Source organism: Tauraco erythrolophus, chromosome 1 (assembly GCF_009769465.1).
Source record: "Tauraco erythrolophus isolate bTauEry1 chromosome 1, bTauEry1.pri, whole genome shotgun sequence".
Taxonomy (NCBI): domain Eukaryota; kingdom Metazoa; phylum Chordata; class Aves; order Musophagiformes; family Musophagidae; genus Tauraco; species Tauraco erythrolophus.
In genome coordinates this window covers 40691864-40763952 of record NC_141465.1, presented here as the reverse complement: position 1 = coordinate 40763952, position 72089 = coordinate 40691864, and the positions used below count along the sequence as shown (strand labels likewise).

At 42.4% G+C, this 72089-nt stretch overlaps 1 protein-coding gene across 1 annotated transcript; it reads left to right on the top strand.

The window, feature by feature from the left end:
* Positions 1–38693: 38693 nt before the first annotated feature.
* Positions 38694–71105, top strand: LANCL3 (LanC like family member 3). The gene is made up of 5 exons (XM_086608675.1): positions 38694–39275; positions 67088–67211; positions 67560–67757; positions 69607–69814; positions 70946–71105. Exons 1-5 carry the CDS (start codon positions 38730–38732, stop codon positions 71103–71105), a joined length of 1236 nt encoding a protein of 411 aa, XP_086464801.1. The 5' UTR covers positions 38694–38729.
* Positions 71106–72089: the final 984 nt, after the last annotated feature.

Here is a 72089-nt window from a genome sequence, read left to right as displayed (position 1 = left end):
CTAAAGGTTTTGCAAATCTGAATGCAGTACTATCTTGACTGATGACATGGATAGTCAGGATATTGCCTTTCCCACTTCTGAATGTTAACATTGAATTTCGTCTTGTATTAGGATTGCGATGATTTATCTACTAAAACTAACTTAAGTGTTGCTGTTATAAGAAATTATGGAAATTAATTATTTGCTTAGATGATATTTAGCATTAGTGGAGGTTGTTCTGTCTTTACTGGATGTAAGTAATCTCTAATTACAGTATTGCATATTTTAAAGGGGTTTGGTTTACATTAAATTATCTTATTTAAACATTTTTGCCTATGTTTGTAGAATTTTTTGTAACATTTGTTTTGAATATGCTAAATAAAATTTTTTAAGATGCTTCATGTTTGAAAATATCGATTCTACACAGCTGCAGTGAGAATTAACTTTGTGTATTTAAGTGATGTTCTTTCAGTTTGTTTTATGTACTTGATCATTTGCAGTGAATCAGTTGTTTTGATAACTTAAAATATAAATATAATTTTGGTTTCGGGTAGACTGGATATTCTTTCAAAATTCAGGCTCATTTTTAATCAGATTTGTGAGTTTGTTTATTTTCCATTTTTTAAAAAAGCATTTGTTGTAGCCACAGCTAAATAACAGTCACGGGCAGAGGGAGAACAGAAATTATTACAACCAAATGAAACAGTACACTGTAGGAAAAAATGCTTAAGTCAGGGGACTTAACTTCAAAGTTGGCTTCAGCCACTCGAAAGAAAGTGATTGGAAAAATTTTGCATCAGCTCTGTGAAGGATGCATTAATAGCAAACAAGGAACAAAAACAAAAAAAACCACACACACACAAAGAAAAAAAAACCTAACTTGCATAATGATCCCTGCTGGAAAATAAAAATTTCCATTGCAGTCAAGACAAACTTTGTGTCATCCTTTCTGGCTCAGCTGCTAATAAATGGCATCATGTGTTGTTGGTATTTTTCACTGGCTTACCGCATGACTGGAGTCTGTTGGAGATGTTAGTGGAGCCCGACAGGAGGTACGTGTCTTAAAGTTTCATGAACACGATTACTGTTTTGTACTAATTGTAACAAAAATGCAAAAAGAGTCAGTTGAAGCAACAAAGCGTGCAGGACTTTCCAAGCCTTCCTATGCCCCCCCCCAGCTTGGTAAGCTTTTGTTTGCATACCTCAGACCAACACCATCCAAACGGAACGTTCCGTGTTCGCTTCGGAGGCATTTGCTGTGCGTGTACACGTCCAGTGTCCTGACCGTGCATCCGTCAGCGTGGGCTCATGTGTTTGCACGTGGTTCGGTGTGGGATTCCCCTGCACGCCTGGCTCCTAGCGACTGAAACGTGGCCGATGTAATGTTAAACTGGTGTTGTGAATCTCGGTGTCTGTAAAAAAAATGAAATCATGGTCCCAGGTTACTAGTGATAAATGATCATTATTTATTGTTTCCTGTGCCCTGAACACTGTTCTCTGCTGCTCTAAATCACGCTCATAGGTGCCTTTTTATCTTCTGCATAATGTGAACTTTCTAAGTATTTCCCAGTGCTTCTTGCTGTTCTTTTAAAAGAAGAAAAACCATATTCAGCTGAAAGTAGTGAGGTGACATCTGTACTATTTCATTGCTTGCTGCACAAATTTGATTGATTTGAGCTTTGCCAGAAAGTTGAATTACACTTTGCTTCTGCAGTGGGATCTCAGTAATTGTATTTTTGATTTGGCAGTGAGTTATTGAATGCTAAGTACCAAGTCAGTGCAAGAAAGGCCTTGCCTATATTCTCTTGATTGTATATGTTATGCAGCATTTGCTTACCATTTAGCTCTCTGCAACAACATTTGCTGTAATATTGGGACATGTGTTCTCTTTCCCTGTCCTGTCTCACTATATTGTGCAATAAAAACACACCAGCTACTGTGCTGTTTTCCCCTGTCTTAGAAACAACTGAGAATCCAAACAAAACTTTTTAGCATGACCTGCCCTTTCCTTTTCCAATTGGAAGCTTTGTAGGTACCTGCGTGGCTCCCAGGGTTTACTTGAGAAGCTTCAAGCACAAAAGAAGCAAGTCCTCATAAAATGTATTTTGATACTTCCAGCAATGAAATCTCTCTGTAAGGAGTAATCTGTACCAGACTGCCTCCCTGGCCTTTCCCAGGGTTTAGTATGTGCTTTCCCACGTAACAGACCCTGGACCAATTCCATAGGTCAGAGGCTCCCAATTTAATTTTTCTTTATTTTCTTACTCAACCGTTGAGGCTGGCAATGGCACAGCACCTGCTCTTCGCCGTGCACAAGGACTCGAGTTTTTTACTCAATGACTACATTCTGCAAGGTCCATATAGATGAGCATCATGGACCCAGGCTTGCCTGCTTTCCCTCCTGGTCGCCTTACCTCGCTGGCTTGGTCATACCCCATGCAGTGTCTCAGTGCTGGACAAGAGAGGGGCTGAACGCAGGCGTTTGGGGCTGGATGCAGACATCAGTCTGCTGTGACATGCCGGGTTGAACCATGACAGGCACGGTGAGGCACAGGCTGTCACCACCTGTGGACTTTTAACTTCCAGTCTTAACGCAGCCACCACATGTGGATCATTTCCAAGATTAAAACCACTGCAGACTGTTTCTTGCCAAGACTTTCTGTGAAAAGTGACACTCGGAGAAAAGCAAGGATGCTGTGACCAGCTCAAAAATTTTCCCCAGCCTGTACCTCTAGGCTGTTTTATCACAAGCAATTTATTTTCATTTACTATTAGAATTGTTCTTGCTTTTTATTTCTTCATTTTTGTATTGTCTGCTTCTCTGTTCGTGGTTTTGTTGTAACCATAGGTTTTTCCTTACAGGTGGATAAAGATCAAACGGATCTCCCCTCTGGAAGAAAACTTCACGTATGAGAGTTGGTCAAACTAGATTTTTCTCATGTGCCCACCTCACCAGAGTTTTAAATAAAACCAGAACGTTCCACCCTGATGTCTGCTGTGTCTCCCAGTAGCGATACTTATACCTTACTTAGTATCCCCTTTTTGCATGCAGTCATGTGGGCTTGTGTTCCTGATCATTACGTTGGTGTCTCTAAATGCGCTTCTTCCATCCAACAGCCATGTGAAATCGTATTTTGGTTCGCTTCCAACTCACCTATAACTTCAAGAGTGCTAGTGAAAGTGTAATAGAGGCTGGGAACACTTGCACATTCATTTGCTAGTAGCACAGACAACACTAAGCAAAGTCCGCTCTGAAAGCATCTGAGGAGTGGGAAAGATTGAAGGTAAATATCAACTTTAAAATGAAAACAACTGCCTTCCATTAAAAAAAAAAAAAAAAAAATATAATGCTGACCCCAAACCTAAGCCTGACTCCACTGGCCTGGGTGGTCCCACTGCATCGGAGAGGGTTTGGCACAGCACCAGCCATCTGCGGCATGGCCCCTTGTGCTCTGCAGGCAGCAGCCTGTCTGCTGGCATAGCGAGACTCGTGGGCAGGGAGAAGGTCCCTCACCCTGATGATTAGCACAGTCTGGTCAATTGTGTGTTGGTGTTTCTGTGGGTTTTGCTCACAAAAAGCATATTGTAATGGTTTAGGTTCTGTTCTCCACATGTAGGGGCTCACCAAAATTTGAGGCACGGGGGCAGCTGAGAACAAAACATTGCTTTAATGCCTATATGCCTTGAATGGTTTCCAGGGAATGTCTCTGTTCCATGTCCACACTGTCTTCATGCAGCCAGGCTGTGCCAGCTATGCCTGGTGTAACGCTCCTGCGCTCTCAGAGCAGCCTGCCCTGCTCTATCCAGCCTGCCCCGGGCAAGGCAGCCAAAGCCATACTCGGGAGCAGAGTTGTTACTGGCTGTGGGAGTTGGTATTAACATTTATGTAACACTTTTACTCTCAGTCTGAGCTCCAGAAATTTTTTTTAACCATTTAACAACTTTTGCAAAGTGAAAGGATGTCTAGCATGTTTGGTCAAATATGTCTAGTAATGGTAAAAAGCTAAGGGCTTTGTTTTTCTGCTTCTGAGTGTTTTTTTTTTTTCTCTTAACTTGCTGGTTTTTGATTTGATTAAAAACAAGGCTGAATAACGATACCTCCTTGTTCTGTTCCCCCCTAAAATCTTTCACATCATCTTATATCACAGTGCATAAAAGTTGATATTTTTGTTGGGCAGATTCTTTAGAAGAAATGTAGATTTGGAGATAATTTCTGATGTTATGTTCTCTTCGATAATTTTTTTCAGCCTTACAAAGTGTTCTTTGTAGCTCAGTTTCCCTTTTCTTACCTGTTTGTGCTGCCACCTGTTACCTTTCAGCCTTTCCACACAGGCAGCTTAGCTCTGTGAAAATGCTACCATCTCCTCCATTGGCAGGAGAAGTGTTTTTAAAAGAGTTTTCTGTCCTGCACAAGGTTTTCAGATTTCAGCATTTACTGTTCTGCATCAGCACAATGTTGACAGTCTGAAGACTGGTCATAAAATCATGATACCAGTGCCAAAACACTCGGTGGCTTGGGGCTGTGGGCAAACCCCCAGCCCATGAGGAAAGCTGGTTCTTGCCCTGACCTTGCCATTCATCCACGACCCTGGAGCACGGATTGGAACTCGGGTTTCCTCCATTGCAGGGCATTAGGCTGCTTTGCACGTTAGAGAAGGCTAGCAGTCTTCATCTTTTTCAAACTTCAAAATCCCTTGAAATTTCCTATAGTATATGCAGGTTTCTGGGTATAGTGAATTTAAACTTCTCATAGACTTAATTTACCTATGAGCTTCTTATGGGTTGTGGGAAAGCAGACTAGGATTTTTCTGTTAAGGGATATCACAGGGTGTGGGTTTGAGCTGCTCGCCTTGGGTATTTTGTATGCTGGTGACACCAACCTTCCTATTATACTTTTTGGATCACAAATTCCATCTGGAACATGAAAAGTCTTTGCCAGTGCAGATTTTGTTGCTTGTTTTTGTCAAAACTGGCATGGTCCCATGAGCAATTTTAGCTTCACTGAATTACTCTTCAGTATAGAAGAGTTTATTTAAAAAAAATCCTGAGCAGCATTAGTTGATGATTGACTACAGTGATGTCTCCTAGCAACTTGGCTGAGAAAAGATCATCCCACATTGCTCATTTGTCCAAAGATTTCCAGATTTCTGTGTTAAAACATGTTTATCTTGATGAGGCTGACTAAACCATCTCACTTCACCCGTTTTCCCTGCACCAAATTTGGTGCCGTACTGTTGAAAAGGCTTCTCCAAGAGCAACATTAAAGATATAAGCCCCATTCTCAGACTCCTGTTTCGGGGGCAAGATATGCAACATGCCCTCCCAGGCAGCTGAGTAGCACTACCCCACATCCCCAAAACATTCACTTCCCTCTGGTCTGCCCTTTCCCAGCAGTTCTGTTCCAGGACTTGCAAAGGATAGAGAGAGACCTGTGCAGTTCCATTTTGTTGTTGGACACAGGTTTTCAGGGTCAGGTACAGCCTGTGGACCTTTCGTCTGACATCTCCTCTGTGCTAATGATGATGACAAATGATCGACTTGCTGAGAATCAACATCCTTTTATAATCCTTTCTTTTAAAGAGATTGCTGTTAGCTGTGAACAAATGCTCCTCTTCCACAAGATTTCACAGGTGAGATGCTGCAAGATGCTACCCTGCTATCCCCCTTCTCCTCATGGCATTCCCCTCTGCTTACTCGGATAGCCTCCTCAGGCTGCAATGACACTGCATGTCACCATCACAACCACTCTCTATGTTGATCTGAGGCTGGCTGATGTTCAGCATAGACGTGATGGAGGCATTTCCTGGGTGAGAGCGATGACAGAGATGCTGTCCTTCCCCCTTCCTGAAGAAGGGGGTCCAGCGTTGATGGAGAGCTCATCAGTGGGACGTGGTCCTGGAGCGCCGGCTGCTGTGGTGCATGTCCTATGGCAGCAGCCACTCTGCATGGCCTGCCAGCTGCATTTGACCATAAAGTAATGCCTCTGAGAAGCAGATGCTGTCACTATTCAGAAGCCTTTTTTGCTTCAGCATCAGCCTATGGCAACATGCTCACCATGGCCAAAGCAAACCTGGAAAGAACGGCTCAGCTACGAGTGAGCCATACCCCTGCAACTACAGCTAGCAACATCTTAGCTGGGTTTCTGCTGGCAAAGAAGGTTGGGTGAGCATCAAAAGCTTTCCAGGTCCACGGAGTTGCCTGTCTCTTACTCATGTGGCCTAAACTTTGATTTCTTGGGGGCACATTGTAAAAGCTGGGTTTTTTTACACATCTTTGAAGGGAATATGACGAAATTACGCGAGGGTGCTTTGGGAACGTTCCTGCGATCACTGTCCAGGGCCTGATGCAAATTGTTTTCTTCACTTTGTTGTTTAAACTGCTAGCAGTTGAGTTAATTAATTTTAATATAATGCTACAGGGTAGATTTTGCAAGTCTAGTTATTGGAAGGTCACTCGGAAAAGTTAAAAGGTCTCTTTTAATGCCAAATTAAAGAAAGTGATACAATTAAATAATGGTCTAATCTTTTTCTTAATTAAAAAAAAAAAAGAGAGAGAAAAAGAAAAGAAAGAGGCCAGGTCAATTGAAGCAATTACACTAGTAGTACAGGAATGTTTGTAGTACTCCAAACCCCTTGTTTTTGTTCGTATACACATATCTCTGATATCTTTATTGTCTATATTTGGATCAAGTTAATGCACACTTCTCTGCTTTGACTTAACCTGCCTTTGTGCGGCAGTTGATACCAAGATACTCAGCAAATCCACAGTGGGGAGATCCTCAAAATGGGGATATTGGACCAGTCACACAGTACCAACCACCCTCAAGGGCAACCAGAGATACTGGTCCGCCAAACTGGATCGGCTAGTTCAGGCACTGGTGGTATCTGTGTGAAAGAGTCAAACTCCAGAGAGGATTAATCAGAGGCTCATTGGAGTGCAGTGGGGAGGGAGTTGCGCAGAAGTGCTGAGGTTATCCCAGCAACTTTGCAGTGAGTGTCTAACCTGGTAAGTGTTTTCATTCCTTAGGAATGTTTAAATCACCTCCCTCCTCCTTTGATGGTGTGTATAAGGCTATCTCTACAGGGCAAGTAGATACAGTATTCCCTAAAGCCAAAAGAATTGCAATATCTTTCTTCTACAAGAGAATAATTTCTGTCATCAACATGTCTCATTGTCATTTGCCTTTTAAGCCTCTGTCTATAACAATGATAGAGTTTGGCCTGCTGTATTTCACCTTAAGAAATCAGCAGAGCAATTGAAGTTGGATTTCTATATATGTTTATGTATTCAGGTGTCAGCTCTGCCCTGCACTGGGTATGAGAATACCTCTGAGGTTAGAGTACCAAGTTCCTGTACCTGCCTCCAGCCTTAAATGATTAAATGTTACAAACAGTTGACCTTACTGTGGTTGAAAAGCACTGATAAAGAACTGTGGAGAGTTAAATCTTGCTGTATTTCAGGTATTTTCCCTTTAGTCGTGTTCCTCTTGAACTGAACACTCTTCAGAACACCTCTTCACAGATTAGGCTCTCTCTTTTATTCTAGTCTATGCCATGGTAAAATTTTTATAATAGAAGTTTTCTTTCTCTTGTGTATAACCTTGAGAAAGATTCTTTCAGCTGGTAGTTTGACTAACCTTACAAACAACAGAGCTGAGCAATTTTGTCTAGTCTCATCATGTCGGAGAAAGTGTATTAAGCTTGTATTAAGAAATAAAAATATTAAAAATGCAATGGTTGTGCACAAGTCCATTCTCATTACATCTTTCCTAGTAACCATTTCAAGCTTTTATCTCTTGTTGAGCTTCGTTTCTATTGCTAATAAAACCAATATGAGACAAATAATGAAATACTGATTTAGCAACTTGAAACTTTTTAAACTGCCATTTTATTCAATGCATCTATAGGCAGCACAGCAGAATGAAAGTTTTATTGTAGACTGAGTGAACCTATTGGTTTGAGCATGACACGATGAAATTGTAACACAGCAATAAAATTGCAGGGCACATTTATGCCATCTGTTTCATAGTGGAAAAACAAAGAACATTTTAGTGATGGCTCCAAACAATAAATCTGGATTTAGAAAAGAAAAACAATTGGAGCTTGTAAGATTAGGAACAGCCTGAGATGTTGCACATCCTCCTTTCCCCACTGTTGCTCGGCTGCAAAGTTCTCCCAAGTGTTTCTCGGTTTCAGCATCCTTAGCTGTTATCGTCTGCTGGGTTAAGGGCTCTAAAAAAATCTTTAAGTCATAGAACACTGATTCAACAGATGTTGGCCTCTTCTTACCATGTCTATTGTTTTTAGTACCTTTTCATCTTTGGAGTGGGCAGGAAGGAAGGCCGTCAAGTTGCATCTCTCCACGATCAGTCAGTGATAAGAAACAGAGTTAAAGGGTCACAATCTCTAAGCAGCAGGCAATCATGAAACAAAGGTATTGTTCAATCTTCCATCAAAACAATGTAAAATCTAGTAGCTTAGCCCTGTATTATCAGAAAATGAGGCAGCTAAAATACTTTAAACCACGCAGTATGTGCAGGAAAGGTGTTTCCCTTGGGAAATCAGTGATGTAAGATAAGAAGGATCTCTTATTCTGACCACTTTTCAAACATTCAGTATTGTGTCCCTTGAATTTTTAAATATCCTGTGACTTTAAAGAAGACACCATAAAATACCATCCTTGTAGCTACTGAAATCTGTAGATACAAAATGTGATTAAGATGGGTAATAAATCCTTTATTAAATTATTTTTCTAGCAAGTTTATAAATGTCATGGCATACCTACCTGATAAGAAATCAAAACATCTTTCTTCTTCAGTGAGATCTCTGGCAGGGAGTTTCTGCACAGCTTCTTACTGTTTTCTGTGTATTCCCTTTCCCACAACAGTCCTCTGTAGCATACCTGGATGACCTTCTGTAATGGTATCTGTTCAAACTCCATATATTGGCTTTTGGAGGAGGAAAGGAGAAGACAAAAGATGTCAGGGTTGTTGAAGCCACTAGCTTCTGGTCCAGCTACAGCACTGTGATCTTCTCAGGGCATTGGTGTACACTCCCAGTGGCAAAACCCCTCTCTGGCATGTCCTCCTCAGTTCATCTAGCCATCTCCAGTTTCTCATCCTGGTTCCTCAGCCTACCAACGTGTGGTGAGGACACGCTTTCCTACAGCCTGCTGCTTTACAGAGCCAGACCTTCATAGGTAATTGCTGTGAGTCTACCATCAGCTTCTGTGAAGGAGGTTTTCATCCTTACCCAGCTGTCTCCATTAGGCACTCAGTTACCTGCCTGCCACAAATCGGCACCTGACAGATTTTAAACGAGAAGGATGGAAAAAACTGGGTTTGTTTGTGTTTAAGCCACAGAAGGCAGAGTTTTCATTTTTTATAATGTTCGCCTGGTTTAAGATGAGAGCTTGAAAAATGCCATTAAAATGAAGAATGGTCGCAACGTAATAAAGAAACAATCTTCTCGCTTTAAGGACTTGAGCTGAAAGCTAAATGACTGTAGTGGTTCAGATTGTAAAAGCAGTGGGAAATTTAATGAACAGTGACCCCATAGGAAAGTCAATCTGTCTGTTAATGTTTAGTTTTGTCATTTCTTCTGAAAAGTAATAAACTTCTATTATCTAATCTATTGGTTATGGAACCTGGGGTCAGGCTCCCATTGAGCTTAACTCTGCCAGTCTGTCTCAGCCGAAATTACTGACCTTCCCCATGTAATAGGTAAACATCCCGAGCACGAAATAAGTACACAGGTGCTCAGGAAAACAGTTATGGTCGTGGGGAAAGGAAATTGTTATGAACTTGAGTGCAAGAGCTCTAAATGCTCTGCAAATTCCCCTAATATTATGCTGATTCAGCTAGTTCAATTATTTCACAGAATCACAGAATGTTAGGAATTGGAAGGGACCTCAAAGGATCATCTAGTCCAATCCCCCTGCCGGAGCAGGACAATATTTAAAATATAAAGAACGAAATTGTGATTAATTAGTAGTAGCTAGTGCACCAGTTCTGTAACATGTCATTCATCTGGACTCTGTAGAATATTTATTGTGAATCTTGTAGCAAAGGTGGCAATCAAATAAGGGATAAAAATATGAACATCTTTGCTTATGTTTAGCTATTAAGAATATGTCTTTACTCGACCAGGTGGCAGGAAGAGGCGCCTTGAAAGCTAGCTGATTTAAAGAAGTGTGTTTTAGCTACAGGCCAAAATAATTAAGTTAAAAGCAGGAAAGCTGCAAACATCGGATAGCACTGTCCACACAGGTTGCTGCTGTGAGCACAGAACTAGAAGAGGCTGGAGAAGCCACCTGCTCCTGTTCCCTGCCACAAGGCAGGACCGGCCCTCTCCTATACAGTTCTTCATTTGGGCTAACGTTTCAGGCTGGCTTTGTTTTAATCTTATCTACTTTTTAAATCAGAAGCTGATGCCGTTTGGTTACGCTTTGTGACCAGCACGTTTGAGTGGGTTTGCACAGCAGTTTGTACTGTGAGAATGGGACCGTGCATGGGTGGGATGTAACTCTGGAAGCAACTGAGCTGACAAAACTCTTCAAGCTTCACCATCCTTCTTTTTTCCCCAGTTAAATGTTGGGGATTATCCCCCTATACATGCACATCTCTCACAGTGTACAAATTTAACTGGAGATTTATGAATTGGTTACACACTGTGTGTCACAATAAATCTGTGTTTTCTTCTTTATAAGGCTTTAATAAAACTCGTGTAGATCTATTTACATATGTGTCTCAGATAAAATTTCTTTGAAGTCTACTCAAGTTTATTTTTGCTTAAAAGCCTATTGCAATTTATGATGAAATAAATAACACAACTTTACATTTAAAAAGTTATGGAGCTTTTTATAGTTTCCACCTTATTTTCCCCCTTTTCTCTTTTTTTTTTTTTTTTTTTTGCTGGCTGGCATTTAGTTCTGTGGGCTGGAAAAACAGCTTTCCCTGATAGTAATGTCCTTTTCCACTAAGCAAATCTTGTTGATATAAAGGAAATTTTCCAGCCAGTAATTTGCTGTTGCAGTACAGTGAAAAGTTGGTAAAAAGTAGTCTGGAAAAGATCACTATTTTCCTGAAAAGGAATCAACCTATAAAGGGTAGTACTGGTCTTCAGGCTGCCCTGAAGGGCCAGCAGCAGGACAGGGACCTTCCCAGCAGCCCCAGTGCAGAACAGGGATGGGGATGGTGACCAGGGACCACTGCAGACTGGAGGACTGCCAGGCACAGCCGAGGATATGGAGCAGCTCCGTGGCCAAGCCAGGGACCTCAGCAGGTGAAGCGGGGGCAGTGGGGTCTGCTCCTCACCCAGGGCAAAAGCCCAGATGCTCTTCCCCATCAGCTTTCCCCACCAGAGCTGGCCCTGGGCAGGGGCTACAGGGCCCCGGGATGCCCCAGCCTTGGTCCAGGCAATGGTTTGATCCCCACACCAGCAGGATTCTCCTTTCTGTTCTGCCTGTTGCCTTCTGCCTATTCCGAATGGGTGCAAGGGGGCAGGCAGGAGGACGGCAGCCTCCCACCCCAGCCCCAGTGTGCCCTTTGCTTCTTTGTCATGCCTGGGTGCAGTCCTGATGCATCGCTATTTTTACTTGTGCTTTCATCGACTAAGCATTCTTATCAGAAACATTTTCTCTCTCTTTGCCCTGGCAGCATTGTGCGTGCTCGGTATGTGCGGCCACCAGCAGCCGCTCGGTACTCCCCGCCCTGGGGTGTACCCAGCTTCACGCTGCACCCTTCCCACTCCACCTTCTTCTGAGCAGAACTTCCTGATGCCTTTCCTGAAGTAAATTTGGAAAGCAGAGGCTTACTAAAGAACTCTTTCAAATACACCTTGTGGGGAAAGATACCAAATCAGCCTTATCCATGAGTGTACGGTGCCTCTCCAGGCCAGCAGGAAAGCCATGAACAGCAGAATTGCAGAGGTAACAGTGCTCTCTGCCTATCCATGTTGTCCAAAGGAAAGACAAAACAAAAATCAGAGTAAATTAATCTTTAAACTTCTTGATGGCAGCACAGCCACTTCTCACAGCATGGCACAGGATCATTAGAGACTGATCTGTCCTCCTCTATGCAGAAGTACTTGCTTCATCCAGGCAATTCTCCAAGGGCAGTGTTTCTCTCCGACCTGCTGAGACTCGCCCCCTCAGCGCTGCCACGGTCTCTGTGGCATAAATGACTCTTTGCTTTCCACCATCGTCTTCACTCCTGCCCTCGGAGGGCGGCTGCACACCCTCCCCAATAATGACAGCATGTATCTAACACAATGTGTGCAGGGGACCGCGTACGTAGGCAACGATTTCATGAACAGTGACTAATCAAACTGGTTACTTCCTCCATTCCACAGAGCTGCCCGACAGTTTACAGTAATTAAATAGCATGAGATGTGGGAGAAGCACACACAGTAATGTCAATGTCATGCTAAAGATTTTGACCTTTTTGCGGCCGTGGGTCTGGCACAACATGCAGCCTGGTCCCTGCTGCCGCCTGCCCCTGGCTGCAGGTTGACGGGTCGGTTTGCTCTGGAGGAGTTGGTCCTGCCAGGCCTCGCAGCATCTCTGTAACATCCTCCCTGCCTTCCTGTCCTCATCATCTGCCAGTCATCCTGCTGCAAACAGTGCAATCATAGCCTGTACGAACCTTCATCTCACTTTACTCATTTATTCATTTTAAGCAGTTGCTTGTAAGAATGTGTTTCCTCCTTCTAACAGTGTTAGTCATAGCATTTCTGATGTGGTTCGACATTTACCTGTCAAGATCTGGTTAAAACGACTCTGTGTTCTCCTTTCTAACAGCTGGTGACACTGCAAAGCGCTACCAGAGCCTGGAGCTGGCAAGTAACTTCTGTGTAACACAAAGAGAAGACAAATCACTCGTCTAGAGCTGAATCACTCAGAAGAAAAATATTTCATCTGCATCAGATAAAACAGCTGCAAAATAGGCACAGTCTTTTGACAGAATATGAAATGTGTGGAAAAAACACATTTCTGGATGGCATTATCAAAAATGTTTAGCATATGGTTAGCAGTTTCCAGTCAAGTAGAAGATAAACCTTTTATAGACTGCAGTTGGAGAAGTGATTTGCTGTCAGTGGCACTTTCAAAAAGCACATTTGGATCAACCAGGTTAGGAGGTGATAGAGAAATTTGTCAGCAAAACAAGGGAGGTTACAGACCTGTGGGCGAGATACAAAATAAGGTATTTAATTGCATAAGGGTCAATGAAAGTAAGGACAAGAAGCTATAGAATTTTATTCATACCATTAGTCATATTAAAACGACTGATAAACGGGCTACTCCCTGAGGATGAATTGTCTTATAGAGTGTCTGAGATACGAAAAAAAACCCTAAGTTTTCTTCCTATGTTTAGTTGTCCTAGATTGGATAGCAGCAGAGGGTCATATTAGCTGCTGCGAGACGGAAGAAATTTAACGCACGCTGATCCTATGTCACCGCCACACGCAAAATAGCGCCGCTTTAAAAAAGTAAATGCTCTTTCTATAAATACTATACATATACTGCAGGTCGAAACTCTCAGTTCAAGAGCCTGATCATTTTTTTATGAAGGCAGGGAAGCGCCATGGCTGTTGCTACATTGCCCTCTGGTGGGGCGAGCCTGGAAGCAGCAGCCAAAGCGGCCGGAGCTGCCAACTGCCCTCCCTCTCCATGTCACGAGTTTTCGCCGGCCTCAGCTGACGGCCGGGTGGTGCCCTGCCTGAGAGAAAGCGTTCAGAGACCTCCACACCGTAAACCTTTAGTCAAAGAAGTCCGTTTTCCCTCTGAATTTTCTCTTTCTGCCTTTCTGTAGAAAACCGCTCCGAGTCATGGTCCCTACTGGGATTGCAAAGAATTGTCCTGTAACATCCAAACAATAAGCAGCCCAAATACGGTACAACCCCTCTTCCCAGTTCTCTTTCTGCAGGACTCTTGGTAGCAAACAGTAATTGAAAAGCAGGAGGATGAACAATATTATGTTGTGGCGTAGCACAGGGATGACGTGCATGCCAGAAGTGAAGATAGTGCGCTGGGGATGAAAGTCTACACACAGATCCATTTCGCTTCACTGTGAATGATGCCATCTATGAAACAGAGCGCTGCAATTGCCTCCCACGTTGCTACATCTCATCGCTATTCTGTGCTCTTCTTCTGGGAATTTTAAAGTGGCGTTTTCCTGTCTAGCCAAGGTACTTTTGTCACCAACGCTGAGAGAGTTGTCTGAGTACTTCATGAGCTCTGAAATATTTATCCTCTCACTTTTCTTGTCAGGTGAGGAAAGTCTCCATTTTGCAGATGACAAAGTGAGGCACATACATAGATGAATTCTCAGCTCCAAAAAGAAATTTATGCATGCAAAGTGATGCTTCGGCAGAATTCAAGAGTCTATATCTAAAATGCACAGTGCAAAAAGCCCCGTTCAGTGGCTGGAGGTGTCTGCTGGCATGCAGGAAGCTGGCGGGGAGTTCCCTTCTCTGCCTGAGGGAGAGGAAAAGTGACAGGGGCTCCACTGCTTCTTATGAGCTATTTATTTCTGTATAAGAAATAGAAGCTCCTTAATAAAACCGCATTCAGCTTAGCTTAGGACTTCACACGGAGCCTGCGTTACTAGCAATCATGTAAGGGTGGAGGAGGAGGCACAGCCTGCAAAGCTCCCTGAGGGGAAGGAATCGAGGTAAGATCTTGTTCTACCCTGCTGTGACTAGCTGAGGAAAGCACTGCCTCCCTTGTTTTATGCACGAGACACCTACATCCCCAGAGAAAACTTCCATGAGAGCCTACTGCAGTGTCTCCAGGTGTGCTATACAGTCCTGGCTTCACTGAGCTGACCAGCTAGCTGCATGCTTAATTTGGGAGGCTGTTTGGGGACTGACCTACTACACATAATTCATTTCACTAGCCTGAACTGTCCTGGGGTTCAATTAAGATTACTTTATCAGAAAACATGATATCCTGCTTCTGTCCAATAACATAGAGTGCTCCTCCAGGGAATGTAAAACCTGTGTCTCATGAAAGTTTGAGCCTCCAGCTTCATGAGCTTAGAAAAATGCCCTAAACATCAGGAACTGCATATTCGGGGTAGGAATAGTCCTTATGACTCTTGAGCCATTGTACATCTGAGAATGGAAGGAGCATGGCACCAGCAGAGATCAGCTGTGACCTGGAGCTCAGCGAGCTGTGTGTTTCCTGAGGGCAGGACTCTGTCTCCTATTCTAGACTGTTTCCTCTGTTTTATGGGCACTATGTTTCAATTTTCTTAGTAGCCTGAGGAACCACAGAGCACCCCTCCCCAGGCTAAGTGCATATACCCACAGCTACTGAGCCAGTCTCCCATGGAGATCCTTGCCATCTGCTCTCACAAGTTCAGCACTTTTGACAACTGAGCAAGCTGAGTTCAGTGAGAGAGGTGAGGATCACCTGTGCACAAAACACCCCGCAAGCTGGCAGCTCACATATTTCCCTGTAATGCAGAGCTATTGGTTCAAATGTCGGCAAGGGTGATGCTGGTCTGGGATTTAGTCCTCACCTCCTGCGCATGTGTCCTAGTCCGTGGCTACAGAAGAGAGCAGACAAGACACTGCAGACAGTGCTTTCAGGGCTCTGAATCCCTGTTTCTTTGGGGAGACATCAAAGACAAGGTTTCAGACACATAGCTAGATCGGTGTTTATGATTGACTAGTATAAAACTCCTCTGTGCTCAGAGGTTTGGCTTTTGGGCATTCCCACTTGGATTCCTGAATTTCCTGTCTTCAATTTTCCTTGTCTTGGGCAACCTGATCTAGTGGAAGATGTCCCTGCCCACGACAGGACGGTTGGAACCAGATGATCTCTAAGGTCCCTTTCGACCCAAACCATTCTATGATTCTATGACAGAGAGTGACTGTATTCCTGCTGTGTCACCCTTGCAGATGGCAGTGGCAGGACAGGTGCTAACAACAGAGATGCCATCTCCTGTACATCACAACTCCTACAGCCCATTGCTGAACATCTGCTCAAGTGCTCTCAACTGTTGGAAGCAAAGGGCCATGTGGGACAGACTGTTTTGTTTTCTTTCTTGCATTTATGACAAACAGTGATTTTAGAGCACATCTCCCCTAAAATATTCTGTGTGAAAAGGGTTATTTATGTTGTTTACTAACAACACTTAAATTTAGGCAAGAAATTTAGACATCTAAATTAGGAGACTAGCCTGCCCCACTCCCCTTATACGGTGTGTGAAGAAAGCAAGTTCACCCAGAAGCTTTGCAAAGCTGGAACTAAAGATCAGGGGCTGTTTTAAAGTCGTCAGCAGTGAGTTACATTAAAATGCAGTGCAACACCTGGGTTTTCTGGTTTGTCCTCTAAAGGACTCTCTCCCCTGTAACTGTAAGATTAGGCACATACAAGTCTAGGCACCCCTTTCCACATAGTAGTGTATCTCCTAAATGTGACTGTGTGAGGAGGAACAGCATTAGCACTTTTCCACTTGATAATGCAGAGCAACAGTAAAGGAAAACATTACATTAGAAAATACATCCTATTTTCAGTCCGCTGCAGATATTTTCTTTTGAATCCTTGTTCAGCAAATCACTTGGGAGTTCATTCAAAGCCCACCCAAAGATCACGTCTTAGTATATATATGTCTTTAAGCAGATGTTTAAGGACATGTCTGTTCAGCAGAGCACACAAACGTGTTTAAATCCCACTGAATGCCAATGTTCCCCATATGTGCATTATTGAACCAGGATTTTGAAATATATCATCACCTCTGTTTGAAATCTTTCCTCACTTTGGAGCTCTACTGTTTCAGAAAGAAAAGCCATATGGAACTAATCATGCACATTTTGTCTAGCAGATAGGCATTATGGCAGATTGTGTTTTCCCTTCAAGTGATTGTCCATATGAGCATGCAAACTGTGGTGTGCATATATCCAAACACGCAAGACAAGATTTTTAGCTCTAACAACATCCATACTGATGTACCTCCTGCTTAGTTGCATAACAATTTTAAGAGATGAGCACACTCATCATTGCCTATCTACCAGCCAAATGAGGGTTATTTTATTTTCTTTTTTTTTCATGTCTTCCCCTCACACAGACCTTACTCTTTTTTGAGCTTGTTTTCATCCTTACTTTCTTTCATTTAACAATTGGACATTTTTCTTGTCTGTGGGCTCCTCAGAAACATACAGTAGAGTTCAGATAACAGGAGAGAGATTTCCCTTTCTGGTAGATATGCTATAAACTACTATATTGCCTTAGAGAAAAGTATGTTCCTGGGAAGTGTGTGATTTCCTGAAATTTCAGCACTGGCTTACAGAGAAACAAGAGGGGCCCAACACTGCAGAATTTCTACCAGCCCTAACTCCAGGGCTAGACAGGAGGCATTAATCACTTGCAAAGTAGCCCAGGAAAGTGACTTCATCACTATTGAAACCTCTATGATATGAAATCTGTCTTTATCTCTGGAGCATATGGAGAAGGTTGACTGAGCTTCCTTTGCCTCCAAACTGGTATGGCTGGTCTCTAGTATATGATGAAAATGAAAGAGAAAACACATGGCTTCTCTTTCACCCACCAAAGCACCTCCTCCTCTGGATGTCAGGGCATTTCGCAGGCACTTCCTCAGTCCTGAGTCTTATGAGCAAGCACTGAGTGAGGACTTTACATCTCTCAAGAAAATCTAGATTATTCTTTTTTTTAAGGTTTTTCAGAACCATCAGTTTTATTCTCAACTTCTCCTGCCTGCCAGAACAAGAGCTGGCTGTCAGACAGCTGAAAGGGATTTTATCAAGGGGCCTCTTTCATAGTCCCACATGTGGCTCTGAGGCACCAGTCAGGTAGGCAAAATCAGGTGCTTGCCTTAGGCCAGACTCTTTCCCAGAATCTCTCCAGCCCCTGAAAGACCATATAGACTGCTCCTCACACCCAAGCTATCTCACTCCAGCTCCCTCCAAATCTTGCACCAATGGCCAAAAAAACCCCAAACAACTAAATGTACTGGAATGAGTCTCAAGTTTCTTTGGGATGGTTTATGGCATGGTGGCTATATGATATATACCTTCCTTTTCTCCACATTGATCCTTCTAGCAGTAGCTCCTTTTGCAGCCTGTTCAGTAGATAGCATGGGCAGAGTGTTGAGGTCACATTTTCTCAGCACCCAAGCCACAGCAGATCCTGCAAGTGCACATTCTCACAGCCATCTTCCTACAACAAACCTTCTTATTACTTCTCTGCCTTGGTAGGAATGTGTTTCTTTGCAGATTCATCCAAGGTACAAAGTTACAGAGGTTCCTTGGCTCTTATGAGATGAAACAGTAGGTCGCCTCAGTTTGCCCTGTGCTAGGACTCAAGCATGAGGTAACATTCATTTTATATCCACATGCACTATTTCAAGCAGATCTGCCAGTCAATGTAAACATAGTGGAAACAGTCTTCTTGGTCTGGAGGACCTTGTGTGGCACCTAAGTCAAAATGTGATCCAGTGACAGAAGCACCCTGCACCTGAAATTGGTTTTCTTCTAAATTCACTTTATCCTGGACTGGTAAGTGACAGCAGGAGCCTTGGAAAAGACACAGCTGTCCAATAATCCTTATATGAGAAGTCTGGAGAGAGAAGATACAGTAAGTAAAAGGTTGTACACAGTAAATATTTTTATTTAGAATCAAGTATGGAGCTCTTTTCACCCTTTATACACATCTCTTCTTCATCTAAATGATGGTGGTTGTTGATGACCCATCTCAAGGTAGGGCTCTTAATCTTTTCTTTATTCAAGCTGTCACTTTCATGAGTGTTTTACACATGAAACATGATGCCATAGTCACAGCCATTTAATGCTTTGCCTCTTCGGTCTTGGTAAAATGTACACGTAGTGATTGCCAAGGGAAAAGCAGCAGACAGCAAACGATCTTCTTGAGAGCCTGGAGATCTTCGGTCCCAGAAAAGATGAGACTCTGAGAGGTTCAAGAAGTCAAAGGCTACCTTTTGATCTCTAGAAATATCTAGAACCGCTAAGCATAAGCAGCAGTGCACACCATGTTTATCTTTTAGCATGGTCAGTCCAGAAGCCAGTTGTCCTCTGTGACAGAATATCAACACAGTCCTGAGAAACCAAGGTTCAGATGGACATCACTGCTGCTAGAGGCCATTTGTTTGTACCTACCTGTTGCTCACCAGATGTTGCTCACTAGCCTGGGCCACGGCTCCAAGGGTGCCGTTGCATCTTCTGCAGCCAGGAGGAAATGGCCCACCTTTTGCAGGCAGGGTCTAAACCTTAGTTAATTACATTCAGTTTCAATTCATGCCAGCTGAGTGATAATAATAGGATGCCGTAATTCCCCCTTTTTGTTTTACAGTTTTTTGTTTTTAGAGGAAAGTAAAGGCTTTACAGTGAGCAGAGACCCAGTCCATTCATTCCGACTCCAGCACGCTTCCCTCCCATGAATATCACATCGGGGCTTGCAGTTTTACCTTCTTTACTGAAGGACTCTCACTCTGGCCCTGGCTACTCTGGCTCCGGCTAGGGAGTCGCAGTCCTCAGGGTCTCTCAGACATATCACATCAGGGTCACCAGATGTTGCTCACCAGCCTGAGCTACAGCTCTAAGGATGCCATTGCATCTTCCACGGCCAGGAGGAAATGGCCCACCTTTTGTAGGCAGGGTCTATACCTTAGTTAATTAGCTAATTACATTCAGTTTCAATTCATGCCAGCTGGGTAATAATAATAGGATGCCATACCTACCAGCCTTTCGTACCTTCATATTCTACAGAAGAGCTTTGGGTGTGTATTGAAGGATACAGTCCTCTCTATTCCCACACCGCTCATCTTCATTATCAAACCCTTTCAACAACTAATTGGCCTAGTATCTTTCTGCTTTTCAGACCCTGAGGTGTTGGACAATGCAACTCACCCAGACAGGCTGCAGTCTGATTGCTTTGGTGCTACTTACTCACCTTCCTCATCGTTTTTCTGGACACTTTTCTCACCAGGCTCAACTTCTGCAGCAACTGGCTTCTCTTCTAGTGCGGGCTAGACAACTAGCCCTCCTCATCTCAGAAAGAAGGAAACTCACATCAATGACTTTTTTCCCTCAGAAAATGAATTCTCCTTGTATTACCTACCAGCAGACTCCCAGTGTCAGCCGCTTTGACAGTCCCCTGCCTGGCTGTATTCCCTCTTGCAGTAGCATGAACTTTTAAGTAGCTGGAGGACGTATGCTTTCAAAACGAAACTGACTGAGGCAATTTGTAAGAGATGTCTCAGGGCTTGAGTATAGTGTAAGGATTTGTTCACTCTTATAAAATTGAGTTTCCTGTTCACCAAAGAGTGACCATCAGTTCTCTTGCAACGTAAGCTGTCTGGAAAGGGTGCCATCCCTACCTTTCATATCCAGGCAACGGTGGCCAATGATAATTCTACACAACAAGAATGGAAGCACCAAGACATTTTGCCTTTGATGAGAAGCAGCAAAACTCTATATGTGGGGCATATCCTTGTCTAGTTTTCCACAGTCTACCCCTCTACCACTCAAATTACAGGTCATGTTACCATTCTTACAGGCAGTCCAAGTCACTACAAACAGTTCAAAATAGTATATTCACAAAATTTTCTGAGATCGAGGTGTACCATCATCAATTTTCTTATGACTTGGAAAGGCAGGAAGTCCCAGACTTCCAGTAAAGGGATTTTGGGAAGAGTGGCTTCATCTAAACCTTAAGTCCCTGCATCTCACAGGATTGTGGCTGGAAGACTCTTGGGGTGACAACACGACTGATCTTGCCTAGGATGAAACCTCTTTATAAAGAACACAAAGGAGTCTACTGGATCCGAACGAAGGCCGGTGGACTGGGGTTTTCACATTATATATAAATGCGCCTGTGACACATAAGGGGATTTTCTAAGCACAATCCTACAGTACTTATGGAAACTTAAGAACATAGAGCTCTTCATCAGTTCCTTGAAAGTGCATCTGGCAGCTGTAGCCACGTTGCCCTTTCCTACAGAAAAGTGCTCTGTTTTTCCAACATCTCTTCAGAGTTTCTCTGCCAGTCAGGCATCTGCTCTCTGACTGGGACCTAAATTTGATTCTTGCAATGATAGTGAGCCATACACTTGAACTCAGCACATCCATTATCTGCCCTTAATTTTCTCTCTTGTCATTTTAGATGGAAAAGTTGGAGAGACTCAGATTCAGTCATGCTGTATGACTGCTACTCCTTGTAGAAGCTTTTCTATGGCATGACATTTCATTTCAGATTTATCCAAAGTTCTTAATCAAACTGGTTTTCATTCCTACCTAATTTAAAAAAAAAAAAAAGTCCTTCTCTGGTTTCATCTACACTGCAGCTACAAGGCAAACTCGTCCCAGCTCTTCTCTCTTAAGGCTTCCTAGCATGAGGCATTCTGACGATTTTATCAGCAGCTGTTTGAACTTCGAAAAGACCACACATTCATCCCAAATCTTGCAATTAAACCTATGCTTTATGTCATGACATCATCTAATTTACACAAAAGTAAACACACCTAGTACAGATAGATATGTGTGTATATGTACAGGTTTCCCAGAGGTGTTGTGGATGCCCCATCCTTGGAGGTGTTCAAGGCCAGGTTGCATGAGGCTTTGAGAAACCTGATCTAGGGGAAGGTGTCCCTGCGTGTGGCAGGGGTGTTGGAACTAGATGATCTTTAAGGTCCCTTCCAACCCAAACCATTCTATGATACTATGATTCTATATTATTTTCTACTGAAAAGTTATATTTTAAACACTGTTAAGACTAAGTTAACAGTGTTTTGGGAAGCGAGTATTTTAATCTCTCTAAGTGTGAAGATTTGTTTTAATCCTTGTCTGTAAATCAGAAGAAGAGATAAAACCCAAGAGTAATGCAGGGAAAATTTCTCAAACGTGTCCTAAAATATTATTCTACACGTTAAGCATCTCTGTGTTTGAAGTTGTGTATCTCAGCACTTTCCAGGTTTGTAAAAGTAGTATAGTGGATACACATTCCAGGAGAATTCAAAGCTTTTCATTCCATTAGCGTTTGAGCTCTGAACTGCATTGCATTGATCCTACCACAAATACCTGTCCAATATAGGGTATAAAAAGCCAGGAGAAGGTAATGTTGAGGAACTTAAATTTCCCATATGGGAGATGGATATGAAGGGAGAGGGCAGGAATTTATGGCAGGATGAAAATCTGAAACATTTTTGTAACGATGATCATTTGGATTAGACAGATGATTGCAGAGTCAAATGGGCTTCCAGCAGAGTGAGATGGAGAAGTTAAATTTTTTTTAGAGCTCTAGTTTATCATACAGCTGTAGTTATGAGTGGGTGTATAACTATTGCCTTAATACAAATGTAAGAGAATGAAAAGAGTATGTTAACAACATCATAAACAAACATTCACATTTTACAGTCCCAGCTGGGACTGAATGAATATTTTATGAACTGAAAAGGCAGTTTGGGTTCACTTGGCACAAATCACATAGCAGATAATTTGGAGCTGACCTCAATCTGAGCTGTAGGGTTAGCGGCAAGTGAGAAAGAAATTGAAGGAGGCAGATGTGTGTGCTTCCTTGTATGCTGCAATACTTGGCCTTGAAAACTCTCACTGAAGCTGCCAATTTGATATAAAATAACTAAAAATTAATGGACATAATGACATCAACTCATTTGTTCTGTCAGCAGATCGGTGCTGCAATGGCCATGCTATAGGTATATCTAGTCCCTAATTCTGGCCAGTGATAAAGGTGAATAGATTTACTTCACCTGGAACAGGCAGCAATGATGTTGTTTGCCCTTGCTTCATAAGGTCGTACAATCAGAGGCGGAGAGTAAATGGTCCTTTGGGAGAGGGCAACTATTGGTCCAAGCCTGACTCAGCTCTATTAAACAAGTTATGAAAAGTGTCTGAAAGCAAATCACATTTCGTTTTTCAGTGGCATAAAGTACTGAGAAGGTTGGATTGATTTGCAATATTTCATTGTGTGGCCACTTCAGTGAGAAATCAATCATTTGAAAAACATGAGTGGCTGGAAACTCTCAACTAGCTTTCGATTGAAAGAGAATAGGAATATAACAAAAATTTGTTTTTCTATTTTTCAGGTGCGTTATGTTATATATTTTATACTGCTGTTTGATTTGTTCATTCTCAACAACTTTCTACATAGGATACAGAATTCTACATCTGGAAGAAATATTAACTCATCTCCCTTAAACACAATAAAAAGAACAACGATGGTTGGGCTTATTCCTGTGAGCAGAAAAATCATATTGCACTCTCTGACAATGTGAAGAGAATGATGTCTAAAGGAATTATTCTGGAGTGGTTAAATAATTACAAAAAATGTGATAATTATGATTTTATCTTGGTTCTTATGCTTACCTTTTTCTGATTTTCTAAACTGTTTGTTGCTTGTGACTATTCAGAAATTAAAAAAGGCCAGTGTGTATATGTGTGTGTGTTTGACAAACATGCTAAATAAAATTTTAGTTATAGTTCTAATTCTCAATCTTTGCATTCCCTGCAAGAAGCAAATAAAAGATAGTTTGCAAATAAGTATGATATATCAGTCTTTGGTTGAGGTTACAATGAGGTTACAAAGGTTAAATATGCAACTGAAGGTGGTAGATTTATTCATTTGAAAAAGCTCAATACCAAAGTCTAGAGGCATTCAAAGAAGTACTACTTTGACTTGTAAAACACGAATTCATTTTTATATGTCTCAATAATATTTCACATTTAATTTAGAGATATCATTGGTTTTTATCATGGGAAATCAAAATATAATTGAATTACAGTAAGATTTCAGACAATTTTTCACCTGAGCACCTCTTCTCTTTATGATGAAAAATACATCCTACTCTCCCTAATCTATATCTGAGAACCTGCCACAGCCACTGAAGGCACACAGTAGACCATTCCTACGGCAAGAACTGAGGAGAGTTTCTCTAAATTGTGAATCTGTATCCTAGCCACCTGATTAGGGAACTTTTAGTCCAGTAGCAAACATTCAATCTTTATTATGTGCACTGCAGTACAGTCTGGGAAAGCTATAAGCAGGGGTCTGAAACCTACTGTTTTAGACACTCTGAAAACAAATCAAAAACACAGTATAGCAGGCAAAAATGATAGATAAAAGTGCAGTACACAGCAGTGTATTTTTTTCTGAGGGAATTTTTCTGTGTTTTTCTGCATATCCAGGCAAATGCTAGAGCCTTAAGACGAGTTCGAAAGCTTAGGGTCTTCTTTCCATTCTTTGGACAGCTGATGTTGAAATATGATTCCCGAAGTAAACAGCATCCATGCAGAAGTTGCCATTCAGTACCCAGTACGCAGCAGAGTCTCAAGTGCCCACTTTCCCCTTGTCTAAACAAAATCATTAATGACTGGAAAGGTAAACATCATTCAATTATAATATGAAGCTAAAGTCTTTTCCTGATGTCACATGTAAAGAGAACGGTCTCAACCGTCACTTATGAGACTCAGGAAATATTAACTAGCAGCCCTCTGCAGGCTCTGTTCAGCAGGGGCTATCAGACACTTACAATGAAAGAGCACATGCAGTCTGATAATTTTTTTGCAAGTTTTTGTTGTGTCTCTGATAGATAACAGAGTACTAATGTCATGGCCAGCCTTATCTGCCAGGACCAGCACCTTCAATTGTAGAAACTAAATTGAAGTTATTCTTAGCGTATGACATGATAAGCATTGTGAGGACCTTTGGTAGATATTAAACACAACTGGTCCCAGTACTGAGCCCTGGGGCCACTGCCAACTGGATTTAACTCCGTTCACCACAACTCTTTGAGCACAGCCATCCAGCCTGTTTTTTTACCCAGTGAAGATTACTCCTGTCCAAGCCATGAGGAGCCAGTGGGAGAATTTTGTGGGAAACCAGTGTCAAAGGCTTTACTAAAGTCCAGGTAACGACATCCACAGCCTTTTCCTCATCCACTAAGCAGGTTATCTTGTCATAGAGGATCAGGTTAGTCAAGCAGCACCTGCCTTTTATAAACCCATGCTCCCTGGGCCTGATCACCTCTTTGTCCCATACGTGCCGTGTGATGGCACTCAAGATGATCTGTTCTGTAATGTCCCCTGGCACTGAGGTCAGACTGACAGTCCTGTAGTTCCCTGAGTCATCCTTCCAGCCCTTCTCATAGATAGGTGTCACATTTGCTAACTTCTCGTCAACTGGGACCTCCCTGGTTAGCCACAACTGCTAAGAAATGGTAGAATATGGACATCAGATCTCACAACAGGCATGTCTGCAGCACAAGATAAGTCATTCTGATGGATTTCCATTGAGTTGCTCAATTCCTAATTGTGGGCACAAAAAAATTCAGTGTCTGCAGTATTTCTTATGTGTTGGATAATTGCTGGAAAAAATGTTTCCAACAATTCAAAAGTAGAAAATTCAACAAAAGGGAAGCCAGCATCTAAGTCTCTCACACAAATGTCACAGTAAACTTAGGATTGACTTTGTTTTTTCACTCCACCTTTGTGTTTGTATAGAGGCATGCAGCCAAAGATGAGTATTCAAAAATATGTATTAAAATAGGTGGAGTTTTACAATAGTAAAAACGTCACTTCCAAATAAATTCTTACAGGACTAAACTGCCATGGTAATCAAGTATTATTAGCTTTTCATATCTTTATTAAAGTTTTACAATTTTATAGTCTCATGTATCAAAACGCCTGAGTATGGTCTCATGGACATCTTCATGGATGTCAGCTTTGAAAACAGGCTGATCAGCTCCCTGTGTTTTATCAAACAGATAAGCTGCTCTCCTGCAGAGGATCAATTTACCTCTCTGTTTAATCTGCAAATTAAAAGAAGGGCTGAGATCGAGACCAAGACCCTTTGGAGTCATGTTCAGTGATTTGACTGGTATGAACGCTCTTTCCAAAAGAAGAGTGCACCAAAGGACATGTCTGAGAGGCAGTCTATGTCCCTGGCCTTTCTCAGTCATACGATTAGCCCAGCCCAGTCACATGGGTGTCTTACCTCATTCCATGAGCGTTAAATTAGAGTAAAAAAGCATTAGTATAAAATAAATGAAATGCATTTTCATTTCTGTCCCCATTAAACACAGTAAATTTCAAGGCAACCAGAGTCTGTATGTAGAATCGAGAGCATTTGAGATGTCAGACTTTAAAGAAAATACAATATGCATCTTTAGTTTGGGGAGACAATTGTTTCCTTTCCTGGAGAGAAAGGGAGGGAGGGAGGGAGGGAGGGAAGGAGGGAGAGAGTCCCTTCCCTTCCCTTCCCTTCCCTTCCCTTCCCTTCCCTTCCCTTCCCTTCCCTTCCCTTCCCTTCCCTTCCCTTCCTTCCCTTCCCTTCCCTTCCCTTCCCTTCCCTTCCCTTCCCTTCCCTTCCCTTCCCTTCCCTTCCCTTCCCTTCCCTTCCCTTCCCTTCCCTTCCCTTCCCTTCCCTTCCCTTCCCTTCCCTTCCCTTCCCTTCCCTTCCCTTCCCTTCCCTTCCCTTCCCTTCCCTTCCCTTCCCTTCCCTTCCCTTCCCTTCCCTTCCCTTCCCTTCCCTTCCCCCAGTTCTGTAAGTCCCGAAGCCAAGGCTATAAATACTCCAACAGATAATTTACAGCAGAGAGGTCGGATTTTTGCCAGGACACAAGAACTTTCCGTGTGTCTCATACACAGGTAGGTTTGAGGCCCGCTGAGGAATTCCGAGCTGAGGGAGCCAAGCCCAGCTCCACTCGCGGCGCGCCCGGCAGCGCGGAGGCATGGCATTGCGGGGATGTCTCACCAGATGTCTCCCTTGTATCAAATTCTTAGGTGCAAAGTTTTCGGTGAGGTCCGATTAGGAATTCTTCACGAATTCTGTTTAAAAGATGTTATAACCAACTACGTAAACATTGCTGCACAGTCATTTGTTCACTAGAGAAGACAGTTTCAAAGTAGTTTCTCCATTTTAAATTATAATGTTCCTCAAAAGAACATCGTTTGCTAATTAGGGATATCAGCTTGTTTAGCTGCACTGCCTGAAGCTTCAAATTTGATTGCATTCATTTTAATCACATAACTGATCTTATTTTCAGTAACATGGAGCTGTTTGTTCCAAACGCAGTTATGAATTCTTAACTCATCTCAGTTATGCCACATGCTGAATGTGATATTACTTTTACAAATTCCTAACATCATAAAAACCCAACCTATACAGAGGAGGAAGTGCTGGAAGATGGAAGCATCTTTTGCATTTACTTAAAGTAAACGGACTTAATTTCAAATCTTTAATCCTGCTTATGCTGCCCTAAGGGACAGGCTCCAAAAAACACACATATGACCTTTGTGCCTCAGATATGCAAGACCTGTAAACTCCCGGACACCGAGAGTGATGCTAGCAGACTTGACTCATCTTGCACTTCCCCTGGCTATAGTTACATCTCACTTGCTGGCAATGCTTTATCACGTCCTTTGTCTTACTAGATGCAACCTACTGCCCAGAAGTGGCCAGATCAATCCCTATTCCTCCAGCCTACAGGACAAGGAAGGAGAAAATGGACTAAGGTAGGAGAAAACAGACTAAGAGAGGAAGTATTATTCCACAGCACACCTTCCTGGCTCCTGTACCATCTCCTCTGCCCCATGATGGTAGTGCTTCCTCAGCCTGTGCGTGGGCTCATACTCTTTGGGAGAAGACAAACCTGAACTCTCTGGGCCTGCAAGGCAAGCACCAAAGATGGTAAACTTCTACTAAAGCAAGGCAGAGAGAGTTTTTCATGATGGAAGAAATTGCACCTGGCAAGGCACCTTGTACTGAACTTGTCTTTTCTCTGCAGCATACTGAAAGTAGAGATGTCTCTTCAGAAGTCTTAATTTTCAGCCAAGGGTTAGTGGGACCTACAATGAATCAACTAATAATTTTACTGCCAATACACGTGAAGCTCTGTTGCTAACCTCAGACATTTAACAGTCACGCCTGTGGGCCATAAGGTGAAGAACAGAGATCCAAGGACATAATGTGTTGGCAGCAAAATGTTGCCCAAGTGCCACAGAGCTCCTTTCACACTCCACTTGGTGCCTGCCAGTGAGCAGGGAGTACCCACACTCTCCAGGACATGTGTGCCAGGGATATGTGGGTGGGACAGTAGGACATTCATTACCTTGTTCCAGAAGTTAATGGTCTTTAGGTGCTATTTTAGGAAGAGGTCATCACTGGGCCATAAAATGCTTGGAACATGTCCTCTCTCACCCAGAAACTCCCTCTGTGGCAACAGTGGGGAGGATGCCAGTGGAAAATTCCTGTGCATAACAAGGTTGGATATACTGGTTTTCTATATTTTTTAACTGTGCAAGCAGTGAAAAGCAGTTGGAATGACAGCCAAGGCTGATCCAGAGACAACTCCAGGAAACATTACGCAAGAGTAGGAACTTGGCATAAATCGGAGTCCAGGACCTTAATGCAAATGAGAGTCAAGCCCATTGAAAACATCAGTCAGATCTCCTGCTGAGATAGGGTTGTTCTAATCAGAGGAAATATTTGAAACTGAAATCCATCTCTTGAACACAAGGATACCTAAATCTAAAGACAAATATGGGAAAATGTGAGTAAGTCCCCCAGTGTGTGCCTCTGAGCCTTCCCAGACTGGAAGGCGAAGTGACATTAAAAAGAGGGAACAGTTTGTACACTGGCTAACGTGCAGAGGTTTAATTTCTGCACAGTAGGTAACAAGCACTGACATCTGTGAAAGTCACTGTGCATTGAAGAACAAGCGTCCAAACGTGAGGCATCCACAAAGCCCTGCCAGCATCCGCAGCTGCGCTTCCAAGCTACAAAGACAAAGTTTTTATTGCAGTGACTTCTGGTGGTTGAGCCCAGCGTCCTTTTCAAAGGAGAGGCTTCTCACCAAACTGTGTATTAATGCCTGATTCCAGAGAGCCGATGGCTTTGCTTCATGATTTGACTCTGACAGAGGGGGACAGGGAAGGAGAAGCAGCAACAGGAGGTGGCAAATGCAGGCAAGTTCTTTGAAACCAGTTGTGACTCTACAAAGAAGTGTCGAGGTTCTTCTTCTTTGCACAAGTGCTGAAAGCAATGAGGGTACACGAAAAAGGTCGGCTTTACCAACAGCAGTGTGGAAACCAGCGAATAAACCAAGAAGTAAATGAGTAGGTATAACGGGATTTGTTTGGTTTTAATGAGGTGCAAAAATAAAGGTAATAATCAGAGAAAGAAACGGTTCCACTTTAAAATGATTTTCAGACTCATCAGAGGAAGTTTTATTTTCAAATTTGAAACATGTGCTTATACATCCATGTATATACAACGTAAGTTTGTGCATAAATATTACATATATATGATTTCCTTTATCTACATTACCTTTTTCATTAAAGAACTTGACTCATCTGGCATACGTAGGGAACTTATAACCACGTTTGTGTGGAAAGGCGGTGGTTTTTTTTTCTGTCATTCACTAGCTTCACTTTGTGAAGTTTTAAGAGTTTTAAAATGCCCTTTAAACAACTTTAATTCTGCCTACTTCAGAGAAATCTCAACTTACAAAAAGCTGGAAGGGGCAAATCCAATGCCAGAGCAGTACAGGTCTGATCCACTCTAGCATGTGCTTTATATCAAGTACATGAGTAATACCTCTGATTCATATGGTTTACTGATTCAGAGCCTAATTTTGCAATAACCCATCCAAATTTGTATCTCAGTACCTGAACATTTTGCCTTATCAACAGAGAACTAGAATGTCTCCCTGCATAATTCATGAAGCTGTGAATTATTTTTATATATCCTCTAGCTTTTTTTAAAAACGCATTTGCAAACTGAAGACTAGAAAAACAAAAACACTTAATGGCATTCTGGAACAATCTTAGAGCATGGTCTCGCAAACAATATTAACTGAGAGCAGTGACTATTCACACATGTAAGATAAATCCTAGGTGCAAACACTTCCTTGATCATAGGTTACGCACTGGAGGGTGCAAAAATAAAGCAAAACATTTTTGTTCAAAGTCCAAAAACAATACTTCATATTATTTTAATTTATAACTTCAAACCTCTAATAAAGCTTGGTCCTTCTAAAAAAAAGAAACATCCAACCAACCAACCAAAAAAAAACCAAACCCAACAAACAAACAGAGTATAATATATTTCACATTTCTGTCACTCCCCCCCACCTTGGATGCTGAACAAGCAAAATAACATAAACTGCTACAGATGAATCTCCCTCTAGCACAGCTTCTATGCATCCCATCAGACTAACGTATAGCAACGAAATGCAGACAGACGGTGTACTAAATGCAAGACCTGTAATTGAATATGAACAGAAATTGACTTTGAAATGTTCTTGGCACTTTCCCAAGAAAAGATTATCACTGTATTTCAAAAAAAAAGTGCTCCAGGCATCGTTTCAGGATTCCTAAAAATTAAAAATTCCAGCCTCCTTAGTTATTTTCTCTTCTTCTGAGACCTATTTTCCGTTCAGTTGCAACATCTACATAAAAAATAAACTTTTATGGACTCTGAAAATTTAGTAGATCAAGAATAGCACTGGAGTACTGTGCCTAGTTTTGTGCTCCTCAGTACAAGACAGATATGGAGCTACTGGAGAGAGTCCAGCAACAGTCACTAAGATTATACAGGGACTGGAGCATCTCTCATAGGAGAAAAGGCTGAGAGAGCTGGGACTGCTCGGCCTGGACAAGAGAAGGCTCAGGGAGAGATCTCATCAGTGTATAGAAATATCTGAAGGGAGGGCGCAAAGAGGACAGAGCCAGGATCATCTCAGTGGTGCCCAGTGACAGGACAAGAGGCAAAGGGCACAAACTGAAACACAAGAGGTTTTATCTGAACATCAGAAAACACATTTTACTGTGAGGGTGACCGAGCACTGGCACAGGTTGCCCAGGGAGGTTGTGGAGTCTCCATGCTCAGATATTCAAAAGCCACCTGGACATAGTTCTGGGCAACTGGCTCCAGGTGACTCTGCTTGAGCAGGGGGGTTGGACCAGATGGCCTCCAGAGGTCCCCTACAACCTCATCCACTCTGTCATCCTGTGAATATATGGAGAATTGTGCTTTAAAATGCGTCAATCTAAAAATTCCTGAGGTGACTGCAGTTTTCTTGAGTTTAGACCTCATTTATTTTCAATATCTTAAATTAAGCCATCTGTTTCATTCTTTGAGTGGACAAAAACTATACATGCAAAGTCAGGTTATATTATGTTTTCCTAGCTCTGCAGTTGTAAGGGATAATTCGTCAGGATCCCACGGAGAGAAGTCAGTATTCTGCAGATTCATGAAAGCAACTAGACCAGCCTGCTCTCACTTGCACAAAGCTGGACCCGTGCAATTTTTCAGGACGCAGTGTTCTCTAACCCAGGCTACTTTACTCTTTAGGTTATGCTGAAAATAGCTGAGATAGAAAGTTCTCAGAAAAAGTCTCATTAAAGTTTTCGTTTTTGTAAACTTCATCTTAGGTTTCGTTAGTTTAACCAAAAAAGACCCTCAACAAATCAGCTGGAAGAGCTTTTGTTTCTGGACAATATTGTATTTCTATGTGTGTGACCATGCGTGCGTACGTATCTTGTATCACACAGCACATATCACCTGGCACTATGAATGTCTCCAATATGTCAGGCTAAGAGACTGAGACTAGTTTTGATGACTCAGAACCTGGAAATCTTCCAGCCACATTAGCACGTATCTAACTTCCTAGCGTGTCTTTAAAGGGTAACTGGTTTCTGGAGACGCTATCTTTCCTCAAGGACATAAAACCATTATTATCACTACCATCATCAGTTGTATTTAAGACCCCAGGACATTTTGTTATTAGACTTAGTCTCATACCCTGAAATTCCAAAAACGTGCACTATTACTCAGTGCCTGCAGCTGTACCCGGTCCCAGGACTGCAATGGGCCCAGTGTCTGTTCCCAGCTCTCTTCATCACCTGCAGGTGCTGTGGGATGAGGCCCACTGCGTGAGGTCCCTGTCCGGGCAAGTAGAAGCATGATCCTTTAATAAAAGTTTAACATTTCTAGCACAGCAGTTACTGAGATGAGCTAGCACAAAGGCAATAGCAAAATGTACAGAGAAGAAAATTCAAGTAAAACATCACAGATAAAAATCTTAGCTGCTTTCAGGTAAAAACACTACTTGATTTCAGATATTGATTTTGATTCCTGTACTTTGAAATGCTTTCGAATTCCGGCTCCAACAAAAATGTTACAGTTAAGATCTTGGATCTCATACTGACATCATTTGTAGAAAAATGCATTTAAGAAAATTCAGAATTTACAGCCACTGGGCTGAGTTCACCTGGAGAGGACTGAGATCTGAGAGAAACAGCTGCATCGACAGCAGGTCAGTGAGGATGGAGCGGGAGGAGGTGTGCCGGAGCCGAGTTTCCCCTGCGGCTGATGGTGAGATAGCAGGCTGCCCCCCTGCAACCAGGACGGCCTCGGTGGAGCAGCGACCCACTCGCAGCCCGTGGGGAGAAGATGCCTGAGCCCGAGGATGGTCGTGTTGGGGGCACGGCAAGGCAGAAAGGCATCTGGAGTCTTCGTGACGACCCACGCCGGAGCGAGTGGCTACAGCTCCCTAAGTACCCGAGACTGTGGTATAGCCCACACCGGAGCAATCTGTGGGGAAGGATTGTTTCCAGTGGGCTGGACTCACGTTGGAGAAATTTGTGGATTTTTCCTCGTGGGTAGGGGATCCATTGGAGCAGGGGAAAAGGGTGTAAGGACTCCTTCTCCTTTAAGAAAGAAGCAGCAGTAACAGCACGGAATGAACTGACCTGCACTCCCCCAGTCCCTGCCCCCTGTGCTGCTGGGGGGAGGAGGTAGAGCCGGGAGGAAAAGGAAGGTGGGGGGGGGGGAAGGTGTCGGTTTTAAGATCTGGTTTTGTTTCTTTCTGTCCTCTCAAGTAATCGGTTTTTATTTCCCTTTGTCCTTCTAAGTAATCATTAATAAACTGTTTTGCTTTGAGAAAAGCGCTGCCTGTTTTGCCCAGGACCATGGTTGGTGGGTGCTCCCTCTGTTCTTGCCTCAACCCTCAGTCCTTTTGTTTTTTTTCCTCTCCTCTCTACTTTATTGGAGAAGGAGAGACTGTGTGAGTTTTAGTTGCTGGATCAGCCTAAAACCACGACAGTTGTACTGACAGACTAATTAGTGAGACAAAAATAACTATTTTGTTTTAATATTAACAGTGAAGTGCACAGTAGGATTTTTTGCCTCCTTGTTCTGTTAGCCAATGTCAGAACGATGCAGAGAAGGGGAGATGAACTACCACTCTCTAAGCATATAACAGTACTTGTGGTTCATTAGAAATCAGCTTGAACATAAAAAAGTGGACACAATCTGCTGGACAAAGAAACTGTGGATTGTGACAGACATGTCTGCAGAAAAGAGTTCCACCATCCTGCTAGTTTGAGTAGGTTCAAGCCAAGGGAAGGAACACTAGGAATAACAATGCCTATGGAAAAAGCTCAGGATAGGGTCAAGGTAATGTTATTTTGAAGTTAGATTTTTACCAGATAAGCCAAAACTCAGAATTTCAAACCTCCTGCTGTGCCTTGGCATTTGTCAACAGCTAAATGGCAATTCATCCATGGCAAATAAATCTATATAGAGATAGTGAAAAATGTAATATCATGTTCAGAGACTTCCTAATGGCTGCTATGTTCGCATCTAAGCTGAAACCCTTACCAAAATTAGCCCACCTCTCCGAATGAAAAATGTGATATTCTGTAAGCAGAATCAATTCTGTAAGCAATGAGTACCTCTACCCACACTTTCACTATCTTGTTACAAGTACCTTTAAGTTGTTCACTGTATATTGTAAAAAAAAAAAAGAAAAAGAAAAAGAAAACTTTCTAGCCTGGTGTCTGAAGGAAGCAAGGTTTGCATCATCATGCATGACTGTTCATCTACCTATTCAGCATTTCCCACTGTCCCCATAATAATGTATCTGTTGGCCAATTTCAACCAAATTTGGCAACAAAGATAGAGTCTCAAAGAAATTAAACTCCTGGTCAAATCGTAAGTTTCACAGAATTGATCAGTGGACAGAAATTCAGTGGTTTTTTGGAGCAAAAAGTAATTCAGTGCAGCCCCTTACCATGGGCCAATTGTAACTCAACTCCACTCACCAGCCGCAGACACCTGCCAAGACCCCCAAGTCATCTGCAGCATGTGCTTCACCCCAAATGGGAATAGCATGGCTGGGATGCAGACACCAGGATGAAAACTGCCAACACAGGATAGGTCTGGGAATAAGATGGTGATAATGGAAAGCAGAAACCAAATCAGTCAGACACCAGACTTTATTAGCTGCACTGCTCATGGTTCAGCTTGATTAAAAACATTTATAAGCAAGTCTCAGAGTGGTCTGCTGTATAAAAGCACAACAGCAGTCATTGTATACCTACTGGAATTCAAATGAGGTAGGATAATTTAAACATCTGACAAAATATTTAACATAATCTCTGTGAAATAACATGCTTTATCTACTCGTGTAATTTTTCTTGTGATTAAATGGCAATACACGCACTAAAACTTATATCACTTCTGTCACACAGAAATCGTGTTTATATTATTAACCATACACAAGTAACAAGAACAAAAGGTTGAGTTAGGAAAAGAGATTCCACTGTCAACGCCAAGAAGTACTTCATTTTCAAAACCAGTCTTCATATCAGTGTCAATTGATCATCACGGAACAAAAATCACAAAAGCTTTTGTGTAGCTTTGTAAGTGGAGTCCACACAGAACAGGATAGCCCAACCTGAAAAATGAAAAAAATACGTATGGTAAGAAACCAGAATATACTGAGCAACCAGAGACCGCTGGGGCAATGCGGCTATTGAACGACAACGCTGTGAAACCCTTGGGGCTGCCTCTGCCGCACGACTCCTGGTCAGACTCCCCCGTATTTTGGCTACTAGCACGGTCTCTGCAGTGCACAGAGATAATTTCCTCTTCAAGAACCCACGGCAGGAAAGCTAGAAGACGGGCATACGGGGAATACCAGAACTTCTTTTCCAACGCGGACATGAAATAGCTCTGCCTAATTCATTCCCTTCTGCCAAATACCCAAGAGCCAGCTACCTACCAAACACGAACTGATTACAGGGCAGGTTTAGAGGTGACCCTGTAAACCCCAGAGCCACTTGTTTAGGAGTGTGGATTCCCAGGGAAAAGCCCAAACAGGCAGGGAGAAGAGCTAGCTGCAAAGCTGACCTGCAGTGGCAAAGCTCTCTAAGGAGGGATGAGTAGCACTGGGCAGTAAGGGGTACTGATGGCTGGTTTTAACAGGCAGAGTGGGAACTAATTTAGAAAGTAACAGCCAGTGTGCTCAAACCAGCCTGAAGACCCTCTAGCACAACCCTGCTAATGTGTTCACACCACTAAATACACTTCCATGCCGAAGCTCAGCTGTGTACAGGAGCCCAGTGTTTGACCTTCGGCTCAGGAGACACGTGGAATGCAGGGTAGGAACAAAACTGGCAACCGTGTATGTATCCAAAAATCCTGAAGGCACACTAAATTGTTATACCAGTAAAAAGTATAGAAGTCAAATGATAGACTAACCCAAAGACATTTGTTAGGAGATGCCTCCAGTCCCGACACTACAACTGAGGACAGACAACTGTGCGCTGTTGGAAACATCAGATGGCATTAATTCTCTGAAGTAATAAATAAACAAGTAGAAGTGAAAAAGCATACATGAACAAGTACATAAGTAGTTAGCCCTACTTTGAGCATGGGTTGACCTAGATGGCCTCCTAAGGTCCTTCCCCACCTGAATTATTCCAGGATTCTGCATTTTATCAATATGCAACGAGCATATCTCCAGAATACGTGTTCTATAATGATGGATTACTAGAACAGAAGAAACACCTTTGAGGCTTCAGCTCCCTCCTTCACTGTTACCTGCACCTACCACACCAGTATCACATCCTTTGCTTGTGTAATCCGTAATTTGTTTTCTGCTCTTTGGTTTGCTGCATCAGATTTACAGAGCCAAAGAGGAGGGAGCACAAACCAAGAAGCTGCAGCAGTGCAGAGGGGCAAGAGGGAGGAATTCACATTTTTTTCAAGCTGAAGCCATACACTGGAGGCCCACACTGACTCTGGGACCCAAAAGGAGGGCAAACTTCAAAACAATATTCTGATGAGAGACACATGATCTACCTTTGAGAATCACCCCTACTTCTCTTCCATTCGTATCAGGACTGCATCTATGCTTGGTTGAGTGAAAAAGATACAGAACATATCCTGTCTAAAAGCATGAAACTTTTGAACATGAAAACACGAACAGTTTAAGACTTATTTTTTTTAAAAAATTATACAGCTATAAGAAGCATAAGTGTAATTTTTCTTTAGCTTGTCTTTTGGCTTTGGTGGTTTAATACTCTTATACAAAAGAGGTACAGCACAAACTGACATCCTCATTTCTTGCTTGATTGTTGCATGTCATCTGCTAACCCAACGGTGGCTAGGCACTCAACTTTGACGAAAGGCTCTCCTGAGCACGAGAGATGTTCCTTTTTGGCACATAATTACTTACTCATTTCTAAAAAATAATGTAGCAGGCTTATTTGACTCTTGTAAAGAAAAGTGTTGCTAACCCAACTGATTTTCCTGTAAAGTGAATGTTTTTCTTAGAGCCTTTGTTGAAGGTTACTCGCTCGGTTACTTTCAGCGCAGGGAGACAAGCACCTCCAGTGACAGGATTCCTTCACATCAATGGTAGGACCTTGTTTGAGACACCTCTCACTCCACAAGACTGCAGGAAAATACCAGACTTTTTAATTAAAAAAAAAAAAAAAAAAAAAAAGATGAAGCAAGCATCCCCAAAACGTGGAATAAATGGTGTCAGAATGAAAAATAACCCTCCCAAATTTTCACTTAAAAGAGCACTTAAGGAATACATTTCTCTACAACCAACAGAAATTATGCCAGAAAATCGTTAGCTACACCCTGAACCCTATCAAGGGGCCAAGAGAAGCCAGTTTATGACAGAAAAGAATATATGAAAGAGACGTTCTATCCATCGGTAGGGCATTTGCACATTTTCAATGCTCTAGATTGCCAAGATCCATGTGGTAGAACCCACACATGGCACGTTGTGAATAAGCCAAAAAATGAGGCTTCAAGGAACAGTATACAAACACAGAATAACTAGTAGGTAGTATCGGTAGTACCTGGAATGTACATAAACATAGCAAAAATGCACTGAAGGAAAGCATAGAAACCAAAATCATGAGGCAGAAGCAAATGTCTCTCTGCAGATCATAAACCCAAAAAAGGAAGGAAAGAACAGGTGAGTTGAAATGAAAAGAAGGTGTGAAAGTGCTAGTGAGGAGCTGCATGGAGTTGAAAGTACATGGAGGGGGAGGCAGGAAGAAGGTTGAAAGGAGCAGCCAGTATGAAGCAGAGAAGCCAGCCACAACTCTAGAAAGATCTTTCAACATCAAAAGGATGGTGCTTTGGCTCTCGCTACTGCTATTCCAGCTGCTGGCTGCTGGCTGGAGCCTCCATCAAGCTACTCCTTCCACCTTCCTTGAGGGAGGCCCTCAATTACGGAGGCTGCATCTCCAGAGAAGTACCAGAGACCACCAGGTGACCGTAAGTTATGGGTCTTTGATGATAAATTCACTTAACGCTGCACAAGGTCACATCTTAAAGGGGAGATGTGACAACTGTGTATTTGTATCATGTAAGAGTTGTGCTTAATACCTGCTTCAAGGTTTTCCTTCTTTTTTTTTTTTTTCTCATTCTTTTTACTAGGAATCTATTCAGTGGCCTAAATTTTCAGTACCTCGTAAGCTCTGCTTGGCTTATGCATGAAGGAAAGGGGACAAAGATGGCCTCGTGCCACGGCTAGTCTGTCGGGGACTGCCTTAGCTTTCCATGTTAATTGGCCTCGGGCTGTCCTCGTTTGGGTTTGGCTACATCCTTCGGCTTCGGCTGCAGCCGCCCCGAGGGGCTGTTCCACAGCCAGGAATGACTTCGCAGCCCTCCGGCCAGCTTTCCTGCACCTGGATGGATGTCTCCCTCCTGCAGGCCCGGCGCTCATCCCTCAGCCAAACCTCCCAGCAGCAGCGGGGCTGAGGACGACGAAAAACCCGACAAACCCCTTTTCCTCGGGGATCTGCAGAAGGGTCGGGCACAGGCGCGGCAGAGACTTCGATGTGGGAAGGAAGAGGCCTCCCGCCCCGGGCTGGACACCAGAACCGGGCCGGGCCCCGCCGTGGCTCGGCTCAGCGGTCTGGAGATGCGGGTCCGCCACAGCCACCTCTCCGACAGTTCAGCGGCCGCTTCGGAAGCGCAGGTGGGGCGGCGGACTCAGCCCCCCCCAGGGGCGGACTCAGCCCCCGCTCTGAGGGGCGCTGCGCGGGGCAGCGGCGGCCGCTCCGCCGCGGGGCGGGGGGGGAGGCGGCGGCGGCGGCGGCCGCCCTGTGGCAGACCCGTCCGGTGGGTCTCGCCCACCGGCTCCCGTCCGGTCTCGCCCCCGCCTCCGCTCTCGGCGCTTCGGCAGCGGGCGCCTCGCCCGCCGCCCATCACGGGCAGCGCCGCGCACCCTCCCCAGCAGCCGGCGGGCGTCCGTGCGGGCGGCCCTTTCCCGCCTCTCCCGCCGCGCTCCCTCCCGCCCCGCCGCGCTCCCTCCTCCCCGCTCTCCCGCCCCCTCCCCCGGCAGCTCCCCGCTCGTTCCCTCCCTCCCGCCCTCCCTCACTCCCTCCCTCTCTCTCGCCGCTCCCCGCTGCGCAGAGCGCCGCGGCGGCGGGGGCATCATGGAGAGCCAGCGCTGCTTCGCCAACCGCTTCGATGACTACCCGGGCAGCCCGGCGGCGGCGCCGGACAGGGAGGCGGCGGTGCCGCTGGTGACGGCCACCATCGAGCGGATCCTGCGGGAGCTGCCGCCCCTGGGCGGCCCCCGCGGCTGCCCGGGCGGGCTGTACGGCGGCGTGGCCGGCGTGGCCTACATGCTGTACCACGTCGCGCAGTGCCCGCTCTTCGCGCCGTCGCGGGAGGCCTACCTGCGGGCGGCCCGCCGCGTCGTGGACGCCTGCCTGCGCTACCAGGAGGGCGGCGGCGAGGCCGACGCCGACACCCGCGCCGCCTTCCTGCTGGGCGGCGCCGGGGTGTACGCGGTGGCGGCGCTGGTCTACCGCGCCTTGGGGCTGCCCGACTTCGCCCGCCCGCTGGGCAAGTTCCGCGAGCTGAGCGAGGTCTGCGCCCCGCTCTCCTTCCTCGAGTGCGGCTCCGACGAGCTCTTCGTCGGCCGCGCCGGCTACCTGTGCGCCGCCCTGGTGCTGAAGCAGCGGCTGGGCATGGAGGTAAGGGCGGGGGCGGCGGGGCGGGGGGCGGCGGATCACCCCCGCGGGGACCAGCGCCGCCGTCGGGGCCGTCGGCGCGTCCCTTGGGAGCTGGCGGCGGTCCCTCGGGGGACACCCCGGCGTCCCGCCCCGCGCTGCTGCCGAGGCAGGGCAGTGCCCTCGCCTCTTGGTCCGCAGGAGAGAGGGATGCACCGGTGCCGGGGCTCCCAACAACAACAACAAAAATAAGGAAAAAATGCGCCCTTTCCAGCTTGCACCTTGGGGACACTCTTCAGGAAGAGCCCCGGGGGGGGCTCGCTTTGGTAGCTGTTTCTCCGCAGCGCTCCTCCCCTAAAATAAGAGATGCGTCTTTTGCCGGAGGGAGCGGGGCACGGGGCATGCGGGATGCGGCCCCGCTGCTGGGGCAGGGCCCTGAGCGCTGCGCCCCGCTGCAGGTCGCTCCCCGGGCGCGCCGGGAGCATCAGCTGTTTGTTGCCAGTTGGTGAATTATTTGGGAGAAGCCACTCCGGGCTTTTCAAGAATGCGTCCGTAAAATGATGTGGGTATGAAACGGAGTAGTGTTGTGTAAAAGAGAGTGAGGAACCTTATGATAGTAAGTGGTGCTGTGCTGTAATTTGCAAGCAAGGAACCAGATTTTCGGAGGCGCTTGGTTTTACTAACCCCAGCGTACAGAAGCTGGTAGTCTTCTGGAAATCTGGTCGTGTATTTTGGTGTTTTTCATGAATGAGAGCTGTTTTTTTTCTGGAAGCACGAGATGATTATGGTTCAACGTGCTGTTGGTTTCAGTAGTCGGGACTTTGCCCGAGGATATTGTCATTGTTAGTGCTGAAAATTGAGAGCTTCCACTCACTGCAGCATAATAATTAATACAACTGATTCTGTTTGCTGTGGTTTTTGTTACTAAGTGGTCAGTGCGGTATCTGAGCAGGCATTTGTTAGATTTTTGTTCCTGTCCTCTTGTCAGGTTCAAGCTGTGTTTCCTCTGTTAATCGCTGATTTACAAGTTCATGTGCTGCTGGCTTTCTTTCCTCCTGGGAGACGAAGCAACTACTACAAGTAAATAAATGATGTAAAAACAAGTGGCTCTGCCCCATCCAATACCAGTCACTGCGATCACAGTCCAAGGAAATTCATTCAATGGAGGAGTCAGGAGACTCCAGGGTCTTCAGAGAAGGCAAGAAGAATGTTAAATCAGTTGAATGTTTTGATTACTTTGAACGAAAATTCTTACAGCCCTAAGCATTTAAAGTAGCATACCATGTGTGCTCTTTCTTTGTACGGGATACTGTCTGAGGAACTGTAACCATAGAAAATGATTATGTTATTCGTAACCATAACATAATCAAACTTTTTATTCTGACACAATTGTCTGTGTGAGGAACATTTTGGTAGATGCATCACAATCAGTGGAGTGTGCAGCAGTGCCATTCCGAGGGGATGGTTCCTCACAAAGGAATAAGCTACCCTTATTAGTTTGGTTGGCATTGGAGGAGTGTGTCTAGTACCTATGTCAGTGCTTATGATGGTGTCGTGACATACCAGCTGAATGAGGTAGTGCACTGGGCTGTACTGCTTCATTTAATTCCTTCATCCGTTTATTTTATGTCCTTGAGAGCAATCGCTGAACAGTTTGGAGAGCAGGTGCAATCACCTCTGACAGGCAGCTCAAAGAAGGGGAAAGCTCTCCTCTCTGCTTGCTTGCTTGCTTGCTGAAAAATTATACTTTATGCAGCTGTAAAGAGTTAAATGTCCCCGCAGATGAGCACAGGTATGCACTTATTGTGGAACTCATTGAGCCTGTGGGTTAAGTACAATCAATCATAGAGAGATTTATTTTGCCAATGAAACATACTCTGTGCTCCCTTGCTGATGTTTTAATCAGTAAGCTAACATCCTTCCATAGTATTATTTATTCGGTCACCGCATTGTAGTTTTAACTGTATAATGCCAGAAATAAATCAAAATAATCTAAACTGTTAAGTATTAATAAAACCAACCTTAATTTTAACAAAAATTAAAACTTTTAATTAAAATATTTTGCTCCTTAATAAGGAAAATGACAACGATTTCTAGTCTGTGTACTCATGCTTGAGCAAAATTTGAATCCTTCAATAAATGTTCCCGTCCTAACACGGAATTATTTTAGTTAGTACATTGCCAGACCAGATCCTGCATCTTTTTACAAATGAAGAAAGGGATGTCCAGAGGGAGTGCATGTCATTTATTACCCAAGGTCAAACGGTAAGTCAGGTACATCCCAGAATAGAAGCAACGTCTTGTGATTCGAATCACTGGAAACTGCTACCTCCTGTAATTTGATTGTGCACGGTCTCACATGGCTCATTGCAGCGTGTTTTCTTGTTTCCCACATTCTTTTTCTTGAGCACACCGTGCAAACATTTCCAGCACAAAGTGAAATCCATTCCTTACACTGAAATACAGCCACTGCTACCCATATGGTTGTTTTCTTCCTCTGAAGAAGTCAAATGGTGACCTATATACAAGAAATTTCTTGCCCTTGAAGAAAGGCTTTTGGGGCAAATTTTAGAATTTATGTTGTGGGGGATCTTTTTGTTTTGTTTTGTGTGGGGTTGTTGTTGTTTTGTGGTTTTTGTTTGTTTGTTTGTTTGTTTTTTCTGGGCAGGGAAGGAAGGAGACTGCTTTATTTCAGTAAACACCAGTATAGCTCAGCTGCTGTGCCCTGATGCTAAAGAGCCTCGGTGTTGTAAAGCTTCACATGTTCTTCAGAAAGTTAATGGACTGTCCTGAAGGATCCGGGCTGTCAAATAATATTGACCTCTTGTGAAGAAGGCATTTGCATTCAGCTGGTTTTCAGAGTTTTAGGCTAATACAGCATTTTTCCCTGATGAATTAATTGGGAGGTTTTGCATGAGTAAGGATTACTTCAACAGTCGAGGCTTAACAGGATCTGATTTTCCTGATGCACTATGCATTAGGAAAGATGTTTGCTTTTATCCTTGCTTTAATTTCCGTTACATTGTAGTTGGTGCTTCCCAGGCAGAGATGGGTGAAATACTGTTTTGGCAGAAACAATGTGTCATTTGCACAAGGCACATGTAAATAAGGCACAGGTACTTTAGCTGTCCTTGCTGTATTTTCACTGTTGAGGGGAAATTTTGTTTCCGTTCTGTCTTCTTCGGGTATCTCTTTTCTGATGCTTGTAGTGTTGGCTCATTATGTGTTCTTGGGGAAATCTCTCAGTCCTGCTTTTAATTCTATTCACTCAGTCTCTATTTGCTTGTGCAAACAGTAGTAAAACACTGTTAAAACGGCGGTCCCAGCCCCCTGTTTGGATGGTATTTTATCCTCTCCTCATTTTTCTCAGTGATGTTTCTGACCCATTTCATGGCTGATCGAGCATGGTGTGTCTCGGTAGTCGCAGTTCCTTCTGGCGATGTAACTGTCAGATGACAGAGGAAGAGGTACAGAAGTTCAAGTGGCTTCTTGCATCACCATCTGCTAAAACGTTACAGCTTTTTCGCACAGCTCAGGTTTTCTTGTAATAACTGGCTGAACTGATGGGCTTAACTGACCTCCACTAGCTCTGGGCTGCAGAAAAGACAGCAACAGATAGCAGTGTACCACGTAGGAGGCAGGGCAGCGTTTTGCATGACTGCCTGATGCTGTGGTTTCGTTAGAAACTAGTTCTGAGAGACATCGGAGACCCCCTGAGAGACCCAGTTGCAGTGGTGACAAGCTGAACCAACACACCGTACCAGCAACGCAGCCAAAACAGTTCCCTTGGGGGCTGAGCCACTGGGATGAGTCTTGGGAGCCTGCAGAGACCTCGCGCTTTTTCGTGCCATTACATGGTTAAGCTTTCTGTCTCTGTGGCAGAGGGCCATCTCGATTTCCTTTTCCAACAAGTGCGATGTCATGATTTGGTGTGTGTTTCCGAGATTGTTGTCCTGTCACAGGGAGGATGTAATTCTGATATTATTCTGTTATGGTATGCCCAGAAAGGGCAATGGTCTTTCTAGCAGGACTCTGTTGAGTCTAGGGACCTGCTGAAAAACCATACTTACCCTGGCTACTGTCTGTCACCAGAACCTCTTTTCTCTTGAACCTCACAAGGTTGCAAATCAAGCTGACCAACTTCACCTGATACATGGAAAACAGAAATAGCACTGCCGTGCGATGTCTGGGATCTGGGTGTCACAGCAAGGGAGGTGTGTGGCAGGACTGGCTTTTAATGACACTGGAACAGACTTATGTGCGGTGCGTGGGACTTGACAGGTCCAACCAGTGTATTTCATAATATTCTGGGAGAGAAGATACAAATGAATGAAATGGGTTTTTTTCAACTCCTCGGACATCTTCAGATGATATTACTTGTTTCTCAGAGTCTTTCCTCCAAATAGTGTTTAAATACTGTTGTAGATTACTTCACATTTTTGTCTGTTTTTTCGATCTCAGAAAAAAATTCAGAAAGTGTGAGAGGAAAAAGTTTCCTGAATCCTGCCTGGAACATGTTCATTTGCAACTCTTTAAAGTGGGATGTGAATGTATTCATGCTGAACATCTTGTTTATGAAAGACACTCGATGGATTGAGTTTAGAAAGGCAGATCTGCAAAATACCCACAGAACAGATGCACCTCCGAGTGCTGTAGCACAGGGTTCCCATGTTGGGCCTTTCATCTCACCTATGCCTGAAAGGGAAGATTGTCCTTTGAGGTGAGATTTCGTTCCTTCTCTATGTCCATTAAAGTCCTTTCTCCCTGTGGAAGAATTTGCCAGTTTATCTGAAACATCGTGGTGTTTGAAATGTCAAATATCGTGGTGCTAGCTGGAGCTGTACTGACTTCATTATTTCATTTTATACAGGCCGCTACACAGCCAGGATGTCATTTTTTACCAGAGGATTTAAATGAGATACCAGTAAAGATAAAAAGCTTTTGATCCTACCCTGCCTCTTTTAAATGTACATCCTTCTAGCCAGGGATTCTCAAACCACACACAGGGGCTAGAGTTTGCATTAATTTGTTTAAATTGATGAATTTAAACTGGGAGTTGAAAACGGGAGTTTTCTAAAGTGAACAGTGAAACAAAGGGAATTGTTTACATCTGGATTTTTTTTTTTGAAAGCATTTTGAAATAGTTTGAGTCTGTATTTCAGATTTTTTTCTGTTTCTCTTCAGCAGGGCAACACGAATCTTTTTTATTTTAAACAATTTCCAGATTCTGAGATGAAGATATCTTGATAATGCCGCCTGGATTCAGTTCAACATAGTGGACACTGAGTATCCAGTTGTAGAGATAAAGTAGAAAATTTGGGGTTGAAAATGTTGAATTTCAAGTGTATTGTTTAACTGCCAGTAAAAAGCACTGTAGTACAGAGATTTTGGTGTGGATTTTGCCAGCACTGGAGATTTGATTGACATAAGTTTAGCTATATGCATTATATATTCTGTTGCAGAAATACGGATTTCAACAGCTTATAGCTGAAGGGTGGTATTAATCTGCCATCGTCTTCTAAAAAGACAGTTTTGTACAAAAGTGGTGTCATCCTTGCACTGCTTTGTGCTGTTGGAAGAATGTTTGCCTATGCAGCAGCATCTTTTTGCTGGAAAAGCAGCCCAAGCTGTAATGCCGATGTTATACTATCACTTTTTAACAAAAAAAAAAGAAATATCTTTATCCAGAGGTGTCTCTTGTATCCAAAATAGATCTCTACTTTCCCATCCTTCTTCTAACTCCTTTAAATTTCACATGCTGAAAGTTAACTCTTAAACTTCTTCAGTTTAGTCATCTTCTTCATCATCACCACGGAGAACTTCTATGCCACCTTTTGGAGTGTGTCTGTACTGCTCCCTCACTTGCTAGAAGGTGGGATGTTGAACACAAATGCCTCTGTTGCCTTCCTGGCTTGAAGATGAGATCTGCGGAACAAAACGCGGGAATCGGAATGAGAATGTTTTTGTGGAAAAGGTGGTGAGCGGTTCTTTGAACCTGTGGAGTGTATCTGGTGACTGAATCTCTGGAAGCGTCTGGAGCCATAAGAGCATTTGAAGAAGAGAAGCAAGGATCTCTCCAGCAGAGAGGTGCAGGGCTTGAGTGGAAGCTGCTGTTCTTCACAGCATTCGTTACTTATGGTCGGTTTGGTGGCAGAGTGCAGGAAGTTTCTTAAATCTCTTGCCTTAGGTTTTCAGATTTTTGTATGTTGTGTTTTATACATATGTCAAAGAACTTTATTATAATACTATGTTTCTACAGATGACTATAGCTGACATTTATGTTTTCCTCCATGACAAAGACTAATAGTGACTTTTTGGCATGGTTCTCACAAAGGACCAAAAGCCACGGTTAACTGTGTTAACTCACAGTTAACGCTGGATGATGTAGCAGAAAGAAAGAGGCGTGTGTAGAACATGCGTGTATGGTGGAGTGTGTGAAGGTGGAGAAACAGGCAGGCATGGAGAAAAAAGACATTTGATAGAGGCTGAACAGAAAGGAGAAAGAAAGAGCCAATAAAAAAAATGATAAGAAAGCAAAAGAATAAGTTACCGGCAAAAACATAAAAATGGAAAGCTGCAGAGGGGTAGTAGAATTCAAAATGAAGGGAAAAAGGCAAGAAATAATACAGACCCTGGAGCAGGGGAGATTTAAAACTAAAATCAGGTTCTCTTGCAAAGTGTGGATCTGATGGCTAATGTACTCGATTTAGAAGAAGATAAACGTTCAACAGAAGTGTAGAGACAGGGAGAAAATGGATTAGGGAACAGGCGGAGGAGTAAACTGCATTTTGTTGAGGAAAACTACTATTTTTGTCTGCTTATTTTTTGTTTGTCACTTTTCTGTCACTGTATTCTCTTTGCATAGGCTTATACACTTACAAAAATAGCTGTCACAACATTCAGTGCATGCAAATTCAGAGCACAACATTATGTCTTATATTCTGTATTTTCTTTTGCTAAAGAATAACCGAAATATCGAACTACTTGATGTCTGGAGGCAAATGTGGGCATTTTTATGAACATTGCCATACTTCTTCTGAGGCTGACATTTTCCTGTTACATATAAATTAATATGTAATCTAAACGGTAATGCTGTTAGTAAACCTTACTTTGGTACCAGGCTGAAGAAGCAGAAATGTGAAAGATGAGCTGCTCCTCAGAGGAAGAGAAGAGTACGAGGCTAACAACAATTACTAATGAGAGCATAACATCTTCAGCACTTTACAGCACTGAAATGGAGGGATAAAATTAAGCCTTAAGTTTCTCTACAGTCATTTAATATACATCGTTAGAACATTAGACTTGTACGTAAATCATAGCACAGCTATGCACCACCACTAGCAGGGATCAAATACAGAAACCAACCCTTTCTTTCCTCTCTCCTCTGTTGAATCGATAGACCCTACTTCTCTCTCTTAATTCAGCTGGACAGTCTTAAAATCAACGTACCACCCTATTGACAGGCTGTATAAAGACTGCAGAACAGTTTACTCAGCCAGTAAACCGCTGTCTTCAGCCTCGCCTCCAAGCAGTAGAGGAGCTCTGTAGGGAGGATCGGGGAGGCAGTTAAAATGGGTAAGGCCCATGGTCTGGCTCTGCTGCTGCAGAAGCATCCCGTCATAGCATGGTCTAAGACATTTTCTATGAATGGGAGGGATTTTTGTCAGCCAATTCTCTATTCCACCCCCTTTTTAAAAAATCGGACTTCAATATATGCAATCAGGTCACCATTTTTGATAAGGCAGTCTGTCAAAATGCCTCTTTGTGTATTTCATGCAATTCTTTGACCATTGACAAGCATGAGATTAAGCACCGAGTGATATTGTGTAACCTTCTGTCCACTCCACTACAACAGAAAATGCCCTGTCAAAAACAATTATTTCTTATCTATCTTGTAGGATTATTTTCAAGTGATAGTTAGTGAGCTGATTATTTTTTCTAGGAGCAGCAAGGCAAAATAATTGAAATAGATACTTCATTTTAGGCAAATGATGATCAAGAAGTATCTTAATAGCAGTCCAAGCTGTCGCTGAGTCATTCAGTGTTTCTCAGCTCAGTGTGTTTTGATGTCTGACAGCAGAACCATAAATCTATTTTTGCAGCAGATAAGCATTTCCGAATTCCTCATTTTAATGGCTTAGTATCTCTTGTTGAAGAACAATGGATCATGAGTGCTACGAAACGGATGTCAGCACTGAATGACCGGGGGGAAAAAAAAAATGTGGCAGATAAATACACCTTCTAGATCTCCAAGGCATCTAGTTATTTTGTGTGGCTAATCTTTTTCTTCACGGAATACTTTTATTCCATCATTGATACAATGTTAACATAATTGATAATTGTAAGTTGGGGGTGTGCTGGTCAAATTTAGATTTCAGTGTCGAGGACATGGAAGCTGCTTTTAAAAGCGTGTGGGCTTGGGGCTAGAAGCAGCACAGGACAAAGCAGCTCTCCACTGGTGGGTCAGTGCAGGATTGGAACATGGTGGGTATTGCATATTCTGTACTGGCAGTGTTCTGCAGTTTGTCTACTCAGTCCTGACAACCAAATGATATCCCTACCGGGATCAAAGAACTGATAGGGACCTTGAGAGGCAGTTCAGGCTGCCATCTAGCCCCCAGACAGGTATGCCTGTATCATCCCTGGCAGCCTCTCTCTAACGCACTCTTCATACCCCCCTCAGTGATGGAGAATTTGCAGTCTGCCTTGGCTGTCTGAGACACTGTTTAGTTGGTTTCCCTATTAGCAAGTCTGGTCTAATGACTAATCTGAACCTTGCAGTGATTTAAGCCTGATATTCCCTGTCCTGTCTCTTGAGAAATAGTGAGAAATTCTGTTCCTTTTTACAGAAGCTCTTCATTTATTTCAAGACTGTTATAATTTCTGCCCTTAATTTTCTCTAAACAAACAATCCTAATCCTTCCAATCCTCCCATGTGTGTTATGTTTTCTACACCTCTAGTCATTCCCATTGCACTCTGCCAGACTCCCTCCAGCCTTTCCTGAAGAATGCCAGAAGTTGGGTGCATGGTTCTGGCACAGACCTTTTTAATTGAGCAGAGAACTGTTTCTATTTATACAGCTCAGTAAGGTGTTCATATCTCTCACCAGCTCATGATCTGCTATTATCCAGCAGTCTTTTAATGGGCTGCTGCTACATGGGCAGGTATTCATTAGAAGAGGCCTCTGAACGAGTGAAGTGGGTAGAGGTCATGTCAAACCATGGAAACATTGAACTGTGTTCATGAAGATGAACAGCAGAAGCTGTGCTGTGATATGCAAAATGAGGAACTGCTTCGACTGAAGGAGCTTTATTTCATTAACACCAACTAGAGAATCTCCTTTCCTTTGTCCCCTGAATAAAACTGGGAATATGCTATTGTACGCTGTAAGGCCAGATGTGCCATTATGTGTTCGGGGGACAGCTGTGAAGTGATTAGGATTCCTTTGTGGAAGTACTGTTGGAACAATATATTTGAGAGGACCATCTTAAGTCAATTATTTTGTCCGCATTAGAAATCAAGGAATTCGTGAAATCTGAAGAAGTATCTGGAGGTTAAACTTAGTCTGTTCTCGTGATTTACTTTTGTTGCTAATGTAAAGATAAAGCTCAGTGTTGTCTCTCTCCCTAGTTCTGTCATCTTCAGTGAGGGCCTTTTTGTATATTATTGGATTCACCACCAGCATATTTAAATGGAAATCTATGCTTTTATTTTTATAAAAGTTTCTTATAGCTTCATCTAACATCACCAAATGCGGGTTTTTTTTGCTTACTGGAACTATCCTAACAAAAGCAAAGATTGTCTTGTAGTAAAAGTAATACTACAGACAGGGGTTGGAAGCATCACCTGTTCCATAGATGTTCATAGGACTTTGAGCATGCCATTTTCATAAGGTTCTTAATCTTTTTGTAAAGCTGACTCTTATCTCTAGGTATTTCTACTTGCCATCTGTGAAATGGCTAATGTTATCCTTAATTGTTTGAGTTTCCTGAGGCTAAGCCAGTGATTAATTAGTCAAAATTACAGTTATAATAGCAATGAACCCCAAGATACACATTCCACATGTAGCTGTTTAAATTTGATCAGACATAAGTTGGTCAAATAATGAACTTGGGGAAAATTCTTAGTAGTAGAACAGCAAAACAAACTACTTCAAGCTCTTTAAATAAATATTGATTTGTTTGTTCTTGATCTTGCAGAGCTGAATCAGTCATGAGCTTTCTTATGCCACGCTACTGTTTTCATACATACACGTTTTTTATTATGTCAGCAAAAATACCTGGGAATAATGCTTATACAGCTGCTATATATCCAGAAGACAAAATGTAGACAGAGTTAAGAGTAGGAAGGCATTTGTCCTATTTCGATTTTGTTCTCTAAGCACTGTGGGACTGCTGGCTTATTTTGGTAAAACAAATATAGTGAGGTAAATTTTTTGAAAAACACACAGGTAAGCTGAGTCAAACTCAGAGCTGAATCTAAGGATCTCTAGAGGAGTAAAATCCATACCATCTGGCTGAAGAGTGTATCAACATGCTCACATTTTGATTTGGCTCAGTTGTGGAGCCAAAGCATGGCCAAGGCTGGAAGGCATCTCTGGAGATGCTTAGAACAGGGTCCATGACAGCAGGTTGCTCAGGACTGCGTCCACTTGGTTTTGAACATCTCCACTCCACAACCTCCCTGGGCAACCTGTTCCTGTGTTTAGCCATCCTCACAGCAAAAAAGCATTCTTTTTGTATTTAAGTAGAATTTTTTGTCACTGGTCTCTGCTGAGAAGAGCCTGGCTCCATCTTCTCTACTCTCTCCCGTCAGGTTTTTATACATGTTGATGAAATCTCCCTTGAGCCTTCTCTTCTCCACACTGAACAATCCCTGAGTTAATAAATGGAAAGCACCCATGGAGGGACATAAAAATTAAATGACTCCCATAAACTGTGATCCTTCCTGCTCTTTTTCCCTCTTTCCCCAATACCAGGTTCACAATGTTATGCCACCTCCTCTGACTTTCCCTAGCACCTCGGACAGGCAAAGGATCATAGGTTTTTCAGTCATGTCCGGTCCCCTGCAGTTGCAAGCAGGAAAGAGCCTGAAGTCCAGAAGGGTCAAAAGGAGCCATTCAGCACCACACTGTGGCACAGAGCCTTGAGCACCACTTGCATCTCTCCTTGTTGGTCTTTGCTGTATCAAGGAAGGGCAAAATCTTCCCCCAGTAACAAACTATTAAGGTTGACAAAATTATTCCTGGCTCTTGCAGGTAATTGGAAAAGTTCTGGATCTGAAAACCTTTATTGTAAGGATTTTTTTTAAAAAACAAAACAGTCTTAAAGCATGCAGTGGCCCAAGAGCTTCTTCAGTGCTATGCACCCCAAACGTCTGTAGGTGAAAACATCTAGATGATCGTAAGAGGTGGACCATGCCCCACAGTAAAAGGAAAACAATACCCTAAAAGTACCTGTCCCCCTGAGCTATGGAAAGATTATTTCCCAAGCCCCTATATTAATTAAACACCTGAGATTGCTGTTTGCCAGTGGAGGAGGGGAGTTCCCTGTCCCACATTATGAGCGAAGAGCCAGGGATGCATTAAGGAAAGAAGGTGAAACCGTTTTCTGAAAGCTGAGAAAACATTCTTCCTTGTGTCTGCATATAGCCAGGACACCCTTCAAGCACAGGGGCTGTGAAGGAGGTTCTTTTTTGTTGGTTGTTTTTGCTGTTTTTTTTTTTTTAATGGGATCTTGTTCAAATTTTGCAAGACAGACATCAAAGGACTTCCATGTCCTTCTGGGCCCTTGAAGTGAAGTTGCTTTACTCCAAGGGCATCAGAATATTAAGCACACAGAAGAAATAGGAAAGGCATCTGGCAAATAATTTTAAATACGTGTAGTTTGACTTAGCAAGCTTGACTTGGAAAACACATTTTTTGATCCATAGCTCCAGAAACAGCTGTCTGGGCCCACTTATCTCACTTTGCACAGTTCCTACTGTAGGACTGCAGAAGACAGTCGTGTAAAATGACAAATCCAGCAAAAGAGAAGCATGGCATTGAGTGCTCCCAGGGCAGCAGCAACACAATGCGATCTGTAGCATGAGGTAGTAGTAATTCCCATTAGTTAACTGTACAGCACTTTGAGATCTTCAAATGCAAGGTAATGGCTAAGTGCAGGGAATGATTGTTTCTTATTATTGGTGGTGGTATGGTTTGTCTCATGGCTCTTACTCCTTTCTGTGTGAGGTTTGAACTCTTTTAGAGTGGCCTGAACTGCTCCTTTTGGCACAGCAGTCTCTTTTTCTCAAAGCATGCCTGGTTTATACACAGTCACAACTGAGAATGAGTGGCGCAAAGGGAAGTTTGATAACACTTTCTTAATTTTGTTAAAGTACCAAATGGCAATCTTTTAACCATGAGAAAAGCTCAGATGGTGATCCCATTACTTGTCAAGTAGGCTACATTATAAAGAGCACAGTGTCCCACACTTCCTCAAATTAGTCCCATGACTTTTACTCTGCCCTTGAAATGTGGCAGTATTGAATTGTAAGGGACTGTCTGTATCTGAAGTATGACTTGAATTGTATTTGGAGTTGTGGGCATATTTCCAGACAATGCTAATGGCACTCTTTTGTTACTGTCTTTTGCTTCAGAACTGTCTTTGTCGATGTACCTGGCAGAATCTAGGAGCCACATAGAGATCATCAGGATTTTTACTACATCAGACTGCTACCACAGTCTAAGAGTAGGGTAAAATTCAGATGACTCAGAGGACTCGATCACCTTCATCTGGTTTTCCTGCATTACCTTGTCAGCATTCTTCTTGTAGTTGAAGTTGATATTTCATTCAGCGGCTTATTGGCATGGCACAAATTGCAGATCATCACACAAAGTAGAAGTGGCATGATGCCAGCATGGAGTTCTCCAGAATTACCTTTGCTTGAAAGCAATGCTGGTGCTACTTTAAAGTGACTAATTCACGCCTCTGTTAGCCTGTGAATGATGCTGTTTTGTTGTTTACCTCATTTAACTAATTTTACGGGTAGCCACATTGTTCCTCAGCAGCAAATATTTAGACATACTTCTAGATGTCACATGCCTCATAAATATCTGCATAATAGCATGATACATGTAAAGCAGCATGACTTAGAAGAATAAAGAAGTCTTGCAAGGCAAATGAGATCACTTGTTGTAAATAACAGAATTATAAAATTAGTGGCTGATGAAAGAGCAGTAGCCAATACCCTGTTTACATTTGAATGGGGCTTTTGATACAGTGTCAAAGATAATCTTCCTTGAAAACTTAATTCATGCTGTCTTGGATGGGGATGTTGTGGATTTGGAATTGGCTGAAAGACCACAAGCAAAGCTAATCGTAACTACTAATAAAGGACTGATGTAGGGACCAGCCTTATTTATTATCTTCATTAATGATCCAGAAGAGGCAGCTCACTGGATAAGAATTGCTTTGGCTTTTAAACTGAGACAAGTGCCAAATACCGTACATAGGCAGAGGGAAGGTATGAAAAGAGCTCAAGAGATTAAAAAATGAGCTAAAACAAGGTTTATTTTTAGCAGTACAAGCACACGTATCTGGAGAGAATTATCTGTAATACTTGTCCTCTATGCTGGGGAGAAACTGAGATTCAAGTAAGCTGAATGTGACAGGGCCTGAGTTACTCGTGTACTCAGTTCACGTGAGCGTTAGGGCATTGTCTGCATGTGTGCTGCATCGTTGCTTGTACATTTGGATGTAACATGGTAGTGCATCAGAGTTACTTTAATGTAAATTAATGTTGCGTTTCTTTGCATTTATTCTGCAGGGGAATGAACAGCTAATATAAATGAAAAGTTATAACCAGTCCTGATAGAGGTTAACACAACATGGCATCCAGAAGGTCAATGAGATTTTGGACTGCCTACGCAGCTGTACCACTCGACAGAGATATTATGGATTTACTCTCTATGATTCTTCAGGCCTTTCCTTTGCCTAAAACCCACTCTGGACACTAAGACACTAAAGTTTTGTAGTCAAAACTTTCCTCTGCTGGTGACTAAGGTTGAATATGCCAAATGTCCAAGGCACTTAGTTTATGCTCTTGAAGTCTTCTGGGCATCTTTTGATAGACATGCAAATCATGGGAGTGCTGCATTGTGGGGCACATAAGGCACGCCAAAATTCATAAGCCAGTGGCTGCATCACTCACCATCCATGGAGCTCTGGTACAGATCTATAGCACTCTCTTTTCTCCATGGTGTATATGCAGTTGCAGCAGTTTGCACTTCGTCTCACCTGCTGTAACTCATCTCTACCTCCTCCAAAGGAGGCTGTAAAGCTGCAGTGGGGAAGCAAGTCCCCACCTAGCTCCTCTCTGCCTGTTGCAGTCTCTCCCCGTTTGCTGGATGTGCTCTTCTCACAGAGCCCCAGGCAGGGTCTGGCCTGCTGTGGAGTAAAAGTGAACTAAGCACCACGTCTTTTCCCATTAGCAAGGGCAAAATGTGTTCACCTCTCATCACCCTTACAGGTTTTAAGACCAAATTGGGCTGTGAGCAAATTACAGTCCAAGTGGGGGTCATAGTGTCTTCCTTTTTATATGCAATAACCTTGAGATTTCATCACTAACCTGGTAATTCAAATTCACATCCCTTCTTTTTCTGACACAGTTCAAGAATTTAAGCTGATGCCTCTAAGCTGAGTGTGCTGATGGCTGGAGCAACTCTCTCTTATTGCAGCTCTGATTGAAATTACTTCTATGAAATACTCAAATGTTCTTCAGAGCCGAGCCTGGAGGGAAGTGCCCCAAACTCCAGGCTCCAAAGTCACTCTATTTCTTTGTCACCCGAAGTGTGAGCATGGAAATAAACCGTTCCTTCATGTCAGAGACACAGAACAGCTCTGACTAACAGTTTTCAAACTGTGTTACGTACAGCACAACATGGACATTGTCCAAGCAGTTGAACGCTTCCACTTCCTTGCAGTGAGAAGCACAGTAGTATACAAACAAGTCTTTCTTCTTCGGGATTTGATTCCGATGCTCCATCTGGTTTAGTATCTTGTACTAGTACTAGATGATTCAGAGTAGCTGCCCGAATGTCTGTGGAAGGTAATTTGGAAATATGTTGTCTCTAACATACCTAACCTGCATTTTTTAAGGACTGGCTTTATGCTTTGAAGCACAAGGGTTTACTTTTCTTCCAGAACTGTTGGGCTGATCATATGACTTGGCCTTGCAACATCTGTCAGAAATAAATGTTCTTACGTTGTAATATTTGATGAGTTAAAAGGTGATAAAATGTTTATGTACACAATACAGGCTCTGAAGAATTGTAATTTAATTCAATTGGAGTGGTGGGGCCCTTCTGGCAGTTAACCCAAAAATCTTTTTAAAACATTCTCACCTTAATTGTAGAGAGGTTCAGTTGGTTTGTTAAAATTTCAAGGTGCAACTGGACTCAGCTAAATTTTGCAGAAATAAATTCCCTAGCTTACTTGAGTCTTGAGTGAGCAGAGAGATACTTTGTTTTTAAACTTGCCGCTTTTCATAAGCTGTCATTTTGTTCTTATAATACAAGATAAAATAACTTTTTGTGTTCTTTATCCCATTGATTACCTCCTGTCCAGAATATAAATGTTGCAGTCTTTTTAGCTTCACTTCTTAGGAGAATCTCTTACTTGGCTCTAAAATACCTGTTTCTGCTTGATTTTTTCTATTTTATTTTATTTTGATAATGGGAGAACAGACCTGGGGAAATATCAGAAGAAAGAACAAAGCAATGACTGCAAAAGTAGCTTTTTAGTAACCATTTCAGTATTGCTCTCATGCATCCTAACACTTTTTGTTTGCTTTTTACAGTGCTGCAATACACTAAGCAGAGATTTTCACTGAGCTGTTCACAGCACTATGCAAGTTGTCACATATAGTTTAAGTCCTTCTCTTCCATGAGTGTAAGATTTTGAGAAAGTCAAGGACTCCTCTAAGGTGCTGAACTGTTACAACTGTGCATATATTATACAGCCACTATCAGGGCATTCCATGCATCCCTAGGTAGCATCTTCATATGTAAAACCAAGCTTTTATTGGTTTTAAATGGGGAAAAAAACCACAACATTGAAAGCATTGTGGTTGGGAGCCTCTAACACTGGCAACAATCATGTTCTCTTTCTTGAACCTTAATTTGGAACAGGTGAAGAAAGGAATGGTATTTTGCTTTTTTGTGCTTCTGTAGTTCATCTCTGCAAGTTTAGCACAGTAACAAGCTATAAAGTCTTTTATGGATAGTTTTCCAAATGCTATTTTCTGTAGCAGAATTCATTAGCATTCAGTAGGATTGGTTCTGCGTTGGAAGCAAAATAGTTGAGGTTTGGGTAGAAGAGCACAAAATGGATGCTGTGCCTCCGTCTCTCTCTGCCACTCTCCTCCCCCATCATTTTTTTTTTTTTTTTTGGTTCTGACACTTGTACCATGAGGCTTTGAGGAGGCATATCAGTTTTCTTATTTAGTTCACTAAGCCTGTGAATGAAGTATACTCACTTGTATAGAGAGAAGAAGTCTGAACACTTGGAAAACAAGCCTGAAGACATTAGAGGAAGACTGGGAGTTGTTGCATGAGGAAGATAAGAGGACTGAATATTGATGAAAGATGAGAAATTCAGTGTCTTTGACATGAAGAGGGAAAAAACATAACGCTGCATAATAATGTGTAGAATGAAGTCTCTGTCTTCCTGTGTACTCATATTTTGTGAGTTGCAGCTATGTGAACAATGTTAAACAAAACACTGAGGAAGACAAAAAAAGGAGGAACAAATAAGTTGTTATACCCAGCAACCCACTTCATATGTATAAGTAAATGGATGTGCAATTGCTTACATAGTAATATTTAATTAGTTGAAAAGTGATAAAATGTTTTTGACAAGTGTGCTCCAGGCCCAAACCTGTAGTCCTTACAGAAAAAATTTCCCCCTGGAAAACAGTGAAAATTTGACCCGTGTCCTACAGTCATGGCTGTGTCTGTGAACCATGACCTAGCATAACAGCTTGAAAGGCAAATGCATTCCTGTTATATTGAATATTGACCAAGATCAGATAGTTCTGTCCAGTAGATTTGATGCTGGATGTATGAACTGCAGTCTTTCATTTTATTGTTAGATTTTCTATTCCTGAAACAATGTATTTGCAGTAGTAAAGCTTTACAGCAAGAGTGTAAAGCTCTGCCTCAACACAAAATATAAACCATTATTTGGAATTCTAGCTGCAGGGGAGTGGTGACTCATACCTCGACTGAAATTTTTAATCCTTTTTCATTTAGATATGGAAGACAGTATATTGCCCAGCTCATCACAGGAAACAATCTCCTTGAGATTATTGGTTGACACGAAGGTTCTTTTAGAAGTTCCAGGGAGTACTACTGCTTATAAATGCAACTCTATTCAGTAGAGGCATAGAGTGTACATAGCCTTGAATTGAAGAAAAACTATGAAAAAAACCCAAATATTTTTATTGCATATAAGTCATGCACTCCACATTGGTGTGGAGGAATGAACAAGAATGCATCTACTAGGCACTTCCCTCCAAACTGACTAAAATGAGAGTAAGATCGATCCTTGAAGAAGTAGATGTTTGCTCAGCTGTGATCTATTAGGTTTCTCTGCTCGGCTTCTGCAAGCAAGGTCAGCATTTTACTCTGTCAAGTAGGCTATATTCCTGTGGTCTCAATCTTTAAAGGCTAATACCTCAGACAAAATTATTATCAGTCTCAAGAGTCTGTGAGACAGTCGTGGCGTGTTATGGGCAAGACGTGGAATAACAAGAATTTACAAGAATAATTACATGACGTGGAAACCCTCGTTTATCAACCTGGTTACTAAGTGAATTATTGGACTCCATTCCTGGGGTCAGCAAATTACTCCATTTTTATATCTATGTTAGATATTATGCCAACTGGTAAAACTTCCAGTATTTCTCACAGAATACTTGCCAGGCGTAATGCTTCCCAAGTCAAGACTCATTCAGGTCAATGAGGACTTTGATATTAAGAGCCATATGAATGATCTAATAGGTAAAATGACTGTGACAAATTGAAAAAAATAAATACTGCATGAGACTGAAAAGACTCTTTTCCTTTTCCATCACTCTGAGTGATTAAGATGACAATATTACTTAAGATGAATTGAACTATGAACATCCTTAGAGATATCGTCAAGGAACTGGCAATCAATCTTTCTCTGTCCCCATCCTATACTTTTTATTTATTGTGTTACATAGTGGCTTTCAGTGTAATCTTTTAATTTTGTTTCTCTTTTTTGGTGATCTTACATGAACAAGATAATTACTGTTGTTGAAACAAGTGAAGTGTTCATGTTATATACAATTGCAACATGAAAATGGTACTTAGGATAAGCTGGAAATCGATAAAAAGATGTGCAACCATTTAGGTTCTGTGCAGTAATTTGGTCAGAGAGATGCTTCAGTGAAGGTGCAGTAGAAAAACATTTAATCATCCACATATGCTACATGCAAACTGCTGACTGTTTTCTCTAGGCCAGTACCACACTGAATTTGGATGTAGACCATTCTCTTCAGACACAACTAGTTAACATAGCCTGCGGGGCCCAGGAGCTCTTTCAGTCTTTTGTCTCTCTCTTCCTCTCTCTTTACCCCCTTTCCCTGTCTTCCAGGGCCAGTTATGCCAACCCATCTCTGTTTTGTGGCACCTTTTGCCATGTACCACCCAGCTGGCTTTTCTCAGCCCAGGCGAGGAATATGAGAGCTCGCCAGCCACATAGCCTCTACCATGGAGATCACTACAGCAGTAAGGTTTTGTTAAGTCAGGTGTATGAAGTGATACACAATGCTCTTGTCCCTTTGTGTTTCTTACCAAAGATCAGTTTGAAGGAACTTTATCAATTTCCCATAGAAAATTAGGCTAAGTTTCCCAGAGCTTAAATTTTGGAGACGAAACAGAGATGTCCTCGTTTCCTCTTGCCCCTTGCAACAGTGCTTTCCAGTGCTGATTTCACTTCTATATTTAGTGGCACCTTCAAAATTAACTATGTCTTCATAAACTTGACAGCAGTTCAATTCATAATCTTTAAAGGTCCTAGTATGAACATTTCTCTTTGCAAATTTATACTTCTCAGAAGTGAACACATTGTATTTTATTAGATCAGTGCCGGCAGATGCCGAGTGCTCTCCTTTCCAGATGAAGTAAGGGAATGGAGGAGTGGAAGTGTCAGTTCTTTCTGGAGACGTCCAGGACATCTTAAAATATGGCTTATCAATTTTCTTTGGTTTCTAGATAGAGTTGCCATTTTCATTTGTAGAACTCTAAGCATAGGTCATCTTCCCTGCGAAAAATATTAGCCTTTACTGACTGATTTGAGATCAAGTTCATCATGCCCATCTCATGTTGACCTGCAGGTGTGTACAAACACTAAGAAATTCATTTTTCCAAGGAGAGATCTGTCTAAGTTCCCAGTAGCGAATGGTGGTGCCCAATTAAATTGGAATTGCATCATTTTTGAGTTCAGACTAAAGGCACTATTATGGTTACTGCACTATTATGGTTTCTCATCCATGTTACAAAGTTTTTAACTTTTGCAAAGACTGTTTCATGAATCCTGTTTCCTGCTGCTCTGGAGCTGGAAGAATGAATAGTAATTCTCATGCCTCTGCATATGTTGCATGCATCAACCAGTTCAAGTACTGGGGCAGTTTTTCTGCAACAAGAAATATCTGTGGAACAGACGAAGGTATGGATTCACTTCCAATGAAACAGCAGACCTGCTGTTAAGTGGAAGTGAGCTGATCCAAAAGACATGGGCAGAGCAGATGTTCCTTGCTTACTGGGGTAAAAAATGGGATGGGATCCTGGGGCAGCTCAGCTGCAGCACACCGAGCTGCCTGTTACTCAAACCAGAGTGCAAGATGCCCGGCTTAGAAGACAGTTATCATCATAATGCAGAATTGTCAGGGACAGATATCTAGAGAGCAGAACAAGAGATCTCCCATCAGGATATGGCAGCTCCATGCTGCAGTTTTGGCATAAGCTAACTACGGGGCTTGGGTACTGGTGTACTTTCTGACTGAGACTAAACAGAGACAAAGGATTTCCCACTGATGGAGAGATTTTTACATTAATAATCTTCCTCCTACCTGTGCGGGGATCGTAGATGGAAGGAAAGCAGTATCTGTGCAGCACTAATTTCTGACTTATTTGCAGCTGTCATAACCTGCTCCAATGTCTGGTGGAGGAGTGTTTCTCACACAGGAAGGGTTTGGATCACAGAAAAGTGATCGCTGATACATCCATTTTGGCCAGTTACCAGGTCTGTGCCCCAGCATGGCTCAGCCATGTGTTAAGAGGCTGGTGAATAATAATAATAAAGGAAAAAAAGAATTTTACTTGTTTGTTGAAAGAAATTGGTGTAGAATTCTGTAATGTAGAAACAAACCTCTCCAAGCAGGGCTGTGTTTGTTTCTCAGGGAAGTTGCAAATCTAGTACTTTTTCTGTTTTTAAACATGCTTTTCAATTCGTGCACTTGAATTTGGGTGCAATTCTAGGGAGAGATGCTTGAAATTAAATTGTTGGCTTTCTGTGCTCTCTGATAACTCTAACCCTCTACTAGGCATAAGCAAACGTGCAGCCGGGGTGCAGTCAGCTGCCATTTGAAGCCATAATACAGGAGCTCATTCTGGGGTACCTTGCTTCTTCTGTGGTGGGACTTGTCCTCCTGAGTAATTCCCTGCTGTCTTTGCTGTTGACCAGCCACATGCAGCTGAACAGCATCTCAGCTGTCCACAGGCAGACCGATACCTCCTCAGTCCTGCTGGGTATCTGAACCGCGCTGCTCTTAGATTTGTTCCTTGACATCCTTCCTGCTTCACTTCTTCAGCAGCAGAGGGTGGGGGGTTGTGCTTCCCTGCTTTTTTCAAGTAAAGAGGGTGACAGGGACCTCTTGTTTCCTTCCCAAGACCTAGGAGAGCCACTGTATTAGAACTAGATACGTGTATCTGGGCAGTCTCTGGTGCAGCTGAAAGAGAGGTGTTGGGGCCTGTCATTAATTGGGGGCGGGAGACAGGTAGGAAAGAGGAAGAATGTAACGGGAAAATCTGATGTTTTTCCTCTCTCTTCATTCATGCAGGATGGGGGCAGAGCTTGAAGAAAGGCTGATTGCTGTTCTTTCCTTTAAACTCTCCAGTGTTTAAGTTGGGACACAACAAATAGAGAAGCTTATTGCATTTGAGCAACTGCGTAGCAGCACCGGCTGCTCTCGGGCAGCCTCCTGGCTGCACTAACAGTTGTGCTACGTCCTCTTCTGCAACACTTCATTTGCAGCCGTGTCTGAAATTTTCCCCTTCTGAAGGACAGATTTAACAGCAGAATTTGATGGGTTTAGTGCTGCACAGTCCTGGCAAGTGAGACCTGTGGAAATTTTGTACTCCATTAGCAATAACGAAAGTGCTGTGTTGTCTTCTTTACCCGTAATCTGTTTCATCAGGAATAAATGCAGCCTTCCTGATTGTACTCATGAGTGGTGACCCATGAAACAGGACAGGACTGACATTGCTGTTTCCATTCTGCTGATGCAAAGAGCAAGCCTCAAAAACTCCCCCCAAAAAACAAGCAATACCAATGGGATCTATAGTGGTCTGTTTTACTCAAGATTGCAGTCAAGTACCATTTCCCAATGAACTGACACAATCGTATCAGTATTTGTGCTGAGTCTACAAGCACTGGCACGTGTTAATATGAGAAATTGGGAAAGTATGCTCTCTGGAAAGTTCATGATGGTGTCACAGCATGAAAAATACTGCGTTAGCAACAGTATCAGTTCAGGAACTAATCTGATTCCTTGAATAAAGTTTTCAAGAGATTTAAAAAAAAATATTTTTTTTTTAAATAAAGAAGAGTATACTTGACACTGCTCTTAAGGAAGGCAGATGGCTGTGCACTTGGAGCTGGGTTTCTCACTGTGTTGCAGGAGAGGTACATCAATCAAACTGGAATAACACTAGAGGAAGGCAGACTCCTCTGTCTTTGTTCCTGCTACTCTTCTGTGGCTTCAGGTGTTCGCATCATCTGAAAGAAGAAAACAACTGGCCATGACATTGCATGGAAAGGTCCCTGAACAATCCCAGCCCCTGCCTGTGGTAGAAAAAGATCAACTTAAGAAGTGAACTTAAACATCATGCAGTGCAGTAAGGTATCATTAAATTGCCAAGTTGGCTCCAGCATCTTTCAGCTTGAGTCAGCTGTCCTGCTGAACACAGACATGTATATCTTTTTACAGCATTTTTGAGTATTATAACTAATTCACAAGCTCCCTCTGCTGGGCTTCTGGCATAAGAGACTAATGGCAAAGCTCCTGTTAGGTTCTTCGTAGACTGACTCACTTTTCTCAGCTTATTTTTGACACTTTCTACAGCATCAGAAAAAGCGTATGATCAAATTAATGTAAATGGCTTTTCAGAAGTGTGACAGAGAGGGTTTGATGTGTTAGTTGCATATTAAACATTTTTTATATGTGTAGAAAAAGTCTTTTTCCACAATAACATAAGTGTAACGGTTACCTCCTAAAAGTACTGATGCATCTATAAAAAGGTAATGATACTTGACATTCAGTAGTGCCTCCTGTTACACACAGGAAAGAGCTCTAAGAAAATGAATACAGATCTTTTAAAAGAATTAAAGGCTTATAGTCGTCAAATACATTGAATACAGTATGCAGTTTTATGTAGCAGTGGTTTCCAAAAGGCAAATCACGAGCCAAGGGGCTTGTAGCAAGCATTCATAGGAATGATGATGAAGTGCCGAAAATGTTATTGTAATCAGAAGCAAGTAAGAGCTAGTCCTGCTTCTCTCTGCCTAGTCCTCAAGGTCGAGATTTCTGTCTGCAGTTTTTGAAACACATATCTAGGGCCTAGCATTGTCATAACCAATATATTAGGAAATCTCTCTTAGTAAATTAAAAGGAGTTGTGAAATGATTTACTTCCAACTAAACAATCTCTGATTGAGAAAGAGTGCTAACAACAAAAAAGGACCATGTTCTGTGATTGTCTTATACATAACACTTCCTTGTGGACTTTTAAAAAGGATTTACTGAACAAAGTATTTGCCTTAAGTAATTCACAAATTTGTGAAGTGCCTTAATGGGAGAAGGGATATTGTCTGCAGCAACACGAGAGAAAAATGGAGAGACTTTGGAAACAATCACAGTGGCTTTTTGCCATGGTTTGATGGGGGGGAGGTTCTGGTGGCAGGAGAGGGGATTTGCTCCCTGTGACCTCCCTGGTTTTGGAACCGGGTAAGACCCGGTTCTGGCCACCAGATTGGACTGCCGTCCCCCTCAGGGTTGAGCCAATTGGGCACCTCTGCGAATTGCCCTATTTAAGTTGGGACAAAGGAACCGGAAAAGGTGCTTTGCCCAGGAGCGAGGAGAGAAGGGAGGAGGGCACTGCCCCCACTCCTTGGCTCCTGGCTGGGTGGCTGCCTGCACTGGGCCGGCGCCGCCCATGGAGGATTGCAGCGGCAGAGCCGGCTGGGGAACTCGGGGAGCACCCCGCTCCCAGGGTGCCCACTGGGCCGAGTTCACCTGGAGAGGACTGAGATCTGAGAGAAGCAGCCGCATCGACAGCAGGTCAGTGAGGATGGAGCGGAAGGAGGTGTGCCGGAGCTGAGTTTCCCCTGCAGCGGTGGCGAGACGGCAGGCGGCCCCCCTGCAACCAGGACGGCCTCGGTGGAGTAGAGACCCACTGGCAGCCTGTGGAGAAGAGATGCCTGAGCATGGGGATGGTCATGTTGGGACACATGACAAGGTAGAGAGGCATCTGGAGTCTGTGTGACAACCCATGCCAGAGCAAGTGGCTACAACTCCCTAAGAATCCGAGACTGTGGTAAAGCCCACACTGGGGCAATACATGGGGAAGGATTGCATCTTGCGGGTAGGACTCACGCTGGAGAAGTTTGTGGACTTTCCTCGTGAGTAGGGGATCCAGTGGAGCAGGGGAAAAGGGTGTAAGGACTCCTCCTCCTTTAAGAAAAGGAGCAGCAATAACAGTGTGGGATGAACTGACCTGCACTCCCCCATTCCCTGTCCCCCTGCGCCGCTGGGGGGAGGAGGAGGTAGAGCCGGGAGGAAAAGGAAAGGGGGGGGGGAAGGTGTCAGTTTTAAGATCTGGCTTTGTTTCTTTTCATCCTCTCAAGTAACCGGTTTTGTTTCCCTTTGTCCTTTTAAGTAACCGTTAATAAATTGTTTTGTTTTGAGAAAAGCCGAGTCTGTTTTGCTTGGGACCATGGTTGGTGGGTGCTCCCTCTGTTCTTGTCTTGACCCTCAGTCCATTTATTACATTTTTTTTTCTCCTCTCCACTTTACTGGAGAAGGAGTGAGAGAGTGGCTGTGTGAAGTTTAGTTGCCGGATCGGCCTAAACCACGACACTTTTTTACTATAAGTAGGGCTCCGAGGCACAGGCAGTAAAGAACTAAGTATCATGGTGCTGCTTAAGTGTTGTGCTTAAAGTAAAAGGTATATGGGAATGCAGCTGTCACCAGTGTGAGTGGAACAGTTATTTAACAGCACACAGCATCACTGGACAATGATTTAAACAGAAAATAAAGAACTGCACCGACCAATTGATACAGAAATTGCGGGGGAAATGTGGAATTTATATATTCCAAACTTCAATCTAGTGAGAAGACTAAAATGAATACTTCTAATGGGATAGGATAGGTTGTGGTGTCTTTAAAAATACAAAAAGAGTTAGCTGAAATGTTAAACCACTAGCAATATCTCTCTTAGTGTCAGTAGTCTTTTGGCTAAGTACTGACATGATAAAGAATGATTTTACCTCCTGTGTAGCCAGCTCATATTAAATGACATTCAAGAAGTTTCTCAAAAAATGTAGCTATCTCAAGCATGAAATGTTTTTCTGGGTAGCGTATTCTTATATTGGCTTTATTCTTCATCAAAGCGTCTGGCAGCTTTCTTCAGAGGACGTGATATCAATATGCAATTTATCCTTTCAAAGCCTTTAGGATGATCAATCTATTTCTTTGCTGTCCTTAATTAAACATATTGCTTCAGTAATTCCCAGGGGCAAGGAGGCATTGCGACTACACTGAAATGAAAATGAACTTTGTAGAACCACAGCTACACTGTCTGTGGTTATGATTAATGTATTCTATGTTGTTTTGGTCATAAGTTTTTAGCTCTTTTATTGAAGATACTGTGAGGGAGCATAGGACATAGCCACAGATTTTATTTCTTGGTAAGGTGAAAGAAATCTGAGAAGGTTTTAACATAGATTTGGTTGAAATAAAACGTAGCAAGCTGATGGAGATCTTAAATGTGATCTGTGATCATTCAGCCTTTGGAAGGCCACTCATAATGATGGTAAGTGAGGGTCTCTGCTCCTGCCACCCATTTCTTAGGATAAGGAGCAAATACAAATCTTTCATATTTAAGCATTTTGGAAAACAGACAGCAGCCCTACAATGACTGTCGATTGAGGCACTTGGTAAGAGATATTTGGAGTCGGCACAAAAAATTTTCTTATTTAGTTATTAGTTAGGACACGTCTCCTACCTGCCTTAAGTGTACAGGCCAGTCCGAGTGGCCAGAGAGAAGGTTGCTTTCAAGATATACCGGTTATTTTCTCTTCCATTTTCTTTGGTAATGTGGAAGTGGGTCAGGATGGGATGATTTCTATCACCCATTCTAATCATGATTTTAAATAATCATTTTTCATCTGGCTTTGCATGTGGGCTTTCTTTGCATTCTAAAAAAGAGGTGATATTCATGAGCGTATTTAATGATGCCAGCCGTCACACTTAAGTGATCATAGTGCTTAAGTGTTTGACTTTTTACACTTACTTTGCATTAAAAAATGGTGAAGAATGCATTTCTTGCTAGCTGATACTGCCTTCGTGCAGGATTGTGCAAGGCTGGAATTGGGTGGAAGTTTAAATCCATTTAAAACACACAATCAGCATTTTAAAATAGTCATTAATTCAATTTCGAAATTAAACGCGCTGAACATAAAAATAAGCTTAGCAAAACATGGTTTGTATTGAAAGCAGTTGATTTATTAAGTAAAGGAACCATTACATACAGAAAATGAACTGATATGATTTTTCTAATCCAGCGTGCCTTTGCCTTCCAGAATTACAGCTAGGAGATCTTATCCTTCACGTTTCTTTTTAAAGGGTTACCTTACTAGCCCTTTTACAATGTACAGGATATGGAGGACTACATCCCAAACTGCAAGACAGTAAAATAAGAGTTCTGGAGAAAATGCAGGTGTCTCACCATGTCTCTGATCTCCTCATTTGCTTAGGATTTAAACCATTTTTTTAAATCCAGTGAAGCTAAAACAATTCATTTAAAAATGACTGGAAATGAATGAAGTCTCCAGATGTTAATGGCTTATTTACTTCTACTGCAGTAACATTAAAGAATGCTAATCAAGATCAGAAGTAGGTTGTTCTCTGGGTTGTACAAATATCATAGCCATTTGGAGCAGCTGTAATAAAATGCTTTGTTATCAGGGAGCAAGGTAAAATAGACAAACGAGATTTTTCAGCCATTAGTTTTCAGTCAAGTTCTAAGTGACATTAATTATCCGTAGCATCTTTTACATGCCAAATGAGAGACTATAGTTGATAACAGATGTTGCCTCCATACCTAATGCTAACAGCATTTTTTAAACTTGAAGAAATAATTGCAAATCCTATAATACAAATTATAGCAAAACCAAATGTGTTCAGAAACATTTTAAAGACATTATCTTGATATTCAAGTTAATTTTAGGATTACTATTTATCTTGTCAAGGCTATTTCTACAGCCTTTTTCTTTTTTCTCTCTCATTTTGCCTTTTTCCTTTCTCATTTCTCTTTTCATAAGTTGAAATACATTTTTGCAAAGTATAGCTGCAGTACAGAGTTTCCCCTAAAGCCAAAACAGTACTTCAACTGAATTATGTTAATGACCTAGGTATTGGTCAGTAATGTACAGATGTGGCTGACACAGAGGAAATCACTGATGGTTGCAGTGAATTGCATATCATTAGAGCTGTAGTAACTTGGAAGAGTTCATGTCTGGTGAAATATATGATTTCTCAATCTTATTTAGTTTTGGCACCACTAAGAGTGAGGCATTAGTCATTTCTTAGGACTGCATTAAAGACAGCGTTGACCTGTTCATGATGATAAAGTCCCATAAACATAGCTAGCCTCTCTTCATAGAAACATGTCTTGCACTTCATTTTTCGTAGCATTTTCTTGAGGTAAGAAGGCCTGATCCTTTTACTAATATGTTTCTGAACCCACATATGTAGTATTGATTTTCAGTAAAATTTAGTACCCTCTTCCTTGCTTCCTCCTTTTTCTATTGTCTGAGAAAAATCTGTCTATCTCAGTATGTCCCAATAAAGCCTCTAACATTTACTTCTCTAGATCTGTTTTCCTTTGTCTTCTCATAATGTCTCTTCCTCCTGTCTGGAGGCTGTTATTCTGCAGCTTGTCTGGTGCTTGTTGTCAGCTTCCATCAGACTGATGGATCTCTGGGAAGGAAAGGCAGGACCTCTTAGTGGGCCTCTTCTCACCTCATCTGTGCGACTAAAGATTTGACATTCACTTTCCTAAGATGGGATGAAACTCTATTTTTGAGAAGCATTATGTAAATTTACTGGTTTATGTAAGGAACTCTGAATAATGATGTACATTATGGCATGCTCGTAAGATTAAAGGCAGTACTTTATTTGTGCACCAGCAAAAAAGCAGAGTCCCGAAAAATGTCTAAAAAATAAAATTATTGTAATAGGCTTTTTGTTTTGATGTTTCCATTTAGGTGCTGACCCCAGCACAAATAAAATCAATTTGCCTGGCCATACTAGAATCAGGAAAGCAGTATGCAGTGAAGAAGAAGAAACCGTTCCCACTTATGTATTCCTACTATGGAACAGAATATCTCGGTGAGTAAAACACACCAGCTGCTTTGAAAACGATGTAGTACGGAGATGCTGAGCCAGTAGAGACTTCAGAAATAAAATACGTAAAACCTGAGTTTCAGTCACATCAGAGTGAGAGCAGACAAAATTCATACGTATTTTTTGCATAGCTTGGGGAACTGGAAAAGACAGAAGTCGTAACAAATCATAGTGTCACGCATCTGAAAAGCTTTTATTCCAAACACTACTGTAATATGCATAAAGAGCGAGCTGTGGACTTGACAGGGAATTCAGTCCCAAGAGAAAGTTGTCATGAGATGGCGGCAGGACATAAAGCTACCCTCTCCTTTTGATTGTTGCTGTTCTTTACAGGTGCAGCACATGGGCTTTCATCAATCCTTCAGATGTTGCTTTCCTATTATGAGTACCTGCAGCCAGCAGATCAGGAGCTTGTGTGGCAGAGCGTTGATTTTCTTATGGACCAAGAACAGAACAGCAACTGGCCTCCTGAGCTGGGGGAGACAATCGAGCGGGAGAATGAGCTTGTACACTGGTGTCATGGAGCTCCAGGTTCTTTTCCCATTGATGCTATGAATAGCCAGATTCTGGTCACATTGCTTTTCCATGTTAGGTGATTCCATGTAGAAGATAATCCCAGGTTAAATTTGACTGATTTTGACATTTTATGAGATGCAGGCAAACTGTTTAGGCTTTTTCTTCCAATTAAGAGTGTTTTATTTATTGCTGAAGCAGCTGGGAGGATAGGCATATTTTCTGCCTTAAAAGCATAGGTAATCACAGCTGAAAGAATTCTGGTCAACTCTATGTTTTCCGCCCTTGCTCCCTTTTGTGACAAGACCTCAAAAAATGCTACAGCTGAGTCAAAAGGCAGCATATGGCTGGACAGAGAAACAGTATGCGAAAGAACACAGATACAGCACAGATACACATCTGTGAGTTTTGGGAAGGCCTTCAGCATAGCTTCCCCTGCCCCCTATCAGAATCAAAGTTTAAGCTGCACTTATTACATGGATAATACATAAATTTGACCAAAATATTTTCATGTGAAGGGGAGTTTGTAGTAGCAAGAGGCATTTCTGGATGTCACCGATATAAAACTGCTTTTCAGAGAAAAAGAGAATCAATCTTTAGTTTGGGTTCATGAAGTAAAGGCTGATGTCTGTCAGTTCAGAATCTAATCCCACCCCTTAGCAATTTTGGCTGTATATAATGCTGTATATTGAAATTGCTTTTTTAACCGCTGGCAGAATTTTATTGCTAACTAGCCACACTGGCTTGGTAACACGAATCTAGAAGGTTACAGAAAAATTTACTTTTATTAAAGAATGTCCATAAGCATTGATGCATTGCTTTTAAAGGTTTCTATTTAAATTACAAAAAGTAATGCAGTGATGAAACCTGCAGGGAAGAAGCATTCTTTGTTTCAGTATCTTGAGAGTGGCCTTGGACTTGGGTTTAACTATTAGTGGAGACATATGTAATGAGATTCAACCAAAGTGACAGAATCCCAAAGGGCATAAAGAATTTAGTTTAGGAGATGTTTAGAGACATGTAAATTCATTAATTGCTATTGTTCTTCCCCAGAAAATCCTGTATCTCATCACTGTTCTTGGGTAATAATGCAAATGTAGTTTACAAGAACATGTAGTTTACAAGAACTTTTCAGCTACTTCAGTGTATATTATATCCATACCACAAGTGAGCTATTCTAAACATTTCCTTAGGTGCTTGATTTGGTTATGTATCATATGCATTCTTTTAAGGTTACCATGAACTGAGCTGTGCAGTGCTCTGTTGAAGATTATGATTAATTTATTTGAATCCCCTCTAAAAATAAGCCAAAAAGCTTTCTCTTTTCTTTTTTTAATGGAAGTTAGTATGCGTAATTGTTTATAACTAGAATAAAGCAGCATGAGCTCCACTGAAAAAAATAAAGCAAGTTTCTTTTTCTCATTCAGCAAAAAATTGCATCTGTTGCCAATATAAGAAATTATCTTGCCCATCCTCGTGTTTCTGTCAGTGTAAATAGATGAGGTGAATGGAGATTTGAAACCAGTAGAAGACAGTGCGAAGAGTTTACTGGCTTGCAGGAAAAAATGTGACTACTGTTTTAAATTGATAAAAGCCTGTGAATGTTAGAGTAAACCCTGAAATTCAGTAACGCATTGAAAAGATTGAAAGCGATGGTGTCACAGGGAGTGGACAAGTACATCTTACTGTATGCTTTTTAGCGTACCAGATACTCTCCCCTGCATCCATAGCATGTAGATGTGTAATGTTGACATGTGTAGAGCATGACACTTCAGGTTTTTAGTATATTAATCTTTCTTCTCTTATGTGTTCTATGAAACACTTGACCTACTTATTACAAAAGACGATCTCACTGCTATTTTCCTAGGCATTGCATATCTGTTTGCCAAAGCGTACCTGGTTTCCAAGAAGCCTCAATATCTGGACACTTGCATCCGCTGTGGAGAGCTAACTTGGCAGAAAGGCCTGTTGAAGAAGGGACCTGGAATATGCCATGGAGTGGCTGGTAGTGCTTATGTGTTCCTGCTGCTGTATAGGCTCACCGGAAACTCAAAATACATATACAGGGCACAAAGGTTAGTGTTCCTACCTTTCTGGATTCAGGGTAATACCAGAAACAATCAAGAACATTTATAAAGCTGCTCAGAGTCTGTGATCATGGCCCTCGGATGTAACCTGAGTGTTTAAGCCTCAGGTGCAATTCTAGCTTGTGAGGCAGGTGCGCTCTGCTGGGAGCCCCGCAATTCCACCTGCAGGCTGCCTGCAGCAGGAGAAGCATCGGATTCTCCTGGTCTCCTTCCCTCCCTGCCCATGAGCCTGCAGAGAAACCTGGGCTGGGTGGGAGGAACCGTGTGCATCCAGGACGTCCTGACATGAGGTCAGAACAGCCAAGTTGCGTATCCAAGTCCAGAAGCAGAGTAAAATGTGACGCTGTTTGTTGTATTGATTTGTTCTGATTTTCAGAGCATTTAACACTGTCCCTTACTACTAAACACGGAAAATAAGTACAGGACCTGCTTTGCTGTCATTTTACTGGTTTTTAATTTATCATTCCCAGCTTTAGCCAGTTTGACATTGTGCTATTCGGCTTAGCTAGTGGAGTTAATTCAAATTCGTCCAGATGCAAGCAAGTACATTCCACTGAAAAGTCTGTCACAGTGCTGCAGTTATCTTTTTATTCCTGTAATTTACTATACATATTTGAAAAGATACTATTCAATGTTTGTTACTGTTTTCCTTACAGCATAAAATGAGGGGAAGTGGTATAGTAGTTAGGGTGATTTATTTTCAGCCAATTGCTTTGAAGTGAGAACATTTTATTTGTGTAGTTGTTTCAGCGTTACAGAATTTGTTGCATCGATGTGAAACATCACTTGCATCCTGATGAAATAACAACCAAGATAAAAGTTATTAAAAAGTGTTTGTTTAATAATACGTCTCATAGATATCAGAAAAAGTTTATAGTTCTTGAAAAAGCATAACACATGTACGGCTTGCAAAAGTTTGGCTTTTCTAGGTCTCATGGATCTCAGTCTATCGTGGAAATCAGAGAGGGTAAAATTTCCACATAAAGTTAAATAATGAACATTCTACCTTTTTTTAATCATTGAATGTTATTAAAATGATGTTTTCAAACGACAAGTAAGTATACATACAGGGACATCAAATAATAACAAACTCTCTTTTTTTTTTCCCCCGTTTCTTAGGTTTGCAGAGTTCTTATTTACGGAAGAATTTAAGGCTGGTTCCCGGGCATTAGAAAGTGTATATAGTCTGTACGAAGGTTTCTCGGGAACTGTGTGTTTCCTGACTGACTTGCTGCAACCCAACCAAGCTGAGTTTCCTCTCTTCAGTGTCTTTGTCTAGAGAGTAACATTCTCCAGGGCCACATCCCAATGGAGATGGGAGAGGGCACCTGCGGTTTCACTTAGTTGTCAAGAGAGGCTATTTACAAAACAAGCCAGTGGTACCACTAACGCTAGCCTTAATGTAGCTGGGAGTCAGGTGAAAAAGAAAATACACTGGGGCTTTGGGAGGGAAGTGTGTGGTCAAAAAAAATGGGTCAGTGAAAAAAAAAAAATGGGAGAAGTGATTGAATCTGATGTGGTAGATATTTAGCTATAATAAGAAGCAAAATCTAATTATTCAGGTGAGAAGGGGGCATTATTAAACTTTTAATTTGGTGGTTACACAGGAGGGAAAAAAAAAGCAAGCTAGAATTACAGGGACATGCAAAGAAGAAACAGTCATGCATCCAGTAGGTTTTAAAGAGAGACCTGCAAAAACAAGTCTTCATGCAGCAATGCACTTATCAGGGAGGGTGTTGTAGACATGTCACTACACTGCACAAAGGCAAAATCTGGGATTTTTTACCTAAACCACATCTACTAGTTCTAGTAATATGTATTAGAGATACTTGTATCTTGGAGCTCTTTCATCTTCATATGCATATAATGATAATTAGGTAGATAGCTATGTATTCAGCCTGCAGTTCACTGGTTCATTTCAGCTAGTGGGGTTTCATGTGTGTAAATGAGAACTGAATTTGACCCTTCCTCTCAGAGCTCAGTCTGTGGTGAGGAGCTGGTCTCCTTACTGAATTACTGTAACCATGTCAATTTTTGTCAATACTTTCCCTGTCACAGGGAAGATGAGTGGAGCCATGTAGAAGACTTGGATCGAAAAGTTCTATAGCAGACATAGAGCAGGCAGATGCTTTCTTCACAGTACGGCATTGCTAGATAAGTATTGTTCAGTGATACAAAAGCTTCCTTTAAAATTTAGTTACTTAAAGCAGCATTTCTGAACAATAACATATATATTTCAGAGAATGGAAAATCCAGTTTCCTT

Excerpts from the sequence above, each read along its gene's own strand:
- LANCL3 (XM_086608675.1), top strand. The coding sequence starts at position 38,730 with ATGGAGAGCCAGCGCTGCTTCGCCAACCGCTTCGATGACTACCCGGGC. Across the intron at positions 39,276-67,087 it reads AGCAGCGGCTGGGCATGGAG|GTGCTGACCCCAGCACAAAT; the intron begins GTAAGGGCGGGG and ends GTTTCCATTTAG. Across the intron at positions 69,815-70,945 it reads TACATATACAGGGCACAAAG|GTTTGCAGAGTTCTTATTTA; the intron begins GTTAGTGTTCCT and ends CCCGTTTCTTAG.